Here is a 71,812-nt window from a genome sequence, read left to right on the forward strand (position 1 = left end):
AGCCTTGACCTTCACTATCTAGCCTGGGACTTTCCAAAGTGAGATTCTTTAAATGAGTAGTCCCACAGACATAGAGCACAGAGCCTGATCTGCCTTTCAAGGGCTACCACAAAAGATGCATGTACAGTCGCACCCCAGAAGGTGCATATACAGCTGTGTTATGTTTTTAAAGAGCTGGTTCCATAACGGTCAGGTACCGTGGCAATTCTTTTCAAACTCTACCCAGCAGCCGTTTCATTCAGGAGTGCCTGTTTTCTATGTGTGTAAGAATCTTCCAGGAAAATCATGACTAATTTATGCTGCTGGGCACAAATCCAGTTACTTGGCTTGATTTGGCTCCAGAGTTAAAACTCATCAGGGCCATCAAATTAACTGTCTTTCACCTGCAGGACCTGGTCTGGTGGGTGTTCCCAGGACTGGCTTACTGGTTCGTGCTGGGAATCTTGGTGGTTCACCCACTTAGGGTGTAGGTGAACCAAGGTAAGGTCCTTCCTCTGTCCGATCTGGATTAAGAGTATGAACGAACTACTTGAGCATTTGTTAGAGCAAATTGCTTCTGCCAGTTGAATGTGCTAGGTGATCAAGTTACTGATTTCTTCTCTCCTTCTCTGGGGCTCAGCGTGTGGTAACGGTGTATACTGCTGGTTTGGCCTTGCACCAGAAATCATATTCTTCTGAGATGAGCAATGACAGTAGGAAAAACAGCCCCATGCCAGGGAGAATGGTGAGAGGTGGCTCACCTTGCCACCTCATATCACAGCTGTGCAGGGCTGTGGAGCGCGGTACAAAACCTCGCACACGTGCAGATGCACATGCACGTGAAGCTCTCACCTTCCTGATAACCCTCTCCACCGGGCAGCCCTCCTCCTCTTTGGGAAGCATCACACAGTTTGGGGGACTGCGTACCATATATGTGTCAAAAGCACTTTCTCGGCCACGGAATCAGCCCTAGCGAGGAACTGCGACGGAGCAGCGGCGTTGCGCAGCAGCCGTGCTGCTGAAGGGGTGCGTGAGAAAGACTCCCCCTACATTGCGCAGTCCCGTCCGTCTTGAAAAGCGGGTTTGCATCTGAGACACGGCCTTGCGCCCTCCTCCCCGCCTCTGCCCCCGTTCCCGGCAGCCGTCCCCTCCCGGAGGCACCATCTGTGATTCAGCAGGATCCCTCAGGGCCCTGGCTGCCTGCCAGCGCCCCCGGGATCATTCTGCTTCTCAGCCATGCGGCCACCGCCACCGTCTCCAGCAGGATTGCCATCTTTTAAAAGCCTCTTGCGGGGGAAATTGAAAAAAAAAAAAAAAAGGCATTCTGCCCTAATGGAGGGACTTGTTTTCCCTCTTCTGAGTAAAAACAGTACGCTGTTGGCTGTGTAAAGCACAAAGATGCCAACCTCAGCAATTCTTACTCCCTGGGATGAGAGGGAATAGAAGATAAGAGAGAATAAAAGAACAAAGGAAAATAATGAGGATTTACTGCAGTGCCTTTGGATGAGATTGGACTCTGTTTGCACACTCTGTGAGAAGTCACCTGTGTAAAATGAAGTATGTGAAATTACTTGGGTTTGTAGTAACACAACAGTGCAAACGGATCACAATTTGCTCTCTTCCTAAGCAGAAAGTTTATAGCTTATATACTGCTATAAACTAGTAAATCTGGTCGGGCAGCACTTTAGATGGAAAAATAGAAAAAAAAATTGTTAATCTAAGTCTCACTTTGATCCCTTAGGAACTCCTTTTTCCTCTTTCCTACAACTGAGGTGTGAAGGTGTATGTTCTTTTATAGCTTGTGTGTTGCTTGCAGCTCTTCACCCATCTTGTATCCCCACAATGAGAAGTGCAGCTCTAGTACTTTAGGGGCAGCAGGTCAGCTCCATTGCTCTATCCTGTAAACCCCTAACCCAGAAAACAGGCAGTTGGCATGGCTGAAAAAGAAGATGCCTGCCCTTACTCTCTTCAGCCAAGTGCCACCCTTAAGGGTGTGCGCAACCTAAGTGACCTCCTCAGCTCACATGGAGAGCAGATGGCAAAGCAGAGGAATGGGTCTTGAGCCTCTCACGTTCCAGGCTACTGCCTGAACCGTTAGGCACCTTCTGTTAGGGACTATTCACAGAGGGACTATTCACAGTGATTCATAGGAGGGCCTTTCATCTCAGTTCTGCTGTGGGCACCCATTCCGCAGGACTCCCTTATCTTCTGGAGTGTTTTCTTCCTACATCCATTCTTTCGCCTCTTTCTTTTCTCTGTGAAACAGTCTGGCATGACTCAGATGTCTCTTTGCCTTGCACAGCATTCAGGACACGGATTGCTACTTGAACAATTTGTTGGAGCAAGATCCTCTGACAGAATGATGCATTTGTTCCCTCGACTGAAGGAAGGACTTGGTGTGAATCACCCGAAGGCCTCCTCCCAGGCAAAGATTGGAAGATGAGCCAGGGGGTTCTGCCTGAAAGGCCCCTAAGAAACAAGCAGTTATGATTATTTTTGCCAGAATTACCTTCAGGTTTATTATCATGCACCCATCAAAGCACTCTTAATTTTTTAAGACTTCTGTCAACTGATTGCTTCACTAGCAAAGCCTCATGATGAATTTCCATTCTTAATTTGCTTCTATTTGGCATTTTCCCACTTCCTGGGTAAAACATTTAAAGAAAACATTAGCTTGGTCCCTCACTATCATTTTGACTGCACATGTCTTGGAGGGATATGTTTCTTCTATCCTTCTCCTTATCATGTTAAGATATTTTAGGCACTTGCCTGGCTTTGGCTTTCAAATCTATGACTGAGGTTTGCCAGAGCATAGGGTACCATGTCTGCTGTGCCAAGGTGGTACTTATAATGTGGCAGGTGTCACCTTCTTTTCCTTTCCTATCTCCTATAAATTTCTCAAGTCTCCAGTACTAACAGAGTTATTTTCACTAACCATGCTGGAGCTAGGGAAAATATCAGTCTTCAAATTTCAGATGAGGAGTGGAGACACTGGGGGCCTGTCTGTATTGTGTACTGCACAGGGTACCATCTAGTACTACCCAAGTAAGTGATAAAGTAACTCTCAGATACAGGAATACATCTGGTCATGACAGAATGGGACATAATGGGTCACGGTGGGCTGATCTACCTTCCTTGTCTAGAAAAGCATTAGGATCTGTATCAGAGAGAAGTAGGTCTCAGCAGAAAAGAAGACCAAGTAGTAGAAAATAGTCTATTTTTTAAAAAAACAGTGCACTCTCTTAAAATCTCTGAAGCACAAAACATTTTTGATAGTTTTGATAGTAATTAATTCAGCAGGAGAAGTACCCTTCGTGATGAGCTCTGGACAACTGGAATGAGGCTGCTCTAACAAACAAATACATTTCCAATGCTCCGGTGTGTCAGCACTGTGCTACCATCTGTTCTCCATCCTGGCTAAGACCTTGGTGACTCACCAGAGATCGGCACAGAAACTGAGCCACGTCTTCCATGGCTCTTCTTTCTCACTCAGGGTGTTTGGTTCTGAAGGCATTAAATCATGGTTTTCTTCAGTTCTTCTCTTCCCACAATACATCATTGCCATCTTCATTTACTTGACATGGTCCTTCAACCAATAGACTGAAGTCTGAATCAATATTTAGTATGTTGTTCGAGGGGGCAAAAGAATGAAATGTCAGCTGCTCTTCCTTCCTCTGCTAGATCAGAAGAGTTAATTCATTGCTGCTGTAAACTTCCAGCTCAAAAGATGTAACCGTGGGTCACTACCTTTCAAGTTGTCATAGAGCACATCATGGAAATGTTATTAGCTTTCATGAATATGCGCATAGCATCTGAGTGTTGCAGTGCATGTGAGTCTGACTTTGCAGAACAGACTTGTTTAACCCAGGTAATGAGATCAACGGGCACAGCAGGTGGGGAACAAGCGCACATGCACAGATCTCTTCCCTGAGATGGAAGAAATATTTTATGTCTGAACTGATTCAGCTAAGTCTGCCTGAGAAATCTCTGCTAACCTTTCAGGCCAGCTACTGGGTGTGAAAAAGGCTTTCAATATGAGGAAGGTGGATTAAAGCAAGGTCAACCCAAGTGTCGTTTTAAAGAAGAACCCTTTGTATTAGAGAGAGATTGGTCAAAGGCACCAGAATGCAGGTTCCTAAAGTATTAAGTTAATTTTGTTGAAAAGGGCATGTGGAGATCCTGCTGGATTTATTTTAAATACTTGACATTCCTTTTGATGTCAGTGATTTCTCTGCCGGTGTTAGTGATTTTTTTGTTCCTTGCTCGTTACAGTTGTTATTATGGTGGGAGGAAGAAATGAGCTTCACAGGCAGCTTGACAGGAGCCAGGTCGAACTAGCTCTGTTGCAGAACAACTCATGGCGTGCAACCCTGCTCAGGCAGAGGCAGAGGCTGATGGGGCCATTATTCCTGGGATTTCTTGGCCCAGAGCAAACAGAGCAGCCACATGGTCAGTCCTGACTGCTGAGGAGCTGAGTCCATTGGTACTGCTGGCCAAGGGAGAAACACATAGGAACGTAATCACTAAAGTCATGACCCACATTGCTTGAGAGTAATCCTGCAAATGCCATGAGTTTGTATAAATTCATTGCAGACCATAGATGTTCTCTTAGATGTTGATTCAGATTAATGCCATGGTTATCTATGTATTTGTTTTATCTGCTGAAGAACACTTAATTTCTCAAAGCCCTTCTTGTCTTGCCAGCTTTGTAAATAATGTGCAGAGTAACTGCAAATGATAGCTCAGTTTTTGGCTTGATGTTTTTGTGACTGAGAGTTCAGCATTTACTATGCTGCAGTATTAAGTGCAGAGCCTGTGATGTGTGTGCCATAGTTCCCACTTTCAGTGAAGCAGATGTAAGACAGAGGTGTCTGGAAAGCAGATAATATTGAGCTAGGGAATGAGCAAAATGCAGGCTGTGCTGCTAAAAATGGTTCAGATAAACAGTTCAGATTTAGCATTTCTATGTAGGGTAAAGAAGGATGTTTGCTTCAATCTTTTCTCATCCAGTTCCGAGGAGTTCTCTCCTCGGACTCTTAATTAAAGAAGTAGGTGGCTATTTCCAACCTAGTGCAGCATATTCTGCAAGCAAAAATCCTTGAAAAAAATCTCTTCTTGGTGCTACAGTCCAGCCTGTGAGCTGAACAAGTGCAGGGTGGTTACCATTTAATACCTATTTGACTGCTGGTTTTGAATTAGGTTTATGATTGCGAGTCATTTCCTAGCAGAGAAGTGATGGCAAATGTAAGCCCTCTATGTTGTGTGAGTGAGCCATGGGTACATGATTTCCCCTTGGTGAATCCTTGGGCTACTCCTGATCACCACCTTTCTCCGCATTAGAGAGGACATCCATGGTGAGCTGTTCCATCACCTTTTCAGGGATGGAGATGAGGCTGACTGGGCTGTAGTTGTCTGGGTCCTCCTGTTCTGCAGCGCAGTGACTTACTTGGCTGCATGTGAACTAAAAGTCATATCCTGCAAAAATATAGCTGTATCTTTTACTTTATATACCAGGATTTATCCCACTGGCATGGCTTGTATACTAAGCTTCAGTGGACATAACAGGAGTGCTAGGCACAGTTCCCATTGAAGTCAGTGAGATAATAGCTGTTGTGAAGCTGATACATGAGTAGGAAATCAAGGATTTATTCCTGCAGCAAAACTTCTACTTATTCTTTTTAAATGGTTTACAGATAACCTAAGGCATAATGTGTCCTGCTGTCCATGAAGTGAAGTTTATGTCTGAGAAAGTGATTACAGTGCCTTATCCATCCCTCTTTTGGATTGATTCCCTCTAACTTCGGGTGCAGTTTTTCAAGTCTTCCTTGCAGACATATGCCAGGTAAACTCTGAGCCTGAAAAGCATTTAGATGCCTACCTTTTTCTTGAGACTGAGCTGCATTGATTTGGCCTAAGCTCACAAGCAGACCCATTGAATTCAATGGATAAAAATGAAATCAATGCTATTCAGCTATTCAGTTCAAAGGTCTGAGCCAAGCCTACTGGCCCTGACTGACTTGTCTTTAATTTTAAGCATGGGGGTAGTAGCCCTACTGCCTTTTCTAAACTTCTCAGTGCCTAGATAGTGATTACTATGCAAAGCATCAGCTACACACATGCTGTTACCTTGACACAGTGATGAATGAGATAGCAGTCCCCTATGCAACTGTTGTGTCTTGGAAAGTAAATCTAGGCAAAAGTAATGTTTTGTGATTGATACTGTGTTGTTAGCAGAACTTTTCTTGCCTAAGGTTCCTGCTAGCATCACTGACAGTGATGTTTGGACTACTTGCTTGCAAAAAGTACAGTAGCCTTAAAACTGCGGGTCATTGCAGTAACATGCTAGTGTGGTTAACATGGACTTGGAATAAAGTTTAAAAACAGAAAAGGATTCAATAACTCTGAGTCAAAGGTGAAATCTAAGTAAGTTCTCCTAAGAGCCAGCTGGTCTTCTGCCAGGTCTTCTCCTTCATCCATGGACTGGTTTCTCTTCAGCTGTGTTGGCATCTCTTTTCTTAGGTGATGCCATGACTCCAGGCCAAGCTTATCTTACGTTACAAAATCCTGAACATTGGACTGACAGAGGTTGCAAGTCACCTCTTAATTTTTATGGGAAGTATGCCTCCAGGCACGTGGTTGTCAGTTTGCCGTTCCTTTTTTTAACCAGTGCTGTACTGCTAAGTCTGATCTTTTTATCATTAGTCTCAGAGTTTTTGATGTCTTGTAAAAGTAGTCCCAGCTCCCAGATTCAGGTGATTAAATAAGAATCTCTGCCTTCACTTAAAACAAAACAAAACAAAAAAAATATGCTCATAGGTATTGCGAAGTAGTTGAAAAGCAATCTGTTTGAAGTGCTTGAAAAATATTAAAAAATATTGAGCAAAATCTGAAAAGTCAGAATGTGTGAAAAAATGGAGCTCAGTTTTTACTACAAAACTCCTATGGCTTTTAAGTTAATCTTGGGATTTGAGAAGAAGAGCAGCTGAGTCCTCCCCACTAAGTTCCTCCTTTTTGAGGTTGGTAAAACTGCCCAAGTTTTCCCACATTATCCTGCCCATGAAACCTCCCTCCATGAGGAGTGGAACAAGGAGTGTAGCAACAGCCTTCCCTGAATTTCAGGAGATCTACACAGGGAGCAAATGTTGATACGTCTCTCCCTTAACACTTCTTACCTTTTGCTTCTTCACTTTTCTATTAAGAGTTAGAAAAACTCAAGGGTTCTGCTTTATTTATTTACTTATTTATTTATTAATTAAGTTTCCTGCATTTTCTTTTGTGATTGCAAATAACTAGCTAAAAGAGCCACTGATCATGCTGGCCATTTGCCATCTGCACACCTAGCAGAATGACTGAAGCAGTGCTGCCTGTTTACCAAGGAGTGCTTTTCTCCCAAGTCTCTGAATTAAACATGTATGATTGTTATTTATTAAATAAATAAGGCTTTATTTGCTGGTATTTGTATTCATGAAGGGTGATTTAAAATGTTAGGCTTAGGTGGGACTTTAGTGATGCATAGGTCCTGTGCAGGCTCTCAGATCAAGGGGATCATTGCACCTTATGCTGCAAGTGTGGATGGGACGTTTCTGTGCCACAGAACATATGAAAGTGAAGAAGTGCTGTGGGCTCCCCCAAACAGTGCAACTGCTCTTAGTTGCACGGATGCAACTATTCATTTCACTGCGATAGCATCTGATTCGTGTTAGCATGAACAAAACCTGCTTCAAGCCTTTTTTTTTTTTTTGTATAATAAAGGTGTCCTAAGCAGTTTGAGATTCTCTCTCTTTTTCAGATTGGCTTGATCCACTTCAAAGTTGGCTTGATCCATTTTTGAAGTTTATGAAGTCAGAGAACTTTTGCAAAGCAGGCTCACCATGGTGTTGCTCTGCCTGGGGAACTCAGGCTTGAACCTTATCAGCTTCACTGATACCTTCCCACTCTGAAAGCTTATCCAGACATTTGAGGTGGAATCCTGCAGCATAGATAAAAATTCAGTTCCGTATGCAGCTTTGCTGACTTGCTGTCCTAGGACTACACCAGAACTGTTCCTCCTCTATCTCGGCCTGTCCGTATTTTCCCACCCTGCCTCTCCTCTTTTGCAAATTGCGCAGCCTTCTGGAGAGGAGTCCTGTGAAATGCATGACCCACTGCAATGCATTGCTAGGGCACTGCTGGGAATAGAGTTAGCAGTGTGGGAGGAAGGAGGCGAGGGGAGAGGCAGAAAGGGGAAACATGGGACGATATAGCATGAGAGAACAGAAAGCAGAGGGCACTCACTCATCCAGGGGCTACTGCACGTATTTGCAGGTGGAAGACTGGGAGAGGTGGAGTATGTCCCTGCCCCTGCTTGGGACCTGTGAAGCTATGTGACAACAAGAGGGAGTTGCCTTGGTTGAAGGAAATATCCTGGGCCAATGGGATCCTGGGGTGCATTAAGAAGAGCGTCTCCAGCAGGTCGAGGGAGGTGATCCTGCCCCTCTACTCAGCCCTGGTGAGGCCGCATCTGGAGTACTGTGTCCAGTTCTGGGCTCCACAGTACAAGAGGGATGTGGAGCTGCTGGAGAGAGTCCAGCGCAGGGCTACAAGGATGATCAGGGGCCTGGAACATCTGCCCTATGAGGAGAGGCTGAGGGAGCTGGGCCTGTTCAGCCTGGAGAAGAGAAGGCTGAGAGGGGATCTAATCAGTGTATATAAATACCTCAAGGGAGGGAGTGCAGAGGACGGTCATGGTCTCTTTTCAGTGGTGGCCACTGATAGGACTAGAGGAAATGGCCGGAAACTGAAACATCAAAAATTCCAGAGGAACTTAAGGAAAAATTTCTTAACAGTGAGGGTGACAGAGCACTGGAACAGGCTGCCCAGAGAGGTTGTGGAGTCTCCTTCTCTGGAGATCTTCCAAGCCCGCTTGGATGCAGTCCTGTGCCACGTGCTCTAGGTGACCCTGCGTGTGCAGGGGCGTTGGACTAGATGATCTCTAGAGGTCCCTTCCAACCTTAAGCATTCTATGATGATTCTATGATGATGATGATGACTTGACTCTTAAGGATCATATTTCTTCTGTTGGTGAGACAGCAAAGGGAGTAGTAACAGTGCTGAAGAGGGAGTATTTGGGAAGTTTCCATAGTTTTGCAAAACCAGCAAAAGAGATTTCATTTGTCTAGATTTGACTAGGTTTGTCTAGAGTAAGACTAACTGCAATAGGGTTATTATCCTGCTCAATAGCAAGGTGTGAATTAGAGTCATCCTCACAAAGGTGAAAATTATACAGGATAGACTAAATGACCACAGCTTAGTCTGAAACTGTCAGGATTATCTAAAGCTTCTCTCTTTCTTTCTTGCCTCCTTGCTTCAACTCAGGAGCGCGGTACTTAATTAATAAGTGCAGAAAAGAAAAGAGCAGAAATGAACTGTGGCTCCAGGGGATGAGAGAGTAGAACTGCTCCTTTCCATCACACTATCTAGATCAGGGTAAGCTTATCTTGAGCTGTTTCCTCAGAAGCCTCCATGAGCCTACAACACCTTTGTATTAGACATGGCATGCACACACATTGAGAGCAGCCTAAATGGTCATGTTATAGCTGGTATAGGGAGAAGGATATGCTACATAATTCTTTGGAGTCCATCTAGGGCAGGTGTTTTCAGAGATGATCCCTACCTTCTTAATTATATTGCCTATGCTTTTCTACCAAATTCCTCAGCGGTGAGTTTATTCTTCTCCAGTACTGTCTTGTTTATAGCCTTCCTTTGCCTAACAATGTTCACTAAAAAGTTTTTCCTGCTTCCCTGGGCCTCTTAACTGCTCCTTCCTGCTGGTACTTTACTTGTCTCAGCAACTGTCACACACACTTCCCAATTACCCTCATGGTCTCTGAGAGTGGCTGAGGGGTTTTGGTGTGCAAGTTAATGAGTTACTGTAGGAACAGTATAATCAAGAAAGAACAAGGCTACAGCAGTGCAAAACCTATTATTCTTTTATTGGACAAGTGTAGTTTTAATGCTCACGCTTGAGGGTATACTGGTAAATATATTAAAAATGCTTGGTACATGGAAACCAACTGACCAACACCACTGTTCCTGTGAAGCTTAGAATCTGAAATTGGGGCGTGGATTCCTCACAATCCTTGAGAGGGTACCACGGAAGCTGCCGTAAGTTTGTCATTGTCTTCACAAGATAAAGAACTAAGCCCTGAATTCTGACTTCTTCAAGAATAAAAGTCCTACCCCAGATCTTCCCAGAAGATGTCAGTGGTCTGTCTTGTTGGATTACAGCTGCACAAGTGCTGTGCTGTCTTGAAACCTGGTCAAATCATCCTTTACAGGGACTGGGATCTGCAAGTTAGAGGAACAGAGGTGATCTGAAGTCATTAGTTTTACTTGTCTGACCTGAGCCAAGAATATGTTGTTAAGGCAAGATATTGTCATGCGGGCACCTGTGGTGATAGCCCAGTGCACCTGAAAAGCAGACTCCTCATGGGTACAGCATACACATTTCCTGAGAGCGAGTGTGGCCCGGCTCACCCTGGCTTTGCCCAGGTTGATACTCTCAGGGTAGTTACGGTATTGAAAACTTTTAGGGCAAAACGAGAGAGACTTGGAATATCAGTAAAGCTGGCTTAGGCTTCTGTTTTTATTGAAGTATCTACTCTCATTTTAATCAGCTACTAACATCTTTCCTTACTGTAGATAGCTGACATTCCCGTGTGTAGACAGGCATCTGTTGCAGTGCAGCTGTCCTGACAGCTGGAACAGGTAACCACAAATACAGTGTGTCAGGACCTACTGGTACCACTTTCAGCACACTCTTAGCTATTAAATGCTGGGAAGCTGGTAGAGATCACTGGTTTCTAAATAAAAGCAGAAGATAGGGAAGACTATTGCATTTTTCCACCTAATTTGCAGTGACTTTTCTCTAGGAAGCAATTTATACAAAGGTGCTGTGTGAAAGTTGCATGTTTTCAGAATGGCTGTATATATATATTTGTGTATATATATATATATAAGGTAACTGTGCATTTGTTATAGACTTGTGTGTCATAAATGTGTATGTCACCAGCAATTTTAGTTGGAGGATGCAACTGCCAGTGCAGCTTGAGGGAATTCTTCAAAACTGCTGTTGCAAGCATGTGGGATGGCAATTTATTTAATAGCTCCAGAGGCAAAGAAGAATTATATCTTCAGCAGACAGCTGATGAGTCTGGGTACTGTTTTGGTGAACCTAGTTGGCTTTCTCCCATAATCATCCACCCTCATCCCACCCCAGCTTTCCGAGTTTGAGATACTCCATCTTTTTAAGCGTTTTGAAATGGGCAGTCATATTCTGTCATCCTGCAGACGATGAATTTCCACTGACGGTCCCTGCATAGGAGGAGAGACAAGACATAGGTGTTAATGAGACAACGAAGGGCAACTGCAGAGGATAAGACTATACAGGGAAGAACAGCTCTGCATCAGATATCACATCAGCAGAGACATCTGTCTGCCATTAGCCTGTCTTTCCTCTGAGCGCTTTGTGTTTTTTTGTGTGTAATGGAAGCAGATTAACTCTGTCCACAAGTTGTGATTCCCTCCTACTCCCCAACAAGACAGGAAAATCACCTGAGTATCTCGCAGAAGACAGTTACTCTTGATCAGATGATCAGTCCTGAATCAGCTTTAAAGAGAAAGGAAACCAAGAGGGAAAGGATGATTCTAGTCAAAAGTCACTGTCATGTGTTATTTTGCTCCAAAATATGTACAAAGTGAAATGCAGGGATGAGCTTCAAGATATTTCTTAGTGGGAAGTTGTCCACATAGCAAAATCATTCCTGTTTTTCCTCCAGCTACTAACTTTTATTAAAGATGTGAAAGAATCAGTACGTGAAAGAAATTAAATTCACATCTCATCCTTGATCTCCACCAGCCAGAGGAGAGGCAGATTAACTTTTGTTAGCACAGTTTATGCTCTTCCTGCTTTGTGACTATTTGAATGTTTTAATTCTGTCTCAGGAGAGCAGTGTGATATCGAGTAATAGTCTTTAACAAAAAGGAACGTGGCTGGAGCAGCAGGATGCAACAGTGGAGGCCAGTGATTTAGTGCCCAATACCTTATAACCTGATATGATTTTCTGCCTTAGCTTAATTTATGTTACATTTTCCCTGACAGATAGGGGTGATTCAGGGAAGCTAGTGCTGTCTTGCTGAGCATGCACAATGAAGATGCCCTGTTTAGGCTCCTTGGTACTGGGTAACTCCAGTGGTTGGATGTAGAGGATATGGAGCACTTCATCCTAGAGACCATCTCTAGGCATGTGAAGGAAAAGAAGGTGATCAGGAATAGTCAGCATGGATTCACCAAGGGGAAGTCATGTTTGACCAACCTGGTAGCCTTCTACAATGGGATGACGGGCTGGATGGAAGAAGAGAGCCATGGATGTTGTCTACCTTGGCTTTGGCAAGGCTTTTGATATCATCTCCTGTAACATCCTCATGGGGAAGCTCAGGAGGTGTTGGTTAGATGAGTGAACAGTGAGGTGGATGGCGGAGCTCAGAAGGTGGTGATAAATGGGGTGGAGGCCTGCGGCCAGTGGTGTCCCACAGGGATCAGTACTGGGCCCAGTGCTGTTCAACTTGCTCATTGATGACTTGGACAAGGGCACAGAGTGCACCCAGCAAGTTTGCGGGCGATACCAAACTCGGAAGAGTGGCTGACACTCCCAAGAGCTGTGCTGCCATTCAGAGGGACCTGAACAGGTTGGAGAGTTGGGCAGAGAGGAACCTCATGAGGTTCAACAAAGGTTCTTGGTGTGATTAGGAGAGCTTACACTAAAATAGCTCCAGATACTCTTTTTAGTGCTTCTTGTTAGCCTAAGAGTATTGCCTGACATGGGGTAAATAGTAAAGACACAGGTTTAATGTGCTTGAAAATGGAAAGCAAGCTCAAAATGTACAGCATGTGCATGCAGGCAAACTGCGCATGTGTGTGCCTTGAGCAGGCTGGGCCTGGTAATAGCAGTTCTTCCTTTTCTTCTGCCTCAGCCAGCTGTGAAGAATCATTCAGAAAGACAAACTTTGTGCACCTCTACATGCGTGCTCTTTATGAGAGTTTTTGCATGATCAGAATTCCAAGCTGGCATCACAGGAAATCTTCTTATTTTATGTACTAGGACGGAACAAGCTGGCCTTAATTGTTCTGGAAGCTGCAGTCCAGCAAGTTCATTAGCTCAGAAAAATTTCCCAGATCATGCTGATAATGTCTTTTCTCCATAGGTTTCACCTGCTGCTATTGCAGGTTCATCTCTAGCATCACAACAGTGGTAGAACAGAGATAGTGGTGGCTGTTGCCCTTCCCAAATACTGCGATCCTGTAACCTGTGAGGACTTGTACTCCTGATGTTCCCGTGATGCTCGCTCTGCTCTTGGCCAGTCCCACACTGTCACCCTGTGTGACATATGTGTCTGTCAGTGACACTGGTTGCCTAAACTGCTGTTTTCCAGACACATGTGTGTGATTCATGACATTATCCTAGTCCATATCAGGTGTGACTGGAACCCAGCTGCAGAGAGTACACTGTCTACAGTATCTGCCCTGCTCTCTGCAAGGGCTATGAAAAACCAGGTAAAATAGCAGCACTGAGGAATATATTAGAGAAAATTCCAGTATAGGGAAATACACTGCAGCCTTGTGTCTTTATCTACAGGAAGGGAAGATACCTTTGTGTCCACTAACCATGAAAGCTATTCTTCCACTTGTATGAACAATCTGTTCATGCAATTTCCAGTTGGTATTAAACAGGATAATGAATTTTAGTCAGAAAATTACAAATTCTTGATCTGCAGCAGTGTGACAGTGTGTTATCATTTCTGGAAAGGCCTCCTTATTTTAAGTAGTCTTTTGGTTCAGGCAAACCCTAGTGAGCTCCAGCAAGCTGAGAACATCAGAGTGACCAAAACACCTCAACTCCTTTGGATGGCATTGGAGGCACTTCTAAATATTGGTGTGTCTGAAGCCCCATTTCTCCCTCCCCTGTCTCCTCTTCTTTCGCAGCCACTCTTGGCAACAACTGGCTGGTGCAGTGCACTTGATTTGCTGTCTATGCTGTATTTGATAACAAATGTTTTAATATACAGGACTGTCTGAAGAAAAAATCAGTAATAAAACAGCTCTCATGGTTGATAAATTAGAGGTCAGCGAGAGATAAAAGAGCCAGGGCTCTCTTCCCGCATTTAGATTTCTATGAAATGCTCACAGCATTTCTCACACATTTCTGTGTGAGTGTTCACACATTGCCTAGACCTGCAGCATTAGGATCTCTGTAGTCCTGGACAGACAACACTGTTGGGTTTATGTGTAGTCCACTTTTTACAACTTCACAGTTGTGAAGTCCTAGAAAGGAATAAGTGTGCATTGCATTAATTTTAATTCCTCGTGTGGCCTGACATCTGTTTAGACTTTTCAGGCCCTTCATTGCCTGAAAGGGCAGAGCATTCCAGGTTGAACAAGGCTAGAAAAAGGATGCTGTGACTAGACGTAGGGGGGAAACAAACTGAAGCTCTGTTAAGTTTTGTGGAGCTCAAGTTCAGCCAGCTAGCCTGCTACCACTGTATTTTTCATACTCAGATGGATATGGCAGGTGGTTCTACAGTGCATGAAGATGTCCTTTTCCTTGTACACCACCCCCGAAAATTAGCCACATGCCTTGTAGATTTTGTTCTTCAGAAGTACTAGCCTGATGCTGAATCCTCAGATGATGATCTGTAGCCATGCATCACTGCTTGGGGGAAATAGGGAAGGGAGAGCTTTTTTAAAAAAGAATCTACAGTAAAACAGAGCTAAAAAACAAACCTGTCCACAGCAGAGAAAGTTGTAGTTGCACCACGAATGTAATGGTCATAAGAGTACATCATCATGTCCATATCTTCTCCATAGTGTCCAGGATATTCAGATGTTAACCTTTACATTAAAGAAAAAAGAAAATGACCGCCTTATAAAAAAGACCAGTTAACCAAATACAACTCCAATTGTAGATATTTCTTTGGTTTTGTTTAAAGTTCTTATTTCTTAATAGTACCACAAGATGCAGTCTCTTCCGTATTCCTTTTAATTTCTCTTCTATGTAGCTATTTGGATAATTTAAGTAAATTTGGCACTGTTAAGAGCAGGTTGGGATATCATATGTAGATATGTCTACAATTCTAAGAGAAAAGCATCCTAAACAAAATTTAAAGCTTGTCTACCACTTATGTCTTTGTTGCAGGGATTTTTTTCTGGCCTCTGTCAGTCTGTTTGGTTTGCTACTGTAGAGTGCTGTAGCTATTGCCAAATTAAATAACTACAAGTATTTATCTATTTATGAATTTTAAGAAATGAATGTAGCAATTAATCCATTCCTCTTTGTTCTTTCTACTTTCAGTCCAGCTTGCAATTTAAAAATAATGGCTTGGACCATTTTTTTTTTTGCAGTATATTTTATCTAAGAAACTCAAAGTGTTTTTATCTAAGAAATTCAATGTGCTTCTGCATATATTAATCTGCTTCCCTGCTAATCTGCTAATTGTTTCTGCTTGCGTGGGAAAAAACATTGGAGTCGACTCAGTTTTGCAGATATTTTATAGCTTAATGCGTGTTGTAGGGAGGGGCTGGGACCTTGACCAGTATTTCAGGTCAATATTGTGTTAGAGGTCAGGACACAAACTTTCCCTGCATTACAGCATTTTATGTGGGAGGGAGTTTTATCAGCTTCACTTCTGAGTTGCATGGGGGAAATTCAGGTTCCCTGTAAAGGAAATGCTGTCTCTATTGAAATGAATAGTTAAACTCTGATTAAGATTAAAAGCTTAAGATTCCTTTGCAGAAATCTTAGCATTTGCTTTTCTGATCTAATTCACCCCAGCAGGAGGACTTGAATGATGACTGAAGGGGATCTTAGTCCACCCAATCCAAGAACTCATGTATGTGTTTACATTTTGTCCAATCAGCTCGATTTGAGCACCTGCTTAAATATTTTACTCATTAGGAATATAATTTCTAGGATGATTTTAAGGTTTAAAACTAAATATTTTGAGGGTATTTGGGGCCTAAACTGGTAGCTACTGAAGTACTGAGAAAGTGAAAGATTTCATGAAAACTGAGGGACTCTAGTATGCACTGTATTAGGCTGTTTTTCCTACTCATTATAACAAAAAAATGCTCTGTAATTGCTACCAGTGTCTTCATATTTTACTGAGAGAAAGCCTTTTGAGAAGGAAGAGAGCCATCACCTAGTTGGGACGTCATTCCTAACAAATCATTATTCCTTGGCAAATGAGAAATGAGACTGAGTGTGAAATTCCGTCACGATTGCTTAGTTCAACGGTCAACTTTGCCGAAATTCCCTGCATCGCTTGTGCCCTGGCCTTTGGCCATGGCAATCATTGGTGCTTAACAGCTGTAGTGTGAGGGCGCCCGTGCCCAAGGGTGTTTGGGGAGCACAGGGACAGGCTTGCGGCGCTTTGACCAGGGCTCTAAACAAGGACCCTGCGATTAGCAGAGCCCTTCTGGTGCCGGGTTGCTGGTAAGTGAACTGCAGTATTTCTCAGGTGCTACAGACAACTGGGGTGGGCTAGGAGGAAGAGCAAAAGCTACATAGGCAGGCAGTCATTAAGGTGGATGATTAGTCAGACAGGGCAGAGTCATCTCTGTGCTCTGGAAGTGGGAAAATTAGAGCCACGCTTCTTGGTCCAGCTCCAGTCAATGTCCAAAATGAGGCGCCTATAGATTTTAAGAGAACTAGGGAAGGTCCAGACTAAGAGAATAAATAAAAACATTGTGGAAAGCCCTTTCTCCCTGTGCCAAGTATGCTGGTAGATTTTCCTAGGCTGTAAAGTTTGTCTCATAAATACGTCTCTGTGAAACTATGACAAACCTAATCTATTTGTTATTTTGAATTAAGGCTGACAGTGTCATTTTTATTTTAAGAACATCTTCCTTTATGCTCCTGAATATACTTATCAGTGTATGGTTATAGCTATCTTAGAATATTTTTTTTACCTGAAAAGCCTATGACCTTCATCTCTAGTACACCTTTATGGCCCTATAAAAGCCAAGGATGGACTAGTTTCCTGGAAACCCTCCAGTCAGCAAAGAGCTGCTTTTGGGGCTGTGCATGTCAAGAGCTGCAGTGTGAATACCAGAGAGCTGGAGTCCACCAAGACTGTCCTTTGCTATCCTGTTTTTCATCTGTTTTCTTTCCTTTAAACTGAAGTCTTCAGGAGGACCTGCTGTATGCATGTGTCCCACTTCAGTGAAAACATCGATCTGAATCTGGGAATTTGAGGGTATTTCTGGTTCCATAAACAGAGGCGAAGAGAAACTGTGAACATCCATGCTCGTAAATTAACACTAGGAAATGTTTTGGACAGTAGAACTCGATTGCCCAGACTGGTAAATTGTGAGGAAAATCTTCTGGATGGTTTTGGCCCAGACCACCTAACAGTACTGCAGGTAACTCACCATTCAGAATTTAGCATAAGCAAGGTGCCATTTGCAGCACAATGTGGTCTCCCTGTTCTGGGGGGTAAGAAAGTTTAATAGGATGGCTGTACAGACTTGGAAGTTGTCTTGGAAGATGCCTGGGTCACAGCAGGCATTTAGGACCTGTGTCATGGGGGCTAAATATGGACTAGGGTTTAATTTCACATTTTCTCATTAACTCTGGGCTGTTGGGTTTGGGGTACAGGGGTTAGCTATTATTTTGAGAAAAACACTGAGATGCATGTATATGTTCCACCAAATGTATTTCAAACATCTGTTTGGCTTTCAGCAAGGAAAATGTTCTGTAATCTTGACCAGCACGATGTGCTGGGCAGGCTAGACTGTGCAAAACATGAGATTTAAAAGCTGCTTTAAGCCCAACTAGGAAGCAGAAATGAAGTAACTGAGAGTCAGTCCCTTGAAATAGTTTCATGAGTCTTTCAATTAAAAAGTAAATCTGATGACATGCTCAAGAATTACTGCAAAAGGTCTCAAGGATATTTCTCAGAAGTAGGCAGTGTTAGTCTGAAGTGAAGGGATGTGGTAAGGAAAGCCTGCATTGAGCTTCCCTCCCTCTTCTTTCTGCCTGCTATCTTCTATCCTTCTTGCTCTACTAATTTCTCTGCATTACTATTCAGCTCTTCATGGCTTCTCCAATAAGAAATGCTCAAAAAGCAGACATATATGACAATTATCAAAAGAGATGATATGGGGATTTGAGCTGCTCTGCAATTTGTCTTGTAATATGTACAGATGCCTACTGACTCCTTTTGTTCTGGAGAGAAAAAATGTAAACAGTGCTATGAAAGCAGTGCTCTAATTCACTTGGGCCTGTGTGGTCTGTCTGTCTAATTCCGTTCCCTTTGGTGTTTGCCGTGCTCATTTATGTAACCGTTCCCTGAAGCCCGTACATCCCAAGGTCAGATAGATTGCGTGAGAACGTTCAGAAGGAAATGCTCTCATTATCCATATTGCAGGGTTTTGTGCTGTTAACCAGCCCTTCTCTGTTATCCCCATTTTTGGAGTCCTGGGGCTGTGTCTCACAAGATATGTCAGCACTGAGAGATCAAGCTCTAGCATTGGTAGCATAGAGGGTATTCAGTACTTGGTTTTCTTCTCTTGGAAGGGAAAAAGGTCATTTAACTCAACAGCTAAGAGTCTTCTCAAAGCAGCCTGTGTGGCATGGGTCCGTGGCTCCCTCAGCATTTTTTGTAGCTTAGCGTGTAACCTTATTATCAAACTTTTGACTAAAAATGCTATGTGTTTTATTTGCTAATGCGATGTTGCCTATCAACTGTGCATCACCTATCAGGCCTTTAGAGACCACCAGTGATTTGAAGGCAATTTATTTATGAATGTGGTAGCGTTTGTAAGCTGTGTGGCTTACGTGACCCATGGGGAGTCACGGCACTAGTGAAGAGAATCAATCTTTACCCTAGTTGGTGAGGGTTTGCCAGTTCCAGGCACTCTGGAAGAGCAAAGAAGATTGGGAAGACCCATCCACAGCAGCCTGAATGAAAATCCTGTAAGCACTCTATCATTGACCGGTTAGCAAAAACATTTGGGCTAAGGGAGCACCAAGGAGCCTGGGAATTGCCAAGTTCTGAGACAAAGCTGCTGCTGCTGCTGCCTTTGGGATGATTTAAGGCCTCCAGGACCAAGCACAGATGCTTCTGGAGCCTGAGAGAGCAGATGAGGGACAGCCCTTGCACATAAGATTGCAAAACAGCTGAGAGACCATGGTCATGACACCCAGACAGTCAATAACAGTTCAGGGCAAAATGATCCCTGAGAAGGAAGGGAACCAGCACAGAGGCCAGCAAGATGCATGTCAGTGGAACTGTGTCCTTAACCTGGATAGGCCTGTAAGGATACAGTCTGGATAGGCCAAGAGGTGCTAAATTTGGGGAAGACTTACAGGATAGCAATGTGAAAACTTTGCCAAGTGGTAGGCTCTTCGTCTGAGTGATCCATTTGCAAGAATAAAACAGAAAAGAGAGGAAATTTCCTTCCACTTTACAAATCCACTTCAGGTTAGAATTAAGGATATGGCATTTGCACACAAGATATTTAGAGCAACAGAGGAGTTGCTGAAAAGCAGGAAATTCTTCTGAAAAGGCTGAGGGAGAAAAAAAAGCTTGATGAGAGGGAATGTAAGTGTTTTGGCATGTGCATGGAAAAATGCAGGAACCTGACAGAAAATGTTTTCATAATGGGATTTTTACCTCATGTAGTTGGTCTAGGGCACCCTCACTTCTGACTGGTTGCCCCCACCCCATGCTTTATAAATGTACCATAGTATAATCCCATAAATCTTGCTCAGGGCAGAAAATGTATTGAAGAAAAGGGCATCTTTAAAGGCATTGAATCTGTAACTGGATTACTGTTGTTATTATTTCAGTTTGAAAATAGCAGTCTTGTTTATTCTCCATAGTGAAGAATTAATCCGCTAGGGATTAATAGAAGACACGGGGTTATTTATTCTGAGAAGAATGTTGTAATAATCTACAGTGTTTCTTAACACTCTTTAAGTACTGACTTTGGAGGTAGTTATGAATCTCTTTTTCACAGATAAGGAGCTTGAGTCATACCAATGGCCTTACTAGTGTTTTACAGCCCTCACCTTACTGTGGTTATGCATTGTCTTCAGATATCAAGCAGAGAGAAAAGAAATCTAGAAAGATCAAAAATAGTCAGTGGTAGGGCTCCAGCTGTTGAACACAGTTATTCCCTGATGATAAATGCATTGTTTCAGAGTGCCTTAGCCTTTTCTGTTCTTGCACAACTATTTTGCTAGCAAGATGAATGGCTGCTCTTTAACCTTTCTTTTCCTTCTCACTGCTGAACTTTTCCTCCAGCAAAGCAATTGCCAATAGAAGGAACTGATTCATTTCAAGAGGGACGCATAAATGTTGACATTGACTTTGTGATCTTTGAGGACAAGAAGTGTCCCATGAATGGCCTTATGAGTTCAGATGTTGTTTATAATTGCTTGAAGAATATGGCTTTCCTAAAGAACAATTTTGTTTCAAGAGCCATAAACCGGTATGCCACATTCACCGAACATGGGAATTAAATGCTCCTTTAAACATCACTTGTTTCTCTAGCTGCCAGACAGTGGACATCCCCTTTTAAGAAGCTGAAAAGCCAAAGCCAGTCTCAGTAGATTGTCCACAGAAGGTAATGTCCATGGTCACAGAAGAGATCCAGAAGTGCCAGACTGCCAGGGAGCTACAGATGTCGTGGAGTTCTTGTAGAGGTGAGTTCTTGTGTGGCCATGTCACATATCTTTCTGATTGACTTCAGGCTCCACTGCTGCTTCCAATGTGTGTTGTGAGCGTAGGTATGTCATTGCACTTCTTTCTTGGCTCTGATCCAGTGAGACCGTAAACTCTCACAGGAGCTAAGGAGTCACGTGGCCAACACAGTGGGACCACAGCTCTTCATGGAGACTTACAAGAAGTAGCGCAATACAAATAACAGCAGCAGCTGAGGGTTCAGGACACCTTCTGCTCATTCCTTAAGAAGGACATGGTTGAAATAGAATTAGGCAACTTCCCATGTTGAAGTGAATTATGTTTCCTATGAGGTGTCTGAAGGATGGCCATAGAGATTGAACTGTAATGCAAGGCTGTTTCTGGTAGGATAACAGTAAGATCAATAAAATGGGGTGCATTAAGAAGAGCATCTCCTGCAGGTCAAGGTCGGTGATCCTGCCCCTCAGCCCTGGTGAGGCCGCATCTGGAGTGTTGTGTCCAGTTCTGGGCTCCACAGTATAAGAGGGATGTGGAGCTGCTGGAGAGAGGCCAGCGCAGGGCCACAAGGATGATCAGGGGCCTGGAACATCTGCCCTGTGAGGAGAAGCTGAGGGAGCTGGGCCTGTTCAGCCTGGAGAAGAGAAGGCTGAGAGCAGACCTGATCAGTGTCTATAAGTACCTCAAGGGAGGGAGTGCAGAGGATGGTGCTGGCCTCTCTTCACTGGTGGCCACCGACAGAACTAGAGGAAACGGCCAGAAACTGAAGCACCAAAAGTTCCACATGAACTTAAGGAAAAAAAAATTAACAGTGAGGGTGACAGAGCACTGGAACAGGCTGCCCAGAGAGGTTGTAGAGTCTCCTTCTCTGGAGATCTTCAAAACCCACTTGGATGCAGTCCTGTGCCCCATGCTCTAGGTGACCCTGCGTGTGCAGGGGAGTTGGACTAGATGACCTCTAGAGGTTCCTTTCAACCTTAAGCATTCTATGAAAAGACCTTTAAAAAATAGCGGAGGCGGGGGTTGTCTAGATGTGTTTCCATCACATCTATTCTAAGTTCACTTCCTGGGATGATATCTGTGGTCCTGGCAATCCCAGAGAAGTCTGCTCATAATCTCAATATCAGTATGGCTTTGGTAGCAGGTTGAGTCAAGGAAACAAAAGTTCTTTAAGACCCATAACTCTTGAAAAATGTTATTGCAGCCTGGACAATGTCACAGTGACAGAGAGCAGCCAAAGCTCCAGACAGACATTCTGGCACTTGTACTGCTGGTTATTTAAAGAGGGGAAACAGTCGTAAACAGTTCGTGCAGACACGGGGCTGCTCTGTGACATGTGTTTGCTTTTGAGAGTATGGAATCAAGCTTTCAATCTCCCCGCAAAGAGAAAAATATGAGATCCAGTGGGACTATTTAATAACATTGTCTCCACATCTGCAAGGCATTTGCTGCTTTATGATCTGGATAACCATTCCGTTTATTTTACTGCATTAGCATTCCACAGCCAGGTAAAATAATTGGAGCTTTTCTGCCTCCTGTGAGGAATGTTAATTATTTTCAGCATGGTAAAAATGTGCAGAATCCATGACAAAACTTGGCATGTGAAGAGGGTAATCAAATACTTAGGAAAAAAAAAGTGCAAAACTGAGAATGCAAGAGATCAGTATAATTACTTGCAGTAAGAGCTGACTGTGCAGCTAGACTGGGAATTAATGGTGAGAAGAGGAACTATGAAACATAACTGCTGGACTCCTCTAAGAGTAAGGATATAGATAATACTCAAGTAAAGTCCTTAAGCATGTATTTGGCTTTAACTGTGTGCTTAAGTTAAGCTAAGTGCCTAAGTACAAGTTTCAGTTGGCATAATAAATTAGATTCCAAAAAGTAGCAGCAGGATTCACAAAGTACAGAGATGAATGTTCCAGCTCTAGAAGCTGGGTCAGATTCTAAAAAAACACATTTGTATGCCTAATCTACATGGGAAAATTCTCTTTATTCCTTTTGGGGAATAAAAGTTGCTTTCATCAGGAATATACTCCTGCCTAGGTCTCTTGAAAGAGAAGATCCAAGGGAAACCATAAATAAATATCAACTGTCTTTGTATATTTACTGGAGATCCAAGTGAAGGGACATCTGGAGAAAAGGGATTAAATATCCATAGTGAAAACACTAATCTAAACCAAAAAGTTTTGCTATGCTTCAGTACTGTTGGTTCTCCTTAAAAATTACTTTCTGCCTGTGTTTGTTTCTGAAATGAGGGATTCATTGAGCTAAAATTCAAGACTCTAAGGAATTCTGCATGAGGACTGTCTTTTAATATGGATTTTCCTGTGCGTCACATATGATCCATGAGGCACCGGAGTCATTTCATATTTTCCTGATATTACTTTTCCACATAGTCATATATTGATAGATGCCTTTGCATGAAATTAAGCTGCTTCAACCAAGAAATGGGAGCCAGCAGCCTGTTAATAGCCATTTATCCACAGGCTGTTTGTTGACAACTAGTTTTCTGGAACAGAAGAAAATACCATTATAGGCTTGGTCAGAAACTTTTTTAACACACACTTTTTTAATGTTTTATGTATATATATACTTTTGGGTGTGCTACCAGTAATCGGCTAGAAGTGCTTTGCGGGTGGTTCAGAAGCACGGCCTATGTGGCAAGTTCCTCTTAGGCAGACAGTGCAAGATGCAGGCAAGTGTGATGTTTTAGCTCGGTTTTGTGGCAATCACTTAGAAGAGCCAGTGGACGTGGGCTTATGAGCAGGAGCCACTGGGCTTAAGGCCTGAACGCAGAATTCACTTTTGATCCTGAGCACAGAAATTTAGCAATTCTGACAAGCTGTATCTCTCGGAGTAGAAGTTGTTCCAGGGCACAGGTTTTCACACATTATGGATCGTTTTTGGATGTTAGTGTAGCCACTGGCACTCTGCCGGACACTGTTTAGAGATGGCAGAGGAAATAAAACATAAAAGGACCTATTCCCACAGATCCATGATATATCTCTGTTGTGGAGGGCAGAGAGTATTTATCTGCATGATGTTGGCCCCGTCCTGTTTGGATACCTCAGGCAGGAAGGGACCTTGGGGGTTCTCTCATGCAACCCTCTGCTCAAAGCAGGATCCGCTGAGGTCAGACTGGGCAGCTCAAGACTTTATCCAGTCAGGTCTGGAAAACTGGGCATCCAACTCCAACACTGTCTTCGTGGGGAAAGGTTTTTCCTCACATCCAGGCTGAGCCTTTCTTCTTGTCTCTTGTCATTCCACTATGCACTGCTGTGAGGTGCCTGGCCTCATCTACTTGCAAACCTCCCCTTTGGTCCTGAGAGGCTGCTGTTAGGTGCCCCCAAAGCCACCTCTTATCCAGGCTCAGCAAGACCCGTCACTCAGCCTCTCCTCACAGCACAAGTGCTCTAGCCCCTAAGGCTATTATAGTGGCTGTCCGATGGACCTGCTCCAGTTTATCAATGTTTCTCATACACTGGAGGCCCCAAAACTGGACACAGTATTCAACATGCAGAGCAGAGAGATGACTTGCTGGCTCTGGCTTTGGCAACGCAGCACAGAACACTACTGATCTCCTCTGCTGCCAGGGCTTACTGCTTGCTCCTACACAGCTTGCCGGCCACCGAGATACACCGTGCTGCTCCCCAGTCAGTCAGTTCCCAGCCTGGATTGCTGCCAGGGGCTCTTCCTTCCCAGAAGCAAGAATTTATGTTTGTCCTTGTTGAGTTTCATGAGGTCCCTATAAGCCTGTTCCTCCAGCTTGCCCAGGTTCCTCGAACATGTCAGCTGTTCTTCGCATTGTGGTGTCACCTGCAAACTTGATGGCTGCACTGTTACCTACTGCAGGTTTATCAGGCCAGGTATGAGGACAGACCCCTGTGGGGCTCCACACTTGAAAATAGCATCCAGGCAGAGTATGACCCTTTGCTGACTACTGCTGAGCCTAATCATCTCACCCATCTTTTACCCATGCAGTTCTCTGCCCAGACAGATAGTACCATCCTAATTTGGATAACTGTATATAGAGAGGCTCGTATCTACCTTGCTAACTCACAAGCAGAGGAAAACTTGACAGAGATTAGAAGAAATACTTAGTAAGGAAGCTGTCTAAGGCAGTCAGTTCAAACAGGGGGCTGAAGAAAAAGAAGGTGCATGAGAGACTGTCCAGGAAAACAGAGGATATGGAAGTGTCAGGATAGGCAGATAGCTTGACCAGAAATAAATGAGCTTTAGTTGGAGGGAATGGGGGTGATAGCAGATGGTGCAAAATGGTTTTATAATAAGCTGTAATCTCAGTACAGTCCAGAACCTTTCCACAAGCCTGAGTGTCAGATCTGCATAGAGGTTCAATGCTGTGATGTTCATTTCTCCTTCCCCTGAGGGATGTGAGCACAAAGGAGCAGATTTCTCTCCAGTGATGTGGGGAAGCACTTCACCTGCCTTTGAAATACGGCCTTTTCTGCATGGTAAGACAGTAGCTGCTGACCAGCATAAAATATTCGTGTTCAAGGATGAGAAACAGAGTGTTGTCACTTTCGAGACAGAAGGGCAGCACAGAGATCCATGAGCAGCTGGGTTGGAAATGCAAGACATCAGTAACGCCAGACATTTCCATTAGGATTTGCACGAGACTGCATTCTGGTTTGCAAGAGAGACACAAAGTCATTCCAAGGTTGTCAAGACAACGTCTGAACACAACAGAATTGGCAACAATAGCAAAATAAATCAGAGCTGATTTCTGTTGTCTCACTGAAAATTCATACCATTAGAGGGGTCTGAGAGGTTGGAAGAACTGCTTAAAACGGAGGGTGAATCCCCCTCAGAAGGAAGGGCCAAGGCAGGTGTGTAAATAAGCCCCCAGGTGCAGAACATCTGCAGGCACTGGGAGCTGGAAAAGCAGCAGAGGAACATTCAAATATGTTTATAGTGTTGCTATCATTTAAAAACTTTACAAGTGAAAAAATGCAACTGTTCTTTTCCTTCTTGAACTAGAATACTGAAGTCTGCAAAGAAGAACACTGATGTTGTGTTTGGCCAGGAGCCAGCCAGACAAGAAGCAAGACCAGTGGGCATGTAAACATTTTGTATGCATCTCAATCAAAAGTTTACTTCAAAGCCAAATTCTGGAAACAAAGATTCAAGTACGGATTTTTTCCCTTTTTTTCTTCTTTTTTGAAGTGTATGAGGGTAATGCTTTGTGCCAGTGAAACTAGCTGGATTAATAGCCTGAGGAGCCTGAGGTCTTGATCTCTGTTACACAGGATAGATATGAGCAATACAAGCTTTCTTTACCCGCTCTGTGTCTGTGCTTCCATCTCGATTTAAAGAGCCACACCTGGGGACACAGGGAAGCTCCTTCTTCCGTAACATCCACAAGGCTGCCAGCACCAGCAAGTTGTGATAGTCTGTTGAGAACAGGCTGTCTCATTGTTATGTTTGGACTACAATCAATAGCTCATTTTCACTTAGGTCTTTGAACAGCCTTTACAGAGGGAGCAATTTGTACTATAAAACAGAAAATCTCAAATTCTCAGCCAGAGAGTGTTTTTCTCTGAGGTAACTGGAGGGAAGTTCACTAGTATAAGTCACTGCAGCACAGCAGCGCAGCAAAGAGAGGCTCTTACTCCTGTGCTAGATCAGGTATGGGAGATGCATCCCTCCTTTGGAATGAACTGCCATTCTGGAGACTCCTGCCATGGTTTCCAGCATAGCTATGTTGCTGCTGGCACCCAGACCAGTTTTACCTCTGGTGTCGGCCCTGTGTTGCAATACTCGGTGCACCTGTGCCCACGCTTTCCACCCATAGCAGTGGCTCCTCAAGATGCCCATCATCAGAGTGGAAATCACTTGAGCCCATAAAACAGCCCAACTTTTGTCAGACAAGAAAGTTCTGACCCTTAAAGAGCCAAAGAGTCACTGACATTTGCAGGAGCGCTGGGGGAGAGAGGCTAACAGGTCTGGTTTCTGCTTGAACTCACCAGCATGAATATGGGCACCTCCGGCTATAGCGGCAGCAGTAAAATTGCCATTCACGATCCAGCACAGATGGAAAATACTGGCTCTGGAAACCGGCCACCAGCCCGTTGTTTGAGCAGGTCTGATACCTAAGCAGAAGGAGAAAGAGCAGAACACAGTAAGGAAAACATGTTAGGCTCCCTGACGGTTTCAAGTGCTTTCTAAAACAGCAATAGAAATTTTGGTTCAGGGAGCATGTTAAGGGTTTAGCTATGTACACAGAGTCACTGTTGCTATATCCTGAGTAATCATTTTGTGCGAGAAAGCAGCAGCAGTTAAATAACAATGCCCTAGCATTTGTGCAGCACTTCACATTTTCAAAACACTGTGTAAACTGTCTTTAATCATTTAACCATTCCAATGTACCAAGGACGTAAAGAAATTACTCTGTGTGATGTTCTCAAGTTTTTGCGAATTATGAGACTGACTTCCAAATACTCCATTAATGCTTTTATCATTGACTGTTGGTATTTGGACATCTGGTGTTCACCGGCGTGACTTTTGTTAACAGTTTCTCTACAAACTTTCCTCTCCTCTCCTCTCCTCTCCTCTCCTCTCCTCTCCTCTCCTCTCCTCTCCTCTCCTCTCCTCTGCTCTCCTCTCCCCTCCTCTCCCTTCCTCTCCCCTCCTCTCCCTTCCTCTCTCCTCCTCTCCCCTCTCCTCTTGTGAAGAAAACATGATTTGCTAGTATCTTTTCACATTAGGAAAACTGAGGCCCAGATTTTGTGAAATTAAGTGACTTGCATAAATTCTGTGACTGGATTTTTGAAAGGCAAATGTGCTTCTTCATGTTTTCTGTGTACCAAGGAATTATGCCATACAAATATACCAGTGCCTTCGAGTAGAGTATATGTATGTTCTCTAAGCATGCAAATATATGCTTCTCTCTCTGCACACCCTACAGGCAGTCGGTCACTGATACCCAAATTAATTCAAGCAGCAATTAGAGTTTGGATAGCTTGCTTCTTTGAGAGAAAAGACCAGGAGAGCATGAAAAAGGACAGCACATTGGCTCAGTCTTGGAGCACCCATTCACTGAAGCACCTTCCCACCCTCATTGTCTCCTCATGAAAAAAGCATGCAAGAATTCATTTTTTTCCCTTTCCTTTCTCCCTTCCTTTGTCAAGGACAACTGGCAGCAACTAGCAAACACATTGGTGTATAGAGTCAAACACATTGTTATATCCAAGAGACACTTCATAAAAAAGTAACTTGATGATTAAAAAATGTGAGGCACAAGCCCTAAATGGAAAAGCAGAAAACCTGACCAGTTTTGACCATGCAGGGATGGATTCCTCTGCCTATCTTCAGGCATCCAGCTTTGAACCAGGGGTCTCTTCTTGCCTATATGTCTCCTCCACAATGCTCTGTTGTTTGGATGAGTTTGTTTACATTTGTTTGCATCCTCACATCTCCCACATGGCAGGGGCCACACATCCTTGCTGTGCTTTGCAAGAGGCTTTGGAGGCCCTTCAGAGGTAGGCAGTGGTGGGGACTCTGAGTTGCTATGGTATTACACCGAGTAAGAAGGCAGCTTGGCTTGCGCTCAGAGGATTTCAGCAGGACTTTGATAGGAAGTTGCTCTGTTTTTTTGGCACATAGGCCACGGGAACATATGGCTAAGACTGTGTAAACATATTGGGTAGCTGCAGATGATTGGTGTTATCCTGATGAAAAGAAGGTAAATACACAGAAATATAGGGAATGGATATACTTGCTGCAAAAATGAGCACTTTTCTGTATTCTTTATTCTGTGTAAGGTAGGAACAAACTTCTCTCTCTCTACCTTCCTCTGCCTATCCCTTTTCCCAGTTATGTGCATTCCCATTGCTCAACCCTTGAGCCCTTGGGAGTTTTTCTGGCTTTTTTGCATAGGTGCAATAATGGGAGTACTGCTTTCCCACTTTTCTCTTACCCTTCCTTTCAGAGGCTTTAGCTTTTTCCCATCCCCCTCTGTCTAGCGTCTGATACCCCTGCCCATACACATCTTTGGGCAAGGTTCTTCCTCCTTTTCTCTCCTCACTTGCTCACATTAAGACTGGAAAGTCCTGCCTTCTTTCTTCCTCTCTTTCCCCTGTAACTGCTTTTTGTTTTCTTGACATCTCTACTAATACACTCCAACTTAGAGCGAAAGACTAATTTTGAGAAAAATATCAATCAGAAGTGGATCCTTCTCTTCATAGTGACTTGAATAAAATCCAGCAAATATAATACTCCTGCTCTTACATGTACACGTATTTGTGCACCAAACTTTGGGAAAGTTTATGTTTTATTGCAAGTCAGTTTGGAACCTATCTCAGAAGCTTTGTTTTAAAAAGCAGCGTTTATTTTTGTACTCTCCTTAAAAAATGAGTTTCTTATATGCAGACTATAGCTAGAAATGTCATGTCTTATAGCAACATTGCCATTTTATTTTAAAAACCAAAGGAAAATATGAAATATTCTTTTAAGCTAACGTCCACTTCTCTCTGGCTACTTCTGTCTCATAAATTAAGCACTGCCAAGCTAACTGTTGGGTTCAGTGACAGGAAAGTAATGTTGAAATTGAAGTAATTTACATTAGCTTGAGAAACTGAAGTGCTTTGAGAGAATACAAGTTTACTTTTCTTTTGATATTTTTAATTTTCAAATCCAAATATCCTTCCAAAAAATTGAGGGAGTGGAATACTCCCACTCCACTTAGAAAGTGGAGTACTTGTTTGTGAGTTCATGTGAAGTCTTTTCTCTTTCCTTCCTCCAGCTGCCCTGTCTTTGCAAGTAGAAAATATTCCTTCAAGAGTAGCAAGCATACCCCCATGACTTTTTTAGAAAGATGCTTTGAGCACGAATCTGAAAACAAGCCTTAATTTGTGAGATTTTTTCCTTCTCTTTCGAATTTACTAAACCTTTTACAGAAAATCCTGCAAACCTGTGCAGTGAGTAAAACCCAGCAATTCAGGACCTATGATTGATTTATAGCCAATTCCAAAAATTACTTTTTTTTTTTTTTTTTCTTCTCCAGACCATGTCTGTAGCAATATTATTGTAAAAGACAAGTCAGAAAATAGAAGTATGGCACTGGGTTCCTCTCACTAGGGAAAGCCTGGCATTTCTAAGAGGTGAGGAAGATGACTTTTAGAAGGCAAGTGTAGATGAGCATGAGAAAATAGCTGGAACTGTGGAGGGTTAAAGTTAGTTGTGAACAGGTTGTTTTCTCCTATTTGGTTCAGATTTTGGTGCATCAAGAGCTGTGCTTTGGATTTGGAACTGGGAGAAGGGGAGGTGAACTGGCTGCTAGATGGAGGAGTGAGAAGATTCATGGTGATGAGAGTCAGGTTCCAGCGAATGGAGAGTTGTCTTTCTCTTGTTTCATTTCCATCTTTGGAGTATGATTCTCTGAAACCCCAGAACTCCTTTTTACCACTATGGTACCATACTGAAAATAATGCTGTATGCAAGCATCTGCATGTACATCAGTCACAGTCTTAAAGATTTTGTGTATTTCTAGGAAGGTATGTCTTTGGTAATGCATCCTATTGGCTTTATTTTGGGGGAACACAAAGTAATTCTGGGTATTTGATTAAAAAGTCATGTCAAAGTTTTGGTTTTGTTTTCTTTTGTTTTGTTTTGTTGTAAATGACTGCAAGGTTTCATAAAGGAACGTCTACAGCCTGATTTTTTCTGGAAAGGGTCATATGCAGCTATCAAAACCAGTATGGTAGCTGAGACTTTCCACAGCCTGTTGCAGTTGTTATGAAAAGCACAGGAGTTCACCAAATTATCCCCTGAGCTGTTTAACAGTTATGTCCCTTGTGCAGCTGATTCCTGTCATGATGACACTTTCTCCACAGTATAAGAGGGATGTGGAGCTGCTGGAGAGAGGCCAGTGCAGGGCCACAAGGATGATCAGGGGCCTGGAACATCTGCCCTATGAGGAGAGGCTGAGGGAGCTGGGCCTGTTCAGCCTGGAGAAGAGAAGGCTGAGAGGGGACCTGATCAGTGTCTATAAGTACCTCAAGGGAGGCAGTGAGGAGGATGGTGCTGGCCACTTTTCAGTGGTGGCCACCGACAGAACTAGAGGTAATGGCCAGAAACTGAAGCACCAAAAGTTCCACATGAACTTAAGGAAAAAAAATTTAACAGTGAGGGTGACAGAGCACTGGAACAGGCTGCCCGGAGAGGTTGTAGAGTCTCCTTCTCTGGAGATCTTCAAAACCCACTTGGATGCAGTCCTGTGCCACATGCTCTAGGTGACCCAGCGTGTGCAGGGGGGTTGGACTAGATGACCTTTAGAGGTCCCTTCCAACCTTAAGCATTCTATGATTCTCTGATTCTATGAGGCACCAAAGAGTGGCCCCTGATGCTGGTGCTGTGACTCCATCCTTCAGGTATCATCCTGTCTGTCATCTTGAGCCTGACCCAGAGAGGAAGCATGTTGGCTACAGATCCACGCCGGGAGGCCTCTGCTAAGCTGCCGTGGCTGACGCTTCCCGAGCCCGCGCTGAACCACTCCATGTGGACTAGGCAGGCAGCCCTTGTGGGAGCTCCGGGAATGCCACACGCAGGGCCTGGTGCGCAGCTCAGCTGACACAAGGCCGTGCTGTGTTAAGGGTGGTTTGTTCCTTGTAACAAGGTCACCTGGCAGTGTCATTCTCCACGTTCTCCCACGGTTTTGTAATAAGACTGATGGTTACTATAAAAACTGCATCATTAATTGCTGCCTCCCTATAGCCCGTCACAGCAAAATGGATCTGCATTTCATGGAGCTAAGTTGGTCCTTCCTGGAGTGCCTGTGGGCAGAGGTGGCCTGCCCTCCCTCAGCATGTAGAACACAGCTAGGATGGGAGAGGCATTCCTTAACGAGACATTAGGCACACAGATTTCCAGCAGCATTGCTTCACCAAAGCCTATTATTTTAAATATCCAAGACTTAATTTCCATTCGATACACTAATGCGGGGGAGGCCCCATCCCTCTGCCCTGAGTTATTTTTGTAGGGGGGCCTTCCTGCGTGGAATTGTTCACTGCGTGAGGGCAGCTAATGTAAAGGTCAGTCCGTTACGAGTGGGTGGGAAGGAGAGGCTCGGGACACTTGAAACACTAACAGTGTAAGGGAACTGCCTCTGCGTTTTTGCTTAGAGCATACCCATCTCCACTACTCATTCTAGAGTAGTGAGCCACAACCTCATGCGCTTCCACGTGGCCAAAGGCAATCTTGCTCTCATCTTCCACTGGCTTTTTCTTTCTCTCCTAAGACCCGGATAATCATGAAGGGGCTTTCAATGACTTTCCTTTCTCCTCTCTGCCCAAAGGGAAGGCAAGATCCTAATTCCCCAGTTCATTTCCCTCTGAGATTTGTTGATGAGTCCTCCTTATCCACATAAAAATCCTTCTTCTGAGAAAATACTTTGACTGGCCGCAGTCTGCTATAGCTGTGTTGAAACCTTGTGGCACTGTCCCTTTAATATGAGTGTAGGACTGTGAAGATAATTAACTTGTTTATGTAGATAGCACAAATGGGAACATTTTTAAAGGGCAGCTTGATTATCAGGTTTGGGTAGCTCAGCCTCAGATTTGAGACTTGGGATTGGTCGGAGATTCAGAACAAAAACAGTCCCTCGCAGATGTACTGGGATGTGCTGCCAACGTCTGAACAGGAGGCTCCTACAGACATTTCCTTCCTTTGCTCATGGGTCTGGCTCTCCGCTTGCTTGTGGGAAATGGGTTTGTGCACCTACTGCAGAAGGATCTGAGTCTGTGTGTTTATGTTTATAAAGAGAAGACAGAAGAGAGTGGCAATGGAAGTAGGCTGGCAGACTCCAGCTATCTGTTTTTTCTCATCCAAACACTCTCTCAAAAGTTTAAATGAGGAAGAGAGGTAGCAAACATGGGTTCAGTAGCACCTTCCTAGGAACAGTTCTATTTTATACCTTACAAATAACTGGGGAGTATAGCGGCGATATGGCAAGGTTGTACTATATTACATGGTAAGGGGTATAAAGCAGGTAATTCCTCCTGGAAAGAAAATGTGTTTGACTTGCAAGCTTTTGTTTATTTGTTTATTTACTCCCTGTCCTCTCATACAGTCACTTTTGGGCCAAAAAAGAGTAGTTTTTTTTTTAAATACCCCTTTCAAAGATTGGTCTGGAAAGACAACTTTGCAATATCCAGTGAAGATATGAAGCACTGACCCACTAGAAATCATTCAAACCTTACCAATTCTTAGGTGGTGGAATTTCTACCCAGGGCCAAACTTCCTGCAGCACTAGAGCTGAAAACAGAGGCTTTATTCTGTCTGAAAATTCATTAGACACAATTCCTTATACTGTCACATCAGATAGCTAGGACCTGAGAATGCCCTGAAGACGTCTCACGACAGAGGTTTTCCAGTTTCCAGCAGACATGAGGTTTTCCAGTTTATTCAGGAACAGATCCTCCTCCCTCAGAAGAGGACAATACTCAGGAGAGGCACTAGGATCAGAGTGAAAGTGGATAGGACAGATTCAACTAAACCTCCATACGTATTTCAGACGTTAAACATATTCACTGGTTTATTGAGCCAAGAAGGCATCAATGATCATCTAATCCAATCTCTTGCCAGTTTTTCCCCTGTGAGTCTTTTATCACGTCCACAGGTTTCCCATGTCCATTCAGCAAAATTGTGAGAACATGGTGTCTTTAGCAGTGTGTGTGCAGCTATGCTTGACTTCAGAGATATGCTTATACAGCTTATCACTTACAGCGAGATATATTCTGAAATACCAGCAGGTAATTTTAGGCAGTTTAATCAACTGTTGAAGTTGATTGGTCTTCCCAAATCTACTTGTGGAGAGAGATGGGGTGCCCACAAGGGGATTTTTTAGAGGACCGCTGACTCCAGAGGGGAACACCTTAACAAGGTGCTTAATGTTGGTCTTTGTCATTGCCCTCTTTCTGTTCAATCTTTTTTTTTTTCATATCCCTAAAATGAAAAATCTTAAGTGCTTATTCTTAGAAGTCCATATAATAGTCAGTGTTAGTGTGGGAAGCAAACTTACCTAAAAAAGCTCTGTAGTGGCCCCCTCCTGCACTTTCTCTGTGCTCCCCACAGCCACTTCTGCCATTTTCCACCCCAGCACTAATGGCCAAAGAAAATAATGAGTTGTTAACTCTTTTCTCTTTCTGCTTATACTCCCACTCAGTTTTCTCTCTCAGTCTTTTCTTGGCTTGCTTTTCTAAGGAAGTGTCGCTTGGATTTGTCTCTGCTATGCAGCTGCACAGCACTTGGGAATGGCAATTTGCGAAATGGCACAAACACTGTTTGGCAGAGATCATTTCTGTGGTGTTTCTTCCAGGCTAGAGCTCCTGGGACATGCCTGAGACACTGGAGAGAGTTCAGAGAGCTGCACATACAAACAGCGCTGACCTAGGAGTTTTGCAATACGAAACTGCTGCGGGAGGGCAAGGAGAACAGGGACCTGTTCAGCCTGAAGAGCAAGCAGCGTGAGGCAGCAGGGCTGAATGAAGGGCAGAGCTGCTGCCTGTTAGTAGCCAAGGGGACTTCTGCAAAGCATGTTCCCATTTCTCCATGAAGGTAAGGCAAGGAATAAAAAGCCTCAATTAGTGCAGGAGAATTGTAGGTTACAGCTTAATGAAGACTTTGTGGCTTTGTGGTTATTTGTGGAACAAGCTGTGGAATCCCCCTTGGACGTGATGTGCAGGGTGAGACAAAGTTCCCTGCAAGGCAGAGTTGAAAATAAATAATACAGTCCATCAGATCCAGATGGGGCCTGGACCGGATAGCACAAGAGAGAGCAGCCTCAGTTGACACGGGTTGATTGATTAGTTGTATTGATTGATTAGTCAGGAGATCGGAGGGAAGAGAGAGGTGACCGATCAGGAACCAGCAATACAAAATCATCTGTGTTTGTGATCCTGCCTACTCTCTTGGGGATATTTACTTTTTTTTTTTTTTTTCCCAAGGGGTTCCTGTTCCCAAATCACTTTGGTGTATTTGACACCTCCAACTGAAACAGAAGAAGAAGGAAAGAGTTCTGCAGAGAGAAGACAGATAGATGTAAAAGTGTTGGATTGGAAAGGTCATGCAGGGAAAAAATAAATAACTCCAAAAGCTAGGAAAGAGAGTTAAACAGAATAATATATTAAGGAGGGATTAGAAAGACATTTGGTAGAAAAGAAAGGACTGAGGCAATAAGGAAAAGTACAGGCAAGAAAGGCAACAGTGTGGAAAAAAAAAAAGGAAAAAAAGAAATGAAAGAAATGAGATTCAGGTAATATGCTGAGTATCTAGTCATACTAAGCATATGGAGCCTGATGATGAATATGGATCCATGGTTCAGATAGCAGAAGAAAACATTTTGTATAGACTTACACAGTATCCTGTTTGTAAGAAGTAAATTTGAGCAGTTACTGCTCGGGGCTTTCAGGAGGAGAATGATCATTTTATTTTGAACAACAGAAAGGCCTCATTTGAATTTATTATGCAATAAGTATAAATTGCATTATTTTATGGAAAAAAAAAAAAAGGAAGAGATAATGCAGTATTACCATAATGCCTTTTTTTCTTTCTGCCTGTCTGATCTCCCCCTTTCTTTTCAGTCTTATTCCAAAATGAAATATCGGGTCAATCTTTTTTTCTTTAACAATTGCATCAGCCATAGAAATGTATCACACGATAAATGAAAGAGTATGAATAATTCAGAACAAAATTTGAAACCATTTAAAAAGCAGAGGCTTCACATTTCATCTTTAACCTGTTTCCATGTAATGTGAAATCTCCAAAAATTACTTTCAGATTTTTGGAGCAAAACCATTTAAACTATTGAAAATATTCTTCATTCATTTAATACAGAGTTTTCCAAGTGTGTTTTTTAAATTTCATGAAAATAAACAATAAGAAAGCTATATACTGCCTAAACATGAAATACCATACGTATTTCCATAAAATATTATGCCCCTAGAATATGATTACCTTTTTCTGTAAGCTTTTTAGAAAATGAAATGTTATAGTCAGCCAAAACTGACCTACTAGGGGATTTACATGATCTTTTTCTATCATTGCCACGCATATATTCACTACTGTCATCACTCATGAGTGTGAATTTTTGGCTCCTTAATACCAGCATGGCTAGAAAACAGCCTTTTGCTGGACCTGAGCCAGAAAGCTTAGCAACCAAAGCACAAAGAGAAAAGCCAGTGCAATACTGAGAAGAATTTTTTCCTAGTGATAAGAGCTGGCGTTCAGAGTCAGCGCTCCGAGGATTTGTTCCCCAGTTTAGGCACCGATTCAGTGTGTGGCCTTTCAGGAGTCTCTTTATCCTCTGCTTATTAAAGGTCCGTGCTTCACTGTCCTCATCTGCAAAACGGCAAGAGCCGGAGCGAGCCCCTTTGCAGCTGAGGCTGAGGGTGACCGCACGGCATGGCATGCGTGAAGCACGTTGAGACCCTCCAGGAGAAGGTGCTACGGAGAGGGCAAATTGCGTTGTGGTCCCCTCCCAGGCATGCAGCGTTGTTAGTGAGCCCACGGCAGGCCCTCAGCGCAGCCAGGCGGATGGTTACGGGAGCATTAACGCGCGTTTGCGTTGCGGGCACCGCGGCGCTAGCGCGCACGTTGCATCTCGGCTATCGCGGCTGCACCGCGGGCGGGCGGTTGGGGGTGTCCTACCATTCGGTCCCTGCCCTGTTGATCTCCTCCCACCAGCACTCGGTGGGCTCGCCGAGGCTCTGGGCTGCCGGCATGCACGCGTAGTTCCACAGCCTGTCGGAGCCCTCCTTCTTGCTGAAGACGCTCCTGACGGCCACAATCACCTGCCCGTGCGGGCACTGGAAGTTGAAGCCCTGCCGGTACACGTTGACCCACTCATCGTTATCGCCATAGTTATAGGGGCCATAGTAGTAGTCACCATACTGGCCCCACGCCACTGTCACCAAAGGCAGGAACACACAGAGAAGGGCAAGGTCCATATTGACGACGCTTCTGGCTTTGAAATGCCCCACCAGTTCGTTGGGCTGGCCCTTTTATATCGCCTCTAACATTTGGCTTCCAGATGTTATGCTTCCAGATCCAAGTGCAATGTGTCATTGCTTAGCAAACCTTCTCTGAGTTACAGACACATCCAATTATTTTAAGGTGGAATTCTGCAAGTACAGTGACTCCGCAGGCCATAAGAATGAGGGTTTCCCACAATTGCAAGTTGTCTGTGATCCTTTGCTGTAGAGCTACTGTGTAGAACAAAATATACATCATAATGCATGTGTCAGATATCCCACTTGTGTCCTCAAGACAGCAGTTCAGTTTGCAAACTACTCTATTTGGAATTAAGGCTCTTTTCAAAGATATCGTTTCCTATCATTAGCAACATCCGACAAATTGTGATTGTGCCCTCTCCCTCTGCAACTTTTTCCTTAAATGAGTGAAATGACTTTGTCCATTCCTAGAAAGATGGAAATTGGGCAAGGCAGGGGAATTCACTGCTCTCACTGTAAAAAATCCTTTCGACATTTTGGCATGGTTTGGCTGCAAGTGGAGTGGAGCCCAGTGCTCTGGCTGGGCATATGAAGAGCCCGAATTGAGAAGCAGGGCACCAGCTTCCTCCACACAAAACTGATTTTGTTATGACGAGGTGGGAGCACTCTAAATCTGTGTACTCAGCAGGTATTTTCGTGTGAGAGCTTACACATAAGCAAGCTAGGGTAAGAGGAACTTTGTGTGTGGCTACTGCCCATTACACTTTTGAGCAAGGCCCTTTAAACTACCCTGCATTATTATGGAGCTGCCGCTGGGAAACAGCTGTGCTGCAGGTTCACAACCTGGAACCAGCTCTTGGAAATGCGATGGTTTAGCGTATCCTGCAATCATTTCTTTATCAGTAAAACATCCTATTCAAGAGAGCGTGAAAGGGTGCGCTTTGTTTAACTGAATACATCAATCCTATGGGAAAGTATGGGAGCTAAGGATGTTTTATAAAGCAATGTGCTCAAGCTTTCCTTATTCAGAATCCAAAACCAGTGCAACATACTATGTATGTTCACTGTGTTACTAGTGAACTGTATGTCCCTTGGAATGGCCCTAGATTCAGATCTGGTCTCTGCCAGTGAAATAACAGTGAAGAATCCAGAGACCTTTCTCTTGCTGCAGAATTTTCTTCCTTTTTGCTGCCCCTCTCCTCCATTTTGACCATATGCAAAATTTTACATCTGATGGGTAACAGAGTGGACTTGCCCCAGATGGCAGCTCATTTCCAGGGAGCTCCAAGACTGCTCCCACTTTGCAGGAGCACAAGCATTCCAGGAGGCAGGCACCTGTCCTAAGCAGCCCCAAACTTGGAAGCCGCCTGTGGGAAGCATGTCCACACCAGCCTGTCAGCCAGGCTGGAGGAGTGCTAACGTGCTTCTTGCTTTTTTTGTAGTACAGCCTTTTTAGTCGGGATTGGAAACGGGGTCGAGCTCTTTGCCAAGAGCAGAGTGCAGCGATGAGCTAAGTTGTCCACACTCACAGTGTGTGCAGATCCGTATGAATCTGGGCAACGGAGAGCTGCTGATCTAGCTCAGCACCTAACCTCCAGCTACAGCAGGAGCTGAATGCCCAGAGGTGGAGGATAAAGCAACGGCACAAAACAGATCTTTGCCTGGCACCGCTGTCCTCTACATCTTTGGTGACAGTGGGGGACACAGGTAGCCAAAGTCTGATGATAGGAGAAATGGGAGATTATAAAAGACATAGTGTTCCCAAGAGCATCAGAGCGCAGAACTGAACTGCATGATCTCACATGAATTTTTCAGTAGTGTACATTTTTCCCCGCCTTGCATCCTCAGACACGTAGTCCACATCTGGGAGCACCGCACACTGTTGTCTATGCCTGAGAGGCATTCTGGAAGTCATTTCAGCAGGAAGTACTATGTACACTCCTCTCCTCACATAACCCTTACCCCTTCATGCACACCAGTCCTTGGAAAGGAGTGCTCAAGTACCCACACAGGATCAGGGGCAAGAGGGCATGGGAAGTAGGAGGAGGGTCCTACAGGAGGAAGGGGACAAGATTCCTCTGTCTGCCTTTGATGTTTGTGATTCTGAGTTGTCTGTTGACATTATTCCTACCTATGCTTGATCCCAGTTAGCAGATAGGGTGACTCTTCCATGTATGCTGTGATCAAGAAATAGTTAGGGTGAAAAAGTTGCCCAGAGAAGATAGTGAGCACAGTCACAGCACTGTAGAGATATTATGATCAGGTCAACCTGAAAGCTACAGTTCTGCAATTTTTGGCTCCAGTGTTTTCAGGGAACTTTTAATAATTTCATACATCATTCTGAATAAAAACGAGAGAGATCAGAATTTCTTATGGGAGAGGCATGGTATTTTTTGGTCATCTTGAAGTAGGGTGGTATTTGGGAGTAGATAGAACTGTGATATGAAAAGTCTTTTTAGGGGTTAAGAAAAGAAAGAATTGTGTGTACATGCATGAATTTTCTGTCAGAGTAATGCACTATCATCTCTGAAGTTCACAGCAGCTTTGTTCATGGAGCAAACCTGAGGCTGCACTGGGCTGGTTTCCTTAACACTTCACACCACTGCCCCAACCCAAATAGTTCCACTGATGCTGCCAGTGCTAGGAGCTGCAAATTTGTGTTTCCAGTGACTCACTGGCATGTTAACCAATATGCTGAATTCTGCTCAGACCAGTCAAGTAAACAGAGCAGTTCAAAAGCTGGTGGCCAGTGGTTTGGAAGAGGTTTGGGAGAGCTGCCAACTAGTCTGCCTGGCTGACAGTAGGGCGTGATTTGGGCAGTTTTGTGACTTTGTCTGGTTTTGGCTAGAATTTGCACAGGGAGATGTCAGAGACATTGAAAAAACTGTCCCTCTCTCTGAAATGACTTGTCCCTTCATTTACCTTGAAAAAGTCAGCTGCAGGTCTTGCACATTCAATCTTTAGAAAAGAGAAAGCATCAATAAAGTAGCAGAGAGGAGGTGCTAGGGCCAGCCTTTCATTACCAGCTCCTTGCCGTGAAATCCATATTGACTGGTTGTTTCATTGTCTGACAGTTCTTGGAAACGCTGCGTTAACCCGTATAAACAAGGATGTGCTCTCCGTCTTGCCCAGTGGCGGTGGAGGAAAGTGATTTTTCTGGCCTGTTTGGCACCTGGGAGGCCCCAAGTGGAGCACCGTGTCCCATCCTGACCACCCTGACCCAAGGGAGCTATTGGCCTGGATGCCCTAAAGGCTGCATAGCGGAGGGCTGCTGAGTGGCCAAGGGCTGAAGCGCCCAGTGTAGGAGGAGAGGCTGGGATTGCTCAGCCTGTAGGTGAGGAGGCTAAGGAGGAGTGTCCCGCATCACCTTAAGATGCTCCTTTGTGGCACTGCAGGCAGTACTAGTGCCTCGGAGCCAGCTAGGAGAAATGCAGCAGTGTGTTTTGCGGCACCGCAGCCGTGGAGCGCAGAGAAACTGCAGTGCTTTGAACTAAAATTGTAGCTGCAGTACTATTATTCAAAAGAAGAACATTAACCAGCTTGATGAGTTTTATTTTAGCACCCAAGCTCTCTGATAAAGTAGGGGAAAGAAGGGGAAAGGCTTTTTATTTGGCAAGCACAGGGATGCTAGAGCTGCAATGAGAATAGTAAGGGTTCAGACCTGATTAGTGGCAGGCACAATTAGGCTAATTTTCTACAGAGCTGTGTTACATGAAAGCAGTGTCATCTGATTTTAGTGGAGTAGCATTTCTGTCTTGCCGTAGCTCCTCCAGTCGCAAAGGTCTGACTCATGGATGATGTGTTTTTTTCCCTGCTCTGAGGGCAGAAAGGACGTATAAGGGTGTTATCTCACAGCATTTCATCCTTCTGGTGCACGAGAATAATTCCATCCCATATGACTCAGGACCGTAGCCAGAAGTGAAGCGTTGCATTTAGAGGTGGTGAAGAGAGCTGAATGCGTAGCGCTTGAATCCTTATGTCCTTTGCACACAAAATAGGTGCAGCAGCAGCAGGAATATGCAGGAATGTGCTGGCTGGCTCCAAGCTAATGCAACCCCACCATGGCATCTCAGAGTGAGCGAGAAGAAAGTGTTTTTCATGCCAGCTCAGTGCATCAGTGAGGTCACACATTTTGAACGTGTTTTCCACATTTTATTAGACACGGCCTCAGAGTGATGCTGGGAGCTCTGATAAAGCAGAGGAGCGGGGGTGAGTCGGGGGGGCCTATATGATGTGGGAGCTCCAAATTGCTCCCAGCAATCGCTGATTGCTTTGCCATGCCATCTTTGCAGCGTGACGTTTTTTCTTACAAGCTTCCTGCATTGTCAGCTTTCATAGAGGTATGAGGATTTAGGGTGTCTCGTAACTTTTTGCAAGGAGGTTATAGAAACCTTGCAAATGTGGGGAAAAATGAAGCTGCTAGGAAGCTGCGCTTCACCAGGGACAGACATATATCCTTGTCAATTTTTTTAGCTCAGAGCTATTACCTTCTCTCAGAATAATGCGTATGGTGCAGGCTGGAGTCCATTTGTCAAAGCTCTCTACTCTTCCTCATACTCTTTCCTAGTGCTTTTCATATGATGTTTTCGCACTGCTTTGATTAAGCCCAGTTGCCTTCCTGAAAAGTAAGAAAGCTTTTTTATTCTTATGTTTCATGATAGATACAGTGGTCCACTGTGGATCTGACAGTAGATCTGACTAATGTCAGATAGTATCTCAGGGCTAGAAATGATTGAAAACTGCAGAATCTAGACTTACGGCATCATATTCTAGCCGTGAGAAAACACCTTTTCCAAAGGCAGCCTTCCTCCATCCTTTGTTACTTCCCAGCAGAGCCACTGCTTCAGCTCCCATTTTGTATAGCTCTTTCTTTGTAAAGGAGATGCGGTTTCTTCAGATCTTATGATTCTGGGGGGATATTGCAAAGCTGTCTTCCCCTTTAGCTATGGAAAACTCTGAAATGATACCACCTGGAATATTTTGTAGAGAAAGAACATGCTATCTACAATACTCTCTTTCCAAGGTAATCATAAGCCTTTTGTACTACTTTTTGTGATAGTTTCTGCCTGAATGCATAATATTCAGTTACTCTGTATATTATACAGGTTACACATTTAGTAACAGAAATGAGCAGGAAATGCAAAACTTAAGGCATAGATCAGTGCCTGAGGAAATGAGAAGGCAATTGGGCTAGCAAGCATTAGTGGAAAACAACAAAATGAAATTTTCCTCATCTCGGAAACAGATTAAAGACCAGGATATTTTTTTTTCCATCTGAACTTCAAAATATAGCCAAATATTTTAAAAACACAGTTTTCAAGCAAGAAGTTATCAACTGTTGTTTTGATTGATGATCGTTCATAGATCGGGCTGCCCCCACAAAACTAGATATAAGCGTGGTGTTTGCAAACCACAGAGCTTTGAAGGGAGGGCGCAGGAGCAAGGCGGATAGAGCAAAAGAGCTGGACTGTGTCAAGAGAGGCTTCCTCATCCCCTCCAGGATTTGGGGAGGCAACCTAGGATGTATACACAGAATATTCTTTCACCTCCTGCATGATTTAATCATAGTAATACAGAGTTTTGTCAGAGCAGTGATAAACTCCTTCTTCCACCCCACAGCCATCAGGCTGTAAAAGTTGCCTTGTTCTGGTAACTCTTGCGGTTGGCACTAATAGATTCTTCCCTAGAGTTGTTGCAAATCACAGAGCTGTTGCAATTACAGTGACTCTTCCTGGATCATTGCAATGAAGACATCCAATTCGACAAGCGTTTGCAGCTACAGTGTCAGATGTCAGGACAGGGCACAGTATTTTTCCAAGTACCTGTCACTGCTAAAAGCTGTATGTTTTTTCCCCAGTATTCTTTGTTAGAGAGGTCTTTTCTTACTGTTGTTGCTGTTGCTAATATTTATTTTTAACCATGTATGCCTAAAATGTATTGCAAGTCTCTAGCCAAAGTCCCACATTAAGCTGCATCAGAGAGGGCGCTGTGTCTGAAGGCAGAGATGTCAAGAGAAAAGGAAAATTAAAAAAGCCTAGAGCCTTCAGGAAATTGTGGCACTGATTCAGGGTAGGGCCAGATGCTTCAGACTGAGCCAGAATTAGCAGGCAGGAGTTTTACAAGGACCTTTAATGGTATCTGAGTAGCTGAATCCCCCTTTTCATCAGAGATCTCCACATCTTTTTTTGATGTGAATGGTAGTTTAAATATCTGTTATTTGGGCTAAATTCAATCTTGGCTCTCTCTGCTATGTAAAAGTTGGCAATTCCAACTTTTTGTAGTTGGAGACCTTTCTCAGAAAAGCAGCCATTTCCAAATCATCAGAGACAGAAGTGCTCTAAAACTTAAATGACCCCTGGAGAAGGAGATCTCTTTTTTAGTAGGCTTGTTGGATGTCTGAATACAATTGGTACTAAACCTAAGCGCTAAACCTAAGCATAAGGACTTTTGAATATATCTATGGAAAGTAGCTTCTTTTCCTTCTAACTTGTTCAAGTTCAGTCTCAAAGCACATGAGGCATCAGCTGATTTTTGAAGCATTCAGAAAGTGAAAGCAACAGAAGAAGTGTTCAAAGTATCTTTTGAGTCATTCTTCATATTTTGAGAGGAAATGCAAAAGAAGCACAAGCTCGTTTTCTTCATTTTTGTAAGTCTCACACAAAGCCCATTTCGCTTTATGGCTCAGTTACCGTTTCTTGCAGCTTAATCCAAGAAAAACTTTTGTTGAAGGTGGCCATGGCAGCCCACTGTAGCATTTTCAAAATCCATGGCCTACTGCCCTAGGGCTTAATAAAGGCCACATTTCTTCCAGACATCCAACTGAAGCTGTCCAAGTGAACAGAATTAAATGTCTGGTTCTTGTCGTGGAAACCAGCCTTCGTGGATGGTGAGCAAGTTTCTCCTTCCAGAATTCAGGTATCTTTTGAAAATTTTCTTAGGGCTGTCTGGCATACACCACGACGTACAGGTCCTAATGCTTCTGTGCCATGCCTGGGGGTGGATCTGAACTAATCACTCTTAATAACTCTGTGCAGACCCACGGGGTAAGGCTGAGGTCAGGGCCGGATTGATCTTTGATGTTGGAGTGGCAGTAGCTCTAATTCCCCGCCTAGTCATGGGACTGAGGCCGAGTCCAAGCCAGATTTCCCTGTGCTAGATACAGCGGGGAGGGCTGAACACGTGGCTTCATTCACGAGTGTCTGGGTTGTGCCACGGTGCAAAGGGCCCTGCCTCGGTGCAGTCTTTCATGCCAGTGCAAAATCAATGCTGGGTGGGAACGTATGTGGCTCACAGCGTTCAGCACTCATTTCGTGCAGCCTTCTGTATGTACAAGTAAAATCTGATAGTTCAGGATAGTCCTGTTTTAACAGTCGCTAAAGCTGGGTGCTCCCCTCCAGGCTATGTTATGTGGGAAATGAAAAGAAATGCTTGGCAGGCCTCTTTTGGCCACATACTTGGTGAATTTGGGGAGCTGAAATGGCAGAAAATTCATTCAAATGTAGCTCCAGGCCCATCTCCCATTTCCATTCTAGCCGCTGGAAGGATTTATTTGTGCCTTAAGTTTTCTGCCTTTGTGATACCTCAGACAAGGGGACATGAGGGGGAGGGAAATTTGAAGAATGGACTTCTGCATCCCCGCACTATAATTCATTTTCAATCCCACCTTGCAAATCTCCAGGCCAGCTCAGTCATCCCCCGCTCCGAAGCTGACGAGTGGCAGTGAAAACCTCCCAGCATCTCCCCAGCAGCCTAAAATCAACCCGGTTGTTGCAGACAGACTCCTCCCCAGCTCTTGGCCTGCTTGTCCTGAAACAGACACAGAATATCTGGAGGCGCTGCGGCCGCTTGCATTAGCAGAGGCCCCGCTCCTCATTCGGTGCTGCCTGGGGCTCCCTCCCTGCCCTCCCTGCCGCCTTGGCCATGCGAGGCCGGCAGAGCTGCCTGGATCGCAGGCCCTCACACACACCCTTCTTCCTTTCAGAGCATCCATAAATCTGATCCGGAAAGCTGGTATCCACCCCTGTGTGCCCTTGGCAGCAATGAAAGATGATCCCTGCAGGCTGCCGTGAGCCCAGGGAGCTGTTTTCTAGCCTCACTCTATGGGTTAAATCTTGTAAAATTGTGCGTCTTCTTTTCACACTATAAGCTCACAGACCCATTAAGGCACTGGTGCCCTTACTTTCTATGGATTTCAATGATGGTTTAGTAGCTAAATCTCTTTGTTGACCAGGGACTGCCTTGGTATCTGCTTCTGTGCTGTGCTGAGTGCATGATCAGCACCGAGCAAACACCAAACGACTCTCAGAGGGCCTTGCAAGTAGGAACCTTTTAAGTCAAAACGTAAATGTAAGGTATTTACGCTGCCAGCTTTATGCCTGCTTTTCTACCCAGCATTTGGTTGTTTCTTAGCACCCCTCTGTTGTCACTGCAGGCTTCCACTTTGCATTTACTAGGCAAGCCTGAAACCTCTCTACCCTTACACTGACAACTCCCACATGAGTGAAACTCTGCATCTGCTTATTGCCCTGCAGAGTGCCTTAGGCCACACAATAAAGGGAATTTTTATGCTGCTTGGTAGGTATCTATGGCCCCACTGCAGTGGGGAAGGGGCTTACATGACCAGCATATAGCAACACATCAACACATTGCCTTGCCCTTGTACTGCTTCAGGGAAGAACTGTGTGGTCAGCTGCTTTGGGTGAAGCACGGGGGTGTCTGGGCTGCTGGGCTGGCCATGCCACTTCTGCTGTTGGCACGCTGTATACCCCGGGAAAGAATAAAATGCTAGTACATTGACCTCGAGCCTGATGACACTTCTGGCAATCCTGCAATACCGATAAGAGGTCAGGATCAGAAATGCCTATGTCAGCCCATGTCAGCCCATGCTTAGTTTGAAAGATGACTCAAATTCTGGTCTGTATTCAGAGATTCTATGTTCAGCCATCCCTGAAAATCTGTCTGTGATTTGTACTGGATGCTCTTCATCTTTGCATGCAGACCAGATCTTGGTGGCCACAGATAAAACTGAAAGCCTACTGAACCTGCAGGTGGGTCTGAGCTGGACTGGCCCCTAACTGAAAAACTGAGCAGACATGTTGTGAATGAAAAAGGCAGGAATTAATTGGTCACTTTGGGTTGGGACAGAAAGTCACTCCTCAGTGAGAGACTGACACAAGGAACCAGGAACACTGGAAGGCTACAGCCTCTGTAGAGACTGAGCAGAGCAGGTTTGAACTTGATTGAACTTTGAACATGGATTTACTTGCCAGTCTGACTAACCCTTAACCTTCTCTACGAACTGAAACGCAGACCCAGAAATTATACTCACATGGGAATTTTCAGCCTATGACCCAGAAGTAAAAAATGCAGCCTTAGTTTCCAAGATGAGGTCACTCTTTGTGAATACAGCAAGGTGTTCTGAAGATTTTCTTGGTATTTTCCTGGATTATTTTCCTGAGTGTGTCAGAAAATTGTAAATATTGGACTTGTAGAGGTGCATGTTCCATTCCGGACTTCTTCAGTTGGAAGCTTCCTGCCAAGTAGACTCAGCTGGGCTTGGGAAGGAGTTACAGTATATGAAGAACTAACTGCCTGAGCTACCTAAAGCTAATAGCAGCAGATATATAACAGCATGGACTTCAGTTGAGGCTCTGCAAAACCACCTGAGTCCTTGCCTGTTAAGACACCAGCTGGTTCATGCCTCTATCTAAGATTCACTGTCTTTGCTGCTGCGGACACCTCGGGCAGGAGAAGCTAGGTCAGGTCTCTCTCCTCACGCCACAACTTCCTCGGCTTTGCCAAGGTTTATAGACGTTCTCCAAGCATGACTGGCAACTGCTGTTGCCAAGGCCCTCATTACGTGGCATTTATAAATCTTGCTTCATTATCTGTGAGCAGGGGATGGCTGGAGGTCACTCCTGCTGCCACTTTGTTTGGCTAACCATGAGCAGCTCCTGCTCCCCTACTGTGCAGAGGTGACAGTGCAGTGACAGTGCAGAAGAAGGTTGCCTTCCCCAGGAAAGTTTCTGGGGTTTTAATCAAAAAATTGGAATATGGAGAATGCCACAGTGCCTGGCACCAGGTCCCTGTGCTCCTTGTACATGTCTACACAAACAGAGCACAGTCGGATAGCGAAAATAATTCCTGCAGTTTAACTGGCGATTAATTAGTTCAGTGCATGTGACAGATTCAACACCAACCTGGTTTAGATATCATGCTGATAGACAGCATAAAGGGAAAAATACATTTGCTTTACCTATTCTGCTCCCTTCTATATATGCACAATTTATTGACTCCTAAGTTCTTGCAGCTGGTGTCAAGTCCCTTAGGGTAGGAACATAGCCTCTTTTTGCAGTAGTTACACACTCCCATAATTAGTTCTGATCCACAGTGCACTTTCCTCCTCCCATGATGTTGCGGATAATCACAATGATCACTACTGTTTGAAATATAATGGTCTTTTTTTTTAGTTCAGCTTCGCGGCTGGGGCAGAGCAGCTCCTCCTCATCACTCTGACAAACACCATTGAGAGTCCCTGAAACCTAATTTCAGTTTCTGTGCTTACATGGTTGTGCCATGCAGTTCTTGAGCCTGCTGCCTTCCTTTCAAGCATGCAAAGTTTGCCTTCACATCAGACAGCTTATCATGCCTTATGCCCATCCACATGACAGGCCATTTCTGTAAGCTCAGTCTCATATGTTGTTATGCCTGACACTGTGCTGGATCCGAGCCATAATTGTGTTCACCAAGAAGCATGAAAATGGCTATTACTGCCTTTAGCGTTTGTAATCACATGAAACTGTGTCGTTTTTTAACTACTTTCATGGAGTAATGTATCTTTCCTGCCTTTTCTTTGTGATATTCTCTACGTTATTTTTTGCTGCATTTTGGAGATAACTGGCACACAGGCATATCTGAGAGCTCAGGTCTAACAGAGCAACAAACTCCTCATTTCTCTTGTCACCTTTATGATATTTATAGAGAATACTCAGCATCACAGCACACTGCGGGTCTGTCTATGGAAGGGTAGCTTTGAGAGTGACTAACCTGTGGATTGTAATTCGATTTCAATGCATAAATGTGAGAAAAAGAGTTTCCAAGTAAATGTAAAAATGGGCAGGGAAGGAATACAAAAGAATCAGCCAAACTCGAAAAATCGTCTGGAACCAAAGATGTGTGTTTAGATTGTTCCTAAGGCTAGATATGAGAGCAGCCATGAGAGGCAGTAGTGCAATAGCTTGTGCCTGTATTCTGTGGCTGCCTTCATGTGAAGATTAAGACATATTTAAGAGATTACAGACATTTTTGCTCATTACATGAATACCTGGCTAAATTTTACATCTGCATAGCGTAGTACACTGGCTGGTCCTGGCACTCAGGATTACGGCAAACCAGAGATGTGTGTGGATACATCTGGCACTACTGTGTTTAACTGCCTGTAACTGTACCTACCTTCTGGGGGAGCACAGGAAATGGAGAAGCTCGTTTTCAGTAGCCACCACATTGTTTTCAGCACCAGCTAAAGAGAATAAGGACAAGATATAACCACTCCTGCTAACCATGGACAGCAACAGCTTGCCTTCCTCATGCAGAAATGGGCAACACTGTTTATGGAGTGGACACCCTCAAGGGATTACAGGATAATGCATACGGGAAGGGACCTCAGGTCTTTGGCCCAGTGTCCTGCTCAAAGAAGGATCCACCAGGGTCAAACTAGGTTGCTCAAGGCTTTATCCAGTCTTGAAAACTTCCAAGGATTGAGAATGCACAACCTCTCATTTTTCCACCCACAAACAAAGCATAAGTTACAGTGCATGGCAATGTAATATCTTTGTGACTTGAGGAACTTGATAATAGAATTGAAGCTCCTGTTATTCTGCTACTTCTGCACTCCCCTGCTATGTAGCTATCTTTATCACTTCCCCATTCAAAGTGATACACTGAAATCTGTATATTTTACAGTTTAGGAGCAGCATCCTACCTCTGTGCTCCTAGAGTAGTTGGCAGAACAGATGCAGCTGCATGATGCACATGCAGCGAAAGTCAAAGACTTTTTTTAGGACTATATTAGGCACATTTGCCGGCTTTCAGCTGGTTATTTATAGGAAGCGTGCAAAGCCCTGTGGTGAAAAAGACTGTGTGAATATTTCATGCAAGTATGTTAGACCAATCACCTAGAGAACTATCATTGTCCCCAAGCTTGATAGCACTGCCGGTCTCCAAACCCCCTGGCAAACTTGCACGCAGCAAGGAAACTGTGCCAATTGTTTGAAATGCTTTCCGTATCTTCCTTCCAACAATATTTTCAAATTTTAAAATCTAAGCTTCAGCATAGCAGTGGTTCAGGGAAAAGTGCTGGATTAGCAAATCCTGACATGCTGGGCTTGATCAGTCTGGATCTGCCACTAGGTTGTTTTGTAACCGCTAGCAAATTGTTTTTGCCTCTTTTGCCTTCCATTCATTTTTGGCCCATTTAGCCTGATGCTGCTGCAAACTCAGTAGTTAAGTTACCGTCTCTTGTTATGGGCTTGATAATTGATCTCTTGCAACCCCAAGCGAAAGCCCTACTCATCCAGCTATTAGCTAATTTCCTGCTTCCGGCTCTCTGTCTTTTCAAAGGAAAACTCTCAAGACTGTCTTGTCCGACTGTGGAATAAGATAGGGGAAAAAAGCTTACAATTATTCAGCAGAAAAGGAAAATCCACTACTCTGAGCCTCTCTATCTGAGCCTTGCATTAAATGAATTTGACATTTATAGCAGCTTTTGTTTTTTCAGGAACTTTGGGTTGTTTTTCACTTATAAAGTGCTGTTGTACTCTAAAAACTGTTGTTAATATCGGCACCCTAGTGGGCTCCACATTTCTTATGTCAAATTTAGACATGGACTAACGATGGGAAGCTCTTTGGTTTTCGCGGTTGTTGGGTTGTAGTGACAAAAGGCCTTTGCTACATCATAGCCTTGCAAACCTGGATCTCAAGATCTGCCTCAACTGCTTAGAAATGATGGAGGGCAATGAAGGAGCGCGTGACATTAAGTAGAGAGAATAAGCTGCATAAGAAAGGCAAGCACAGCAGGCACCTCTCCCTTGCCCTGCACTCGCTGCTATGGAGGATTTATGATGTTGTAAGAGGCTTTGCCGTGAGTTGAATATGAACAGCACTTCTCCCAGACTGTAGTGCAATCAGCATTTTTGCTGCATTGACTTCACTGCTGTGCTCAATAGTCCAGCCTGGCAAAGTCTATAGCTGCATGCTAAGATCCCTGCAGTGCTGCAGACAAAACCACGACCAAGCTGCATGACTGAGGAAATAGGGTACTCAGTAAGTGCCCTTCATTTAGGCAGAGAGTCACTGGGGAACAAATAAAATCCTTCAGAGGGTGTTGCCAAAAAATCCCTTTTTCCCTGTCATCCACTGCAGAGAAAATAACTTGTGCACAGTAACTGAGTCCTCTGATGTAATCTCTGCCCTCAGTGTCAGGGAATCGCTAGCTGTCTTCGTATGGGAGAGGCAAACCCCACTTCCCATAAAAATAAGGCTGAAGTGATGACGTCACATCATAATATTTCACCATAATGGAATGCAGTTATAAAAAGCAGTTGCGTTTCAGTATTTGCATCTCTTATGGGTTTACTCTGTCCCTTGTTGACTCTTGCTTGCAGCCCCAATACAGACTCGGATCGTTAGTCATTCCGAGCGCTTAGACGATAGGAGCCGGATCTGCCTCCCCGGAGTGGAGTGTCTGCACTTTCAATGGGAAGCTGTGCTGGGAACCTTGATGACAATAACAAGGGAGCACTGCTCTTCTCAGCCACACCTGCTTTTAAGAACATAAATGGCTTTGCTTTTTGCACCCTGAATGGCATTTTCCAGAGAAAGCAGTGATTGTTTTTTAAGCTGGCTTTTCTCCCTTGTCCCTACTAGATGCTTTTTACATGATGATATTTTGTACCTTTCTAGCACCTTCCATTTAAGAATCTGCAGGCATTTAAAGCCCAGAGTTACAGAACTGTAGTTAGATATGTTTTACAGATGCGGGAAACCAAGGACAAGTATTATAAAGCAACATGTCATCAAGGTTTATAGCAAAACTGGCGAAAAGCCCAGATCACTGGCTTTATCTTCCCCTAGTTTTGTCCACTCTCTTCCTCTCTGTCTAATCTCCCTCCTGCCTTCTTTTCCTTCTTTCCAATTTACTCGCTGCTGGATCCTCCCTTTCAGCAAGATTCATCCCTATCAATGTTTTCTATTTTCTGAACACATCCTCGTCTCCTCGCTTGCATGCTAACATCGAGGAATTTCACATAGCAGACTCTCGGCTGTTCCAAGGACTGTGGACACTGGCAGCACTCTGATCTCTCCAGCTCTCTTCCCATGCTGCACTACAGTGATGCATTTAACTTTCTATTCAGGGCCTAAATGTTTTATTTTATAGAGAGGTTATTCCCAATTGCTCTATGGCCTGCATTGTGCAGGCCTGGAGAATAGTGACCTGTGGTTCCTTCTGGTTAGAGTGGCTTTTGTAATAGTCTGGGAGGATGAGGGTGATCCTTTCCCAGCCTGTATTTCTACAAGGATCCCTATTACAAAATCATTTTCTGTTACTCCTTGAGCAATTGGAAAGGCAGTTATGTCATGGATGAGATTTTCAGTGCTCATTCTGCAGTGGACCCCAACAAAGACAACCAGCTATGTATAATGTAGCTGGATACAGGGAAGTGCTTAGGGTTTTCTTATTTTTTTTTCCTTACCCTCTCTTGATTTTATAAAATCTTGATTTTAAAGTTTTGTGGGGGTTTTGGTTGTTTTGTTTTTAATTTTCAATGCCTCACTTTTTATAAGAACAAAAAAGGCAAGGCAAAAGAGATGTGCAGAAGAATCCCCCGTGCTGATAAGCTGGCTACCGGCTGGATTTGACCTTGAGATATGTTCCAGTTAGCTCTGCCCAAGCAAAGAATCAGTGACTGGAGAAAGAACATGGATGGGACATGTGCAAGGAACTGAGACAGCACCATGAGTGCCAGTTGTACCACCCTCTTGCTGATGCTCTTCTGCACAAGTAGACTAGCTGCCTCATCAGGGATGCCCTTGTGTTGATGAAAATGCTAGTTTTCAAGTGGGGCAAAAAATGAGTTCCCACCTATGGTATTTTCCCCAAGAGTAGGGATTTGCTTTACTCTAAACATGCAATCACTGACTCATGTGTTTCTATGGCACTCGTTACTAGTTGCATTCTGCCTTATTCAGAATTCCTCTGACATTTTTCATTTGCGAACTCAGATTTACCTGCTTCCTGCCCTGGACAGCTGCTCTGTATGTAGATGTGTTTCTGCACTGGGGAAATTTGCCCTCTGTACAGAGCTCAGAGTATATTGGGAATGGCCAGTGTCAGCTGTGCTGAGAGAATGATTGAACTACAGCTAGTCCCCGTTGCTTAAATGGGATCGTTTGTGTGTACTAAACTTTAGTTCCAACGGTGGAGTATTAACCTGGGGAGAGGAACTTCTCATAAGGTTAGAAATCCATCTGTGGCTGGTCAAACAACATTTAATGCTAGCCTTTTGTTCCGCCTTAAAGTTTTAAGTGATAGTTTCAACTTTTGAAGCTAAACCACTCTGCTGGAGGACTGCCTGGTCCTGCTTTGGCTTGTCTTTTTCTCTGGATTCCCGCCACGTGAGTGATGTTAGCTAGCTACTTCAGTTGTGTTTTAGAAACATGGAAAATGTGGCTCATGTAAGCTCATCCTAATGGACTGCCAGACTCTCCAGGCTGATGTTGTCTTTTGCATTCGGCATTTCTTGCTCAAGAAGGCAATTTGTTTTTCCCCTTGGCTAAACCTCACCCCTGGTGCTTGTTTGCAAAGACAGCTCTTTTGCAGAGGTGACAGGATCTGTTGAGAGCAGGAAGGGAAACAGGCTTGCCATTTAGATATAGATTTCCTCTGCCTCACTGGAGATTTGTGGCAGGCCTTCTTTTTTTCATTGCTCTCTGATGTCCTCTCTTGCTGTACTTTTGACTGGTGCCTGTTAATACCTAATCACTACTCATGGCCTGCTGAGGTGCACATCCTGTGACTATGCAACCCACAGCAGCCTTGTCCTTGTGACACTGAAGTGAGAAGAGAATTGTCTGACTCAAGCAGGTCTTATTAGAGTTTTCCCACAGACAACTCCCAAGGTTCCTATCCCTTTGTAAATACAGATATGCCCATGAGAGAACAGGAGTGCAAGCAGTTATCTATCTAGTAAACTGTCATGTATATTCACGATCAAAGTTAGGTACTGTTAGTCATCATGAATGTGATACAGATACTAAAATGAACCATTTTGGTGTGAGGCCTTTGGGCGCATGGAAAGTTTTTCTCCATCCCCCAGGGCATGAGTTCCTCATCCCTGAAGGCTTGCCTGCAAAAGGAGAATCATGTTAAAGTAATGTGTGGCTTCACTTTTTCTCAGTCTTCCTTTGAGTGTGATTTCCTGTCAAAGGTAGGAAGATATCTTCTGGACATCAGACTTGCTCCAGGGAAAGAGACTTGGCTTAACGGTGACCGAGCTTGTGTGTGAGCCAAGTTTTTTTTCCTTTCTTTCTTTTTCTTTTTTTCCACTCAATCGTTGCCTACCTCTGGCTTGTTTCCTGTCTGTAGGGCAATAGCTAACTTTCCATGTAGGCTTTGAGATAGGAAGGCATGACTGAACAATGAAGTGCTCTGCTATTGTCCCATGCTCTGACCCTAGTTTTTTTTTTGAGAGTTATAGTCTGCATAAAGTTCCTTGTCTAATCCCACACTCGATTCAGGCTATTTTCCAGCAGAGGGAGGGTGAACAGCTTAATTTGCATAGCATTAACCTTGGAGGCAAAGATTTTCAAAAAAACTAAGGTCCTAACACAGTGATTCTACATGTATGTGCATGACTTGTTAGCCCCTGGCCATGCCTTGGATATGCCATTTACGTGGATGGAAAGATAAGGCTTATGTGCACAGAATATATGAAGTGCTTTTTGATTCTGAAGAGATTAAATGCCTTTAAAATATGATATATAGGTATACAAACTGTGTGTGTGTGTGTGTACACATAAATATAGGCAAAACTCTTGCCCCAGAGAAATGAAGAGTAGAGCTCCCAGTGACATCTTTGGGGCCAAAGGATTACAAAGTCTGGCGTTTTAAAAACAGCAGGTAACTGAATACTAGATTGGCCAGGTTTTTGTAAAGTAGTAATAGACTTTTATACAGAAAGATCTTTTCTCTTACCATAGCTGAAACAATATGAAAATAGATATTTTGAAGATACATTTCATTACAAAAACAGTCTTCTTGCAGTGACTAAGCTGAGAGATGTTGGTCTCAGAGTGAAAAAATCCTGAGAAGCCCTTTTAAAAGATTTTGGAGAAACCCAATTCCACAGCTTAGAGTCAGCTGTCCTGCTGTTTTTCATTCAGCGTTCAAATGCCAAGCCTGAGGTAGGATCCAAATTGCAGCAAACAGTCATTCTCTCTTGACAGAAAACTTAAAATTGTAAGTTGGAGCTTCCCTGGTCTCTGAGTTGTTCCCCTCACTGCGTGCTGTGGCATCAGCCTGTCTTACCAGCAGCATTAGGCCAGATGAAAGTCAGAGACCTCCTGTCAGGGAATAACCAGTTTTGTGTCTTCCTATCCTTAGTCCACCCTTGAGATAAATATGGCCTGGGAGAACTGCTCAGATGCCTGAGACCTTGGGAAGAGGCAGCCTCTGTATGGCCTGCAGTGGGGTAGTGAGTGAGACTCAAACTGTGGGCAAAGACAAGAAGGGAAGAACTGCCACAAAGGAGGGGGTTGACAGCTTGGGGTGAGTGCCTCTGCGGGTCAAAGGCTGAAAGCAGAACTGGGGAGGTGTGCAGCACACAGCACAGGCAGCTGGGCTGGCCCCAAGGGTGGGAGGAGAGGGAAGAAGACACTGAAGGCCTGAAATGCACCATTGTGGGGGTGGATGTGGTTGACATGATGCCACGGGCCTGACCTGTGTGACGTACGACCACAGTGACCACATCCACACGTAACCGGAGTTTTTCATCTTCACTTGATGGGGGAAGATGAGTTATAGTGGAAGCACATAAATGAGCTCACTTTGGAGCTCTGCTGTAGCTCTCAGTCAGTCAGGGGGCTCAGAGCACAGTTCCTGAGCAGGGTAGGGCTGCTATGTGCTCAAGGCACACGACACAGTGCTGCGTGGCTTTTGCCAGCATGAAGGAGGGGAAAAGGTTTCCTCTGTGCCAGGCAGGGTAGCATCTGCAAAAATGAGAGAAAGCTTACGAAGAAGAAGCGGGTGGAGTTAAAGCCACCGGGGTGAAGCCACAAAGTCAACTTCTTAGGAATTAAATTCACGGCTAGTAACAACAAGATCATGATGAGTCAGATAGACAAAGGGCACTAATGGGATAGTTTCTTCTACAAACTTCTCTGCAGCTGTTGTGCTGATCAAGAGAGCCCTTCAGCATTCATTTCGGGAGCAGGGACATGAAGGCCTGACTCTTCTGCCTTTTACAGCAGTGTAGATCAGGACCAAACCCACTGAAGTCAGTGTGATTGTTCTGACAACATGAAGTGGAGTATAAAGGCACTTAAATATATCCCATGGGAAAGGGACAGCCCTCAGGATTTAAAAATATGCTGAAAAGACTGGTAGCAGAGACAGTAGGAATGCAGTTTTTTCCCACAGCACTCTCTAGTCAACCTTGACCTTTAGGGAGAATTAAGTGAAAAAGACTGTCTTACTCCTTTAGTCCACTTTGATCCTTAGCCACTGTGTGTGGGAGTGTGGGAGTGTCTTGGCATCTTGGCATCCTGCTGTTGTGTGGACAAGGGCATATGTGGAGCTATGCATAACCCAGAATGCAGTGTTTGGGGAAGTTCTGCCCTTGCTAACTTTAAGGATACGCAAGGACATGCAGAGGACATGCAGGGATTTGCACTGTTTAATCTCATTTATGTTGCTTCTGTCTGTACTTAGGGTATTAGTATTCTGTCCATACTTATGCCTTAGTATTGGGTAACTGGCCACTGAAGTTAAAGTTATTTTTAACCTCTTGGGCAAAATCTCTACTTTCCAGATCAGTTTTCTGCCTTCTTTTTGCACTATTGCACTTGGCCAACCTGGACCGGGCAATGCAGCCCCATGTGGAGCTGCAAGTCCACCAAACAGGGTGTCCAGGAACACACACACAACCTGTTCTGCTCCAGAGTGGGCATGGTATGCCCACTATAGGAACCTGGTTTCGAATACATGCAGGCTGTTTTTGGTATAGATGGCAAAAATGATCTCCTTCCCCCTTCCCTTTCCCCTTGTCTAGCTTCTTGGGAGCTTAGATCCTGGTGGCAATTCACTGGCACTGTGGATTTATGCCTTGCCACCCAGTCTTCACTGGCCTGCTTCTCCACTGACTTTGGCCTCCTGCCAACAGCTTCAGGGAGACTTAGGTATAAAGTGTTCCCCCTAGCCCACTACCTACAGGAAGAGTTGGTGATGAGACTTGGAAGAAAGGTAGATGTTAGAAGTTTCTGCTTGCCCTCCATTATTGATGTCCACTTTCCCTCTCACCTGATTAGGAGATGTCTGTATTTCATGGAGAATGTCCATTTGTGTTTCCCAGTTGATTGCAGTTATTTTAGAAAGTAATTGTATAATTTTGCCTATCAGTGTGGCCTTCTGTTCCCTCTAGTGGTGACTGGGCTCTTTGTAACACACAGCTAAGCAGGTTTTGAACTATAGGTTTGACCCGGCTTTCAAGACTAAATTTACTCTCGACCTTCATGGTTCACATCCAGGTGTACAACAAGAGTGCTACAGGACATTTAACCCGAACTCTGGAGTTTGGTATAGCCTGGACACTCCTAGCACTGGCGCAAACTTCACATGCAGGTTAGGTCAAGCACCAGTCTACTAGCACATGTCCCAGAAGATCAGTGGTTTCTCACCACTGCAAGGCACAGCATCTCTCCTACCAGGACTTGAATCTTCTGAAGGGCAATGTGGATGCTGCATAGCTTGTGCCACAAGCAGGATACAGCCATGCTAAGCCATGGATGGGAAGTCTGAAGGTCATTGGACCGGGTGTGCTTGAGCCAAGATCTTCACCTCACTGTGTAGATACGCTCATATTAGAGGCTGAGGAGCCTACTGTTGCCTTGGTTACTGGAGCTGGTTCTGCTGGCTTAAACAGGAGAGTCTAATGCTCTATAGTCCAGAGGATTAAGAACAAGTCCCTGAAGCATAGTGCAAAAAGGGGTGATTTCATGGATGACATGAGGCAGATATCTTATTTTGTGCCATATTTAGCCAGCACTGAAGTACTGGACTGAATATGTCAGGTGCTTATCATTCATCCGCTGTGCAAAGAGAGTGTTATCCTTATATTCCGGAAGTCCATCACCTTTGAAAGGGGCAAGAATTTCACTGGGGCAGCCAGTTACCTGCCAGCAGTACCACTGACAGGCTGTAATTTCTTAAGCTTCATGGAACTGAAACCTCTCTCTATAGGAAAGTCTGTAATAATGTTTTACTAGTCGCTGACAAGTACACAGCAGTATGTGCTAGCACCATCTAGCCAACATCCCCATCATTGCATCACCAGCTATCTTTTCCTTTTTTTTTTCCATCCTCCATCAATGCAAATAGCTATCCTGTACTTTAAGCTGCAATGCTCCTTCGTCCCCTGGCAACATTATACATCCTTCCCTTCCTCGTTCAAGGACAGACTGCAACACTGCAGGCCAGGCCACCAAGCGCATCCCGGTACTTGGTCACGAGGAGGATAGGAGAAGTCTCGATGAGGAGACGATAGGAGAAGTCTCCCAAACGTCAGCCCCCCCCCCATAAAGGGTGGCAGTGGAGTATTCCTGTAGGCTGGCGATACTGAGTGCCTGACGTGTGCTGTGAACATGGTAACAGGGCATGCGCTGAGGGAGCCCTGAGGCAGCCGTAGATGGCTGCAAGGCACAACAAGGCGCTGGATCTAGAAACCATCAGGACACATGAAGTCACCTCGGCTGCTGCCCCTTGAGCGGGTCTGGCTCCAGGCAGGGCTCAGCTGGACCCAGCTGTCTCATTTGAAGCCCACGTGTCCGACACGACAGGGCAGGCCCCGGAGAAGCAACTGGGGGTCACCTGTGGAAGCCAAGCCGAGACTAGGCCACAGGGATGGCCACCCCTGTGCATGGCAGAGCCCAGCCGGCGCCAGCCAGGAGCTTGCCCAGCTCCTGAGCTCCCCTCATGGCCTCCTTCCCCAGTGCGTGTGGTGACATGGAGCACCGGTGACCACACCAGCCTCCCTGAGAGCCCGCAGCCCTCGTCCTCGCCAACGAAGGGCATCGGCTTGTGGGGAAATTTCCATGGGCTGCGGCACTCGACGCAGCAGTGCTGGCACTGGCTGCGGCTTCTCGCGCGCGCTCTGTCGTTTTCCTCACAGGAGGGACGAGCAGCCGTTACTAGAGCGATATGGCAGGCGGCCAAGAGCGTGTGTATTACTCACGCGGTTGCCTGCGAGCACCAGGCGCCTCTTTTCTCCCTGTCTGCTTGCAGCCTCTTCTTATCTTCATCACTAGCTCAGAAGGTCAGTGCTTAAAGAGAAGTCGCTGAGGGTTTCTTACAACCCAGAGGGAGGGAGGGCTGGGGGCACACAGGGGAGGAAGGGGAGGGCAAGACGACCTGAGCTGATGCTTCACTGGGTTCATCCCTGCCATAGCTGCAAATGCCGTCCTGCAAAGTGGGGTATTTATATAAAAAGTAGCGGCCCAGTCGGGTAAATCTGAAGGTCGTGCAGTGATCGCTGCAGCAGGAGTACCAGCTATTGCTTCTGCTGCCCTGTCAGGAGAGGCCCCAGGAGCTGCGATTCTGCGTCGAAATCTGCATTCAAAATGGGATCCTACTGCCTCTCCCTAACAACCAATTCTCCTGAAAGCACGTTAAGGAAACACAGAGCCCAGCAGTGAGGCTGCTCAAAACGCCTGCATGGCTTTTTTTCTTTCTTTTTTTTTTTTCTCCTATTGCCGTGAGAACATTGAGCTATTAACTCTAATCCCCCTGGGGGCAGAACCAAGCTTGTCTGCAATTCATTTCATATTTAGGGCATCTTAGGAGTTTGTCTGAACAACAGGCAAAGGACCAAGTGCTGGCCCGAAGCCAGGTCTTTGATTTGAGAGCCCTGCCCTACCCAGAGGATATCCTGCATGGAGGCAAGGGCAGCACAGGACTTTTATTTTCACGACATACGTTGTATTCCTGCACAAAGATAACTTAACCTCCACTTAACCTCATGCTCAGGGAACACAATCCTTCCACCCCTCACTTACGCCCCTAAAGACACTAGCTGGCAAAACCAACCGAAAAGTAGTAGCAAGGGAAAGGTGAAAGCAAGGTCATGACTGCTGCTGCCTCATGTGGCTCTGCTGTAGAAATCTCTGCTGCAATATTCGTGGTCAGGGTGGCATCAAGGAGACTCCATCCTGGCGCAGCACAGCAACCCGCCTCTGCAAGGTTAAAACACTGTCCCCCTCAAAACAGTAAAAGCAAATGAAAAGCAGCCTGTCTTCAATGTTCCTGGATTGGCCTTTCTGAGCACAGAGCAAAATATCTCCTGGTACCCTGATATCTTCTATATCTGATATGTTCTTTCTGCAGTGGAGGTGCTTGGCATACAGGGTTAATAGGACCAAACAGGGTATTAATTGTGTCTTCAAAGGCTTATTCTGCTGTGAACCTAAATGCTTGATTGCAGTGACAGCATTGTAACCGACACAATGCAAGGCAGAACAGCAGCAAAACCCAAACACATCCACGCACAGAAACAGTCGGTCTCTGCCACAGTAATCTGTCATGAGTGTGGGAATAACTGCATGGAAGCAAGGAGCAGGCAAAGCACGCTGCGCAGCTGAGCTCTCACAGGAGTATGCTGCACCAAGGGGGCATTTTTGCTGTTGTATGACCTTGGGACTAGCAAACAGCAGTGTGTTAAGCCATCCTGGAGCATGTCCTCGGAAAAGGTGTGCTCACTCAAGGGAGGCCATAGGGCTCCTGGGATCACCTCCCAGGCTCTCCGCTCCGCAGCACCCGGGCTTGTTCCTTCTGCACAGCCAAAGGCTGGTCTGGGCTTCTCCAAGGAAATAGTAAACATACTGCCTGCCTACCAGGCTGCATTTCTGGTAGACTTAAACCTCATATACAGTATGTTAGAGGAGGGGTCATTTCTGATGCGGAAGTAGTGAGCAGGCAGCTGACAGAGAACATGCAGCCCAAGGAAATGTATGGAAAAGCACTGCAAGACGAGCACTTTTGGATACAATGGCTAACAACCTGAGCCTGAGCCAAGCTGAATGGCTCATTAAACCCAGGCAATAGGTTTTTGTGGGTGAAGGAGCATTGGATAAGGATAAAACGCTCATGGAACAGTCCAGGTCAATGCTGCAAGTGAAAGTGAACACGGAGTGTGAATATGGAATGCTGCACCAAAAGGCATACAAGTAAGACAAGTAAGATAGGTCAAGCCATTTGAAAAGTGAAATCCAAAGCAAGCTGTAGGGCAGTAAGAAAAGAACAGGACCTGTCTGCTCTGTGAAAGAAAAAAAAACAGCTTGTAAAGGTTTAAAGGTGGATCCTATGGGGAAAGCAATGGTGACTTGTTTCTCTGAAGAGCATTGTAGGGAATGTGGACTGCCTGCCTGGGAGGGTCTCTCTTGCTAGGACTTGCGTGAAACTGAATCCACTCATGAGGATTCATACCAGAAAGGCTGCAGCTAATACACATGACATTCTCATGGATTAGAAAGATGTTTTTTAGGGACAGCAGAGTGGCTGGCTGTATCATATCAAGGTGAATCCTTTTATCCATCCAAGAGAATGCATGTCAAATATGAGAGGAACAGGGCTATGAAAATGTAAGTGCAGCTTAGTTACATTGCACAAATTAGAATAAATGCACATGGGAGAGGAGCCTGTAAATACCCTCTTTATCTTGTTAAAATTCAGAAGTTTTGGACAGAGATTGTTTCCATCTGATGTTCAGTGTTGTCTTGAACGCACTGTTCAAGTTACAAACACTTCAAGTTCCAGCTCAAACGAGACAGTTCATGCATCGCCCTCCCTCCCCGCAGATACTTCTCTTTGGAAGCACTCTAGACTATACCTGGAGAGATGTGTTAGCTTTTTATTTTAATGCTTTCTGTAGGGAAAATGTTCCCACAACCTGTCAGATACCTTGGTGGGTCCTACAGTGCTTGGGTGCAAGTTGTCTGCAGGTGGACTCACAGAGGTATTAGGTAAATGGGGAAGACAAAGCTGTAGCTCCAACACTGTGAAGGCCTTTGCCTGCTTTTTATTCTCTTATTTATCAATGCCTCATGTTGAAGAATGGTAATTCCATACAATGGGGCAGGGACAAAACTCTCTTCTTAATTAGTAACACTAACTACACATTCAGTCTCTCCTGCTGGTTTGGGAGCAAGGATAGTCAGTACCTTTCAACAGCGGGGCAACCATCCCCCATAGCATGGAGGGCTAGCAGGGCTCTGGGGACAGTGTGCAAGTGAGGGCCACGTCAGGTACCCAAACTTTTTTTGTGCCTCCTTATTTCCATGAAATCTGGAGAGGCTCCTCCTGCCGTGAGCACTTAGGTGAGCCCTCCAAGCAGAATGACCTCCCTCTCCGCCCCCGTGAGGAGGGGACGCCCTTCTGCTTACAATGAAATGAAGCAAACAGCAGCATCTGCTAGTCCAGTAGGCATCTTTCAGCAATGGAAGCTTACAGATTTTGCCTGGTATTTTCCTTCTTCCTAAAGTGCATGTTAATGATTCTGACCTTTATAGTAATTTGATTCCAAAAACAGTGTTGCGGCAGCTGAGCCCCAAGCTGTCATTGTGAAGAGAAAATTATTACCACTCTGAAATCAAAGAAAAGGGCTGCCTACACAAGCTGGTGTGGAGATCCCCTCAGGTATGGAGATTTTCCTCTCTCCTTCTGTCTGTCCCCTCTGCTCAGTGTCTGCTGTTAAGAAGTTCCAGTTTGGTTGTACAGCATAAAGATAATTTTTATGCCATTTCTCTGCATCAGTGTCATACAAAAAGCTCTAGGAGACCCAAACTGGTTGAATATTTTGGGGTGATACCAAAGGAATCTTGTACATGTGTGCCCAGGGTAGAGGGGGGCTGTGTGCAGAAACATGTTCCTGGTGTGCAGTTTTCAAAACTCTAGGCTAGTTGCACATAGACCAGAAGGTGCTTTCTGTTTGCAGTAAGCAAAAGCTGGCTCTTACAAAGGGCCTCTCCTTCCATATCTGCGTTTCCTCGGCTCCTCCCACAGCATGAATAATCCATAACATTTCAGTAACTCAGTGGATTTGGGAGAGAAACACCTGGCCACATTTTTTAAGGCTCACTCTAATATCTGAACCCAACAGCACTCTTGCCCTCACATCTGTGGCATTTTCCATAGTTAAGTAAAGAGCTTTCAGATCAGGAGTATGTCTGTGTAATCTGGAACGGGTGAAACAGAGCATGGTCAGAACCTCCCTTTTGTTTCAACTTTTCCTTCACATTTGCTTTTGCAATTTCTATTTTGTGGCTTAAATTTGCAGATAGTTTTGCTGGTAGAAATAATTAAAGTTACAGCTTTATTTTTAACTTCTTGCTTTTGTATTACTGAAGTCAAATAACAGTGTATAGAAAAAAAAGTCCAATTAATTGCTTGACAGGAGTAATGCAAGAATCTGCTTTCAGCCTGGCTCTTTCATACTGTCTTCTCTCTCTCCTCCCTTCCCCTGGTTCTCTAAATGCTTATTAAGAACAGCAATCACAAGCACAGGGGTATAAAGAAAGAGAAAGAAGTAATCCCACCCATATAACCCCCAAATCTATGGTCATGTTTCTCCTACCAAGGGAATAGAAAGCTGCTGTCCTTGGAAAATGGACAATAAAAATCATTTGGGAGGGTCACTGTACAATGCAGAGTGAAGCCTGTTCTACGCATGATTCATGGTTGCTGCCTTTTGGAAAGTGTCTTTTTTGTTTGTAGGAGCAAGGTTGTTCTCCCAGGTCAGGCAGAGTGTTCACAGTCATATCCAGAGGCCCCAGAGCACCATAATGGGGCAGGTGCACTGGAGAACTGTTGCAAGAGCATCATGAAGATTTTTGCATTTTTGGTCATATTCAGAGAAGGGATTTTACCTGAATAACTGGGGAAAAAGTGGGGGGAGTGTGGGGAATAAAGCACTTTGCACTAAGCTCACATGTATGAATGCAAATGGGATTTGCATGAGTGGGCTAAAGTCTTGCATGGCTGCCCCACCTGCCCTCCCTGGGCACATGATGTGGCTGGTTGACTGAATAATTTATAGGTAACACCTGACAGGAGGAGAGGCACTGACATTAGAAGAGTTCGTAATGGTGAAACAAAGCTCTCGTTGTTGGCTGATGCTTGGAGAATGGGCTGTGCCGAGAACCAGGACGTTGTGCTCCCTGCCTGCCCTCCCCTTGTCATCCTCTCCCCACCATACCCTTTCCCTCCGTCCTTCCTACGCTCCCTGGAGCTGGTTCCCCAGGGGAGTGTGTTGCTCAGCCACCCCATGCCCGGGTTTCAGAGTTAAAACAGGAACATTCTTTGCAGACGGGACTTGTCCTGGACTCTCCAAGCAGGAGAGGTTGCCCTAACCTCATCCAGCAGGCCTGGGGTGGGCAGGCCTGCTCCATTCCCATATCTCTGAGTAGTCCTTTCCTACCTGTTTCCTCTTTCCATTTACTCAGGTCTAAGCATCTGCTAGACCCTGGTCTCTGACGATGGAGCCTTCTCACCCACAAGCCCTAACAGGGACTTGGACATCCCTCCTAGTCCTGCTGCTAGGCCAGGCTCAGGCTGGAGCAAATGGGTCAGGAGGGCAGCCCAGCTTATGCGAGGGATGAGGGAAATTGTCCTTCCAGAAAAGCAGATTTATGATAGATGATGTGATCCATATCCACCCTGAGCCACATTTAATCCAACAGTTTTGCTGTTTTTTCAGGAAAAGAGATGGGATAAAAGAGAATCAAATAGATCAGTCTGCGCTGAGGGTAGGACTTGTATGGCTCTTAGGCAGGCTCGCTCACAATTCATTGTTTGTCTTTTTTTTTTTTTTTTTCCCTTCCTGATAGTCCAGGCTTTGCCTAGTTGGCCATCATCATAGAAATTAAATAGACTCCTGAAAACACAATTCTTTCTGCAGACACCAAATTTCAACCTAGTATCTCAGGCAATCCTATGATGCTTCTCATATCTATCTGTCTACTATGCTTCACTCTGGCCTAGATAAAATAGGAGACCTTGTTGCTGCTTTCCAAGCAGCTTTTATTTTATTATTTTTTTTTAATAACCATCTTTGCAGTGACTAGCTGTTAGGCTAAATTATAGCAATGCTTTAGGTGCTATGTTTCACTTCTTAACAAAATAAAGGGAAGAGCTCAAATATACCCAGATGCTATAAACATGTACCTGAAAGGCATATGCTGGGCAGCGGGAAGGACGCGACAAATCAGATACATCTTTTATTTGCTTTTTCCATCTTGTATGATATTATCATTATCTGATGCTACACTTGAGACCATGAGGAAGCCGTATGTGAGCACAGGGGTGAGCATAGCTTAGCTACCTGGACATGCACATGAGCTTTGACTTACTGTAGGGAAATGTAACAGAAAGGAATAAAACTAAACATTTCTCCCATTTATGGAGAGTTTGCTACGTGTCTGCTATATATTGGTGACTGATGGACAGAGCAGTTGAATGGCTGTCAGCACACTGAAGGCTTTTAAAATATAATAGAAAGCCAACCTAAACTTCCCTCATCTGGTCTGGATAATCTGCCTGATCTCACCATTCCTGCCGAACAATGGAAAATTGCCTGAATATTTAAACACGTATTGTTCTTAGGGAAACAAAATGTTCAGCTAGTTTGGTTGCCTTAGCAACACCCACTTCTAAAAATACAAAAGAGACAATCTACAAAATAAGCGAACATGCAGAACAGGCAAGGAGAGAAAATGCTCCTTTCTGCCTGACCCGGAGCAGCTGGCTTGGGACCATCAAGTGCCTTCATCTATAATCTCAGCAAAGGATTTAAGGAGTATCTTCACACACACATTGCACATGTTTAACTTAAAATAGTTCTAAACCTGTTAAGACCATGCAAGCCCCTTGCAAGGCCTCTTTTTAAGTAGCTCCAGACTGATTTCGTTGATGGAAGCCCAGAGAGCACAGGTGCCACTAAAAATAAGGAACAGGTCATGCAGCGAAGTGGGGGCTAAAACTGTAAGAATTTATTTAAAATGACTAAAAGCCGAGTTGGGATAGGCCTTGCAAAAGAAAGCAAAAGAAGCCCACATGATGCAGAAAGGACCTGTGGTGTCATAGGGGTGACCCAAAGATGACATGAAGAAAATGAGTAGTCCCTCTTGTTTTCCATAGTTTGGAGGACATAGGGAACACAGAGCACATATGCATGCATTTTGGTGCATACAGAAAAGGAAATGACTGCATTTGAGATAAAACTAGAGCGTAAGCATCTTGATCAACTCATAGGGACCAGAATATCTCAGAATATTGAGATAGCTGGCACATGAAATGGCAAGTCTTGTGGGGTGGATTTTTAATTAATCCATCAAGTTGGTGGTGGCACTGTCTGACTGCAAAATGACAGATGTAGTACTTCTGTTATCTCTAAGAAAAGGAAAAGTGTAATCTAGGGAACAGCAGACCCATTATTCTGACCTCTGCAGTGCATAGGGCAGAGTAAGTTCATAGGAAAGAGTTATAAAAAAATATGGAGGTAAATGAACAGTGAGGTACAATGCAATATTAGTTTGCCAAAGGCAGAGTATGCCAGAATAACCTGATATCTTTCTTTGATAAGACAGCTGTTTTGGACACAGGAAATGATATAGATCTTATCTGTCCAGACTACGCAAAAATATTTGACACAGTGCCACATGGAAAATTCACAGTTAAAATAGAAGCATGAAAAAGTTGGAAGGTGAGTAAAGAACTTACTGATGGGAAGACAAATCTAGGTTTTGCAGAAAGGGAAATTATCAGGTTAGAAGGATGAAATTCAGTAGCTGGCTTTGCTAGGCCATTACCTTTAATATGCAAAAATATATTAGCATCCATAACAACACTGTGATGGCTCAGCAGCTGGAAATGCCAGAGGAGGATAAAAGCTTGTTCTTAGTAATGTATTATATTGCCATCATAGGATGGCTGTGAGCCTCAAAGTGTTACAATTGTGAAAAGACAAATAATACCCCACAATATATCTGGAGAGAGACGGAAGAATGAGAAGGTTATGCACAGCTCAGGGGAGATCTCATCTGAAAAATGGTGTGCAGTTGCTCTCACCTACTGACTAGAAGTATGTACTCGGATGGGAACAGGTGAAGAAATAAAGGCAGCAAGTGATACCAAGAGCGGCATCTTCTAGTCTATATGGAGAGACCAAGAGACCATGGCTTTTTCAGACAGCAAAATGAAAAAATGAAGGATGAATGAGGCAATATTCCTCTCTATAAATATAACGGGGTTTAAAGATCAGAGGAAGAGAAAATTATTGAACCTAAAGGACAAGGACATGTAGGTATAAACTGACCATAAAAAAGAAAAAATGGAAATGAGAAGAAAGCTTATAGCCACCAGAGTGCTCAATCTTGGGAGCAGAGTCAGAAGTGAGGAAAGAAGCCATTCCAAAGGAGGAATTCACTCAAATGAGAGGTGCTGCATTTAGTGCTGCAGCTGCTTGTGTCAGCCCACAGTCACCCAAAGCCTGTAGGACTACATGTCCCTAATGGTATCCCCAGGAATTCACCACTGTACTTACAGCTGCACTTTCAGCCACAGCAGTACAGCTCAGGGTGCAGAGCAATCTATGGAAAATGATTCCCTGGAAAACACTTGGTAGGGAGAGGAAAAGCAGCAGGAAAGCAAAAATCCCATTTCAGCACAGAATGACAGCACGTTTGCAGGTCGGAGCTACAGCCCAAGGCTTGTGATGCTGATGCCACCCGATCAGCCAAAATTGCTTCTTGAAGAAACAGCAGCTGCACACAGTTTGTAGACCAGCCATTGGAGACAGACAGGAGCCAGCCCGGCCCTTTCCCGAGGTGAGTCTCTGTCTCCTTAACCCTATGAGCTGCAAAATTGTTTCAGCTTTTCAGATGAAAGCTTTCCTCATTCTGGATGTTTTTAACCCAAGTTTTTGTTGCTTACAAGGTATTTGCTGTTCGGATTTTAAGGTCCTCTTGAAATTTTGTGACAGTGCCCCCTCATAGAGCCTCTTCCCTTTCCACCAGAGAGGAGCAGGTGTTGGAGCTGATTCGGTGACCTGCACAAAGCTGCTGGAGCAGTCTGTGGTAGAACAGAATATCAGAATATAGCCACCAAGCCAAGTCTTTGATTCCCTTTCCTCCTTGTTTTGTTTTCCCCTTCTATTTTAGTTTGTCTCTATCATGATCACTCATCTCCCCTTTCTCCTTTTCTCCATCCATCTCTTGTGGTTGTAATCTCCTGCAGCAACAGCACAGGGCTGACTGGAAGGACTTCAAAGAAATGAGTTACTGTATCTCCGGGTGAGGCGAAATGGAACCACCAGGGAGACAGGGCTTTGGGAGAGCCCTCAGCAGATTCCTTGGCTTGTGCAGTGGATAGATGGAAGATTGGCCAGATCTTGCTCATCAAGGGTAAAACTCATGCAATTAGTTGCCACCTTGTGCCTCCCCAGCAGGCAGCACTTGGCCTGGGTTTCCTCTGTAGCCTCTCTCCCCTCTGACCCTGGTGCCAGGCACAATGGTCCAACATGAGCATCAGGTGGGGCAAGTGGGGTGCTACAGGGTAGGACCCTGTGTGGGGCAGAAGCCTGTGGTGCTGCTGTGTGAGTCAAAGTGCCGGATATGCACCCTATTCTCAGAAGAGAAAAAGAGCTGGGAGAGGAGAAAGCAAGGCAGCAGATACTGCAGTTGCTATGCAAGACTGTTGAAGTGATCCTAAATGACTATCTTGGGGACATCCATAATGCAGGGGTACTCGTATGTGCATATCCTTCACCAGACATTAAGCTGCAGCTCATCCCGACATGTGTGTCCATGTGGCAAATCAGCTCATTACCCATCTTTACGCTGTTCTATAATCGTTCTGTCTGCAGAAACAGGAGTTTTGTGCCAGGTCGTGAGAGGGTCTGTCCATAGGACTGCCACTCTTCAGGTGTGAGAGCTTGGGAGAAGCTGGTGTTTTAAGGAGGGACATTTTCTCTGACGTATCATGAGTTTTTCTGCATTTAAGTAGTGATGGGAGTGGAGACTATTCTTATCATATCTATGCCTTCAAAAGAAGGGAGATCAAAAGCAACTGTGACATAGTGAGTAGGATAATATCTGAATATATAGCTACTTACAGAAATTCTTGCCTTTCACAATATTCCTGTCTTTGTCCTATTTATATTGAGGTAACTTCTCCAGTACAATTGCAACAATTGCTTACAAGGAAAATGACTTAGTTATGTATAAATGTCATCAGTGCTGTAAGTGTCTGAGAAATTATTAATCATAGCAGACCAGATTTTCAGATGCATTGAGTAAATAATTGGCTCAGACAAAATCGTGCAGAAGAAGGTGACTTGAGCTAACATTTTACCCAGCTAACCCTCATCCTTCAGAGAGATTAAAATGGATCCCAGGAGAATGTAATTAAGAACAGTTTAGAATTTGTGCTAACTGTGCCAGAGGTACCTCTCCCTTAGAGATCGCTATACTGCCTGCAGATTATATGCGTTCTTCACTATCTGTTCCTAAATAGCAAGAGAAACACAAGGCATAAAGATCAGTATTTCCTGACAGTGCTTATGAGTTAGTCGCCCAAAGGCCAGAGATAGTTGGTATGATATTAAAAGGTTTTTTACAAAATGCTATAAAAACGCACACAGAAATAAAACACATGCGCATGCCTGCTTGCAAACACCAACAAAAAAGGAAAGGGAGGCAGGAAGTGATATTGTATCACAATACAAGGGAGGGAGAAAAAATGACGGAATATATAAAAAAATAGCCTCAAATCAATGAGCTGTGACTTCCCCCCCCCATAAAGACTGGATAGCCAAGGAACACTGCTTTGTCTGCCTCAGAGCAACCCCTTTCATCAGCTTCATCAGCTTTCTACCTGCTTGGTACCACAGTGTTCCCACCAAAGGTGAGGCCACAGACCCGTCCTGCTGACACCCTTTCCTCCTAAGCAGCTCACACACTGTGTTGAAGATACGAGTTCTTCAATCCCACTGTCCTGCCAGGCGTAAGTTTGACCCCTACAGACTTTTCATGCTCTTCGTTGGCAAAATAATGGAAGAGAAGCCCCTTTCACCTACCAACTGTTTTTGTGCTTTGTTTAGGAGGATTATTCTCCTTCCCCCACTTACCCGAATGTTCAATGTAGATCCTCTTTTCTCCAAGGCACCCCGTCCTGATGCCAGCACGACCTGACAGCTCTAGGGCCTGGTGATCTCAATCAGGGATACCGTGGCTTGTTCCCTCTGCCCTGTGCAGGTGCTCCTGCCTGGCCTCTTTCCACATTACCTTCTCTGTAGGTGATTTCCGGCTGCTGGTTGCCTTCTCCTCCCAACTGGGATTAAAGGATCTGTGGGAGTTGGCTGGCTCTGTGAGCTGTCATCACAGGCCTTCATGAGTATGTGGTGATGTGGCAACGCTCTGCTTTACACTATGGAGACACAGCAAAAGAAAGAGGAAGGAAACGAGCAGTGAACTAAACTGCAGCAGAGGTTAGACTTGCTTATGGACGTGGTAGCAAGCAGTCACAACATCCATATGAGTCCATATGAGCTATGTGTGGCTCCCCTGTTGTGCTCTCCTACACTGCTTTCCACCAACTGGGAGAATCAGCAAGGACATAAAAACTAATCCCAGTGAGGATAACCCAGGGCTTCTCTCCTGCACCATGGGGGAGTGCAGGGAAAACTTTGCTTGTTTAGCTTTTATGCCTGAAGCCAAAAACTCTCCCAAGGTTTCATAGATTTTGGAGATGAAGTGCATGATATAATAAAAATTTGCACTTTCCAGCTAGGAGAACTTTTCCTGATGAACAGTAATAGATGGATAAACAGTAGTAGATTGAAGTACATGACAGAGTCATAGATGTGCCACAATATTTACATTTAAGGTAGAAAACTGAAAGGGGTGGATTAAACTTTCCTAACATCTTCCCATTGCTGGGGGCGTTAAGGGGCTGAGTGTCATTTTATACTTAACCTAAAAAAATCTACTGGATGCCTTCTTGAATTTTAATTGGTAACTGCTCCAGTCAAAACATAAATGGTGAGCACAGTGCCAGACTTGAGAGTATCACTCAGTGAGGTAATGCCCCTTGCTCTTATGCATTAGTTTAGGCAAAGCACCACAACAACTGTGTTCACACAGAATGAACACAGCAAGTTCCTTTATGCTGACAAGGACAGCAGATATTCACAGAGACAGCCAAACTTCACTGAAGTCAGCTTAAGTCTTGCTCTTCTTGGATTTTGATAGAGCCTGGATTTTGCTCCCAATTTCACTTTCATCAGAACAAGTTCTTTTTCATCCTCTGCACTGCTCATTGCCCAGCATGCATCCCAAAGCATCTGTCCAGCCAGTGCCTTCTCACTGAAATCCATGAACATCTTCCATAAAGAATTTGTTAGTAACAGTTAATGCTTTTTTATTCTACAGTTGTTTTAGGTATCTGTAAGGCTTTTGATAATGTCTGGCTATCCTTCACCGGTCTGAACTGCATTACAGAAAGCAGTGTTTTCTGTTGATTTGGTTTGATTTGGTTTGCTTTTTCTTGACTCCTTCTCCATATTGCTCCCCTAGTATGATCCTTACTCCTCCATTCCCGTGCAGTGAGACTGCACAGTCCTATGGGAAACCCATCCTGGGAAACTAAAAACAGCAGTAGTACCTCACCAGAAGGCTCTGACCTGCAACTGCCCTTGAAGGATGATTGCTGCCCAGTGATGCCCCCACTGGGTCTCTGTCACCACATCCCAATCCCTTTTCATGCTTCCCGGAAAATCTGGTGGGATCACAGTGCAACAGCGGGCACAAGAAAAGCTGTCCTGAAGATTGCCTCTATAGCCATGAACTGATGATGTTGTCAGCACATAGTGTTCATTTCCAAGTCATGAAGTTTATTCTGGGACCACTTCAGAGCTTCAGAGGTCCGTCCCCTTGCCAGGAAAATATCTGTGCTGTTGAACTCTCCTTCAGATTCTCTCCACATGCCATCAAGGAAATGTCCAGAAACCTAATCTGAGGGCTATCAGGCTGAGAATTCTTCTTGTCTCCACCCCATCAATGTGGGACATGAAATCTGAGGGTGCTGTAGGAATCAGGTGGCCTTTTTAATGTACATCAGCTGTGTCATGTGCCTCCGTCCGGGAGGCAGATTCTCATGTGTCCTTGTTTCTTCAGACTGTGCTCTTGCTGGTACCCTGCCTGCATATGAAGATGGACAGCCTGTAGGTAGGACTGTTGCTTGGTAAGCAAATAGGAATTACATGTTTTTTCCCCTTGGGGTAAGAGTGAGAGATGAGGGATGGTCTTGTGACTGCGGCCCTGAACTGTGACTCAGAAAAAGAAGACATTGTAATTATTTCTATTCTCATCACTGTTGCCCAATTCTTGGGTGACCTTGACAAGTCATAGTGACTATGTTTCAGTTCAAATCTGTGATCTCAGGAGGGTAATGCTTCTTTTTCCTGCTTTTCCCTTGTCTCTGGCAGAGACAAAGAGAATTTTCAGTATGATCCCCCTCAGATTAAGTTTCTGAGCTCAGCTTTTTGTGTCACGGACTGTCCTTCACTCCATCTTTGTGTGTAACCTAGCATGTTTAGTCCTTGGCCGTGGATGAGCCTCTGGGTGCTGTTATGGTGTCCCTAAACAAGGAGGAGAGTGGGCCTGGGGCCTTGCATGGGCAACACGCCGCTTCTGACAGCCTTTGCTGGCCCTGCTCTCTTGGCACGTTTTGACTTGGCAAAGATTGCCTCGATCTCTTGAGCATGAGCCCCTTGGTCTGAGCTACAAATAACCACCACAGCCTCAAATGG

General features: G+C 44.5%; 1 protein-coding gene across 1 annotated transcript; it reads right to left on the bottom strand.

Moving 5' to 3' along the window:
* Positions 1-11,089: 11,089 nt before the first annotated feature.
* Positions 11,090-36,697, bottom strand: DPT (dermatopontin). Its single transcript, XM_010222256.2, has 4 exons — positions 36,385-36,697; positions 26,706-26,831; positions 14,798-14,905; positions 11,090-11,331 (listed from the first exon to the last, which is right to left on the bottom strand). The coding sequence occupies exons 1-4, from the start codon at positions 36,681-36,683 to the stop codon at positions 11,265-11,267; spliced, it is 600 nt and encodes a 199-aa protein (XP_010220558.1). The 5' UTR covers positions 36,684-36,697; the 3' UTR covers positions 11,090-11,264.
* Between the last annotated feature and the right edge of the window lie 35,115 nt (positions 36,698-71,812).

The sequence above is a fragment of the Tinamus guttatus genome, unplaced genomic scaffold (genome assembly GCF_059628265.1).
Source record: "Tinamus guttatus ecotype Peru unplaced genomic scaffold, ASM5962826v1 Tinamus_guttatus_pri_ptg000035l, whole genome shotgun sequence".
Taxonomy (NCBI): Eukaryota; Metazoa; Chordata; class Aves; order Tinamiformes; family Tinamidae; genus Tinamus; species Tinamus guttatus.

Excerpts from the sequence above, each read along its gene's own strand:
- DPT (XM_010222256.2), bottom strand. The coding sequence starts at position 36,683 with ATGGACCTTGCCCTTCTCTGTGTGTTCCTGCCTTTGGTGACAGTGGCG. Across the intron at positions 14,906-26,705 it reads AGGTGCCCATATTCATGCTG|GTTAACATCTGAATATCCTG; the intron begins GTGAGTTCAAGC and ends TTTAATGTAAAG. Across the intron at positions 11,332-14,797 it reads ACTTTCTCTGCTGTGGACAG|GGACCGTCAGTGGAAATTCA; the intron begins GTTTGTTTTTTA and ends CCTCCTATGCAG.